Below are 72,089 nucleotides of genomic sequence, written 5' to 3'. Positions count from 1 at the left end.
TTTTCTTGACCTGGTAAAGGACTCTAGCCGCTGCATATTTGGACTACCTGTAGCTTGTTTATTGAGGATGCAGGACAACAACCACCTAGCAGTGCATTACAATAGTCCAGTCTAGAGGTCATGAATGCATGAACTAGCTTTTCTGCATCAGGAACAGGTAACATGTATCGTAGCTGGCAATGTTTCTCTAAGATGGAAGAATGCTGTTTTTTGTAACATGGGAAATATGATTTTCAAAAGACAAGTTACTGTCTAATATAACACCCAGATTTTTTACAGTAGAGGGAAGTAACAGTACATCCGTCTAGTTGCAAATTGTAATCTACGAGATTCTGTGTAATGTTTTCTCTGGTCCAATAAGTAATATCTCTGTCTTATCTGAATTTAATAGTAGAAAATTATTGGTCATCCAATCTTTTACATTTTTAACACACTCTGTTAGCTTAGATAATTTAGAAGTTTCACCTGGTCTTGTTGAGATATATAGTTGAGTATCATCAGCATAACAGTGGAAACTAATCCCGTATTTTCTAATGATATTACCAAGGGGGCAACATGTATATTGAAAAAATAGCAGAGGACCTAGGACAGATCCTTGTGGCACTCCATATTTTATGGTGATAAATGAGATGACTCCCCATAGATAAACAAAGTGGTAGCGATCGGACAGGTAGGATCTAAACCATCTTAAATCCTGCCCTTGGATACCTATATAGTTTTGTAATCTATCTATGAGTATGTCGTGATCTATGGTGTCGAAACGCAGCACTAAGATCAAGTAAAACTAGCAATGGATGCAGCCTTGGTCTGATGCAAGAAGCAAGTCATTTGTAATTTTAACAAGTGCAGTTTCTGTGCTATGATGGGGCCTGAAACCGTCTGAAATTCTTCATAGAGATCATTTTTTTGCAGGTAGGAGCACAATTGAGCAGACACAACTTTTTCTAAAATTTTAGGACATAAAAGGAAGATTTGAAATGGGTCTGTAATTTGCCAGTTCACTAGGATCTAGTTGTGGTTTCTTAATAAGAGGCTTAATAACCGCCAGCTTGAATGGTTTTGGGACGTGACCTAAAGATAACGACGAGTTAATAATATTGAGAAGCGTTTTTTCTGCTACAGTTAACAACTCTTTTCAGTAATTTAGTGGGTACAGGATCTAATAAACATGTTGTTGGTTTAGAGTGCAGTGATAAGTTTATTTAGCTCTTCCTGTCCTATAGTTGTAAAGCACTGCAGTTTATCTTTGGGTGCGATAGATAAACCTAAAGTATTACACGCTGTAGAATCTACGTTTGTTATTGTATTTCTGATGTTATCTATTTTATCAGTGAAGAAATTCATAAAGTCATTACTATTTAACTGTGAGGGAATATTTAGATCGGGTGGCGTCTGGTTATTTGTTAATCTAGCCACTGTGCTAAATAAAAAACCTTGGATTGTTTTGGTTGTTTTTCTATGAGTTTGGGGATATGCTCGGCCTCTCGGCCTGGCAGTTTTTTAGAGCCTGTCTCTATAGCTGGACATACTGTTTTTCCCACGCAATTCTATAAAAACTTCCAAGTTAATTTTTCTCCATTTGCGCTCAAGACTACGAGTTTCTTTCTTGAGAGAGTGGGTATAACAGTTGTACCATGGCACAATATGTTTTTCTCTAACCTTTTTCAATTTCATGGGGGCAACAGCTTCTAATGTATTAGAGAAAGATATTGCCCATATTGCCAGTCATTTTGTCTAGTTCATGTGTATTTATGGGTACACAGAGCAGTTGAGATAAATCAGGCAGGTTATTTGCGAATCTGTCTTTGGTGGCTGGAACAATAGTTCTGCCCGGACGATAACGCGAAGCTATATAGTTATTATTATTAATACGCAGAATGCACGATACAAGGAAATGGTCAGTAACATCATCACTTTGAGGTACGATATCTATGTCAGTAAGATCGGATTCCATGCGATATAATTAAATCTAGCGTATGATTAAAACGATGAGTGGGCCCCGGTGACATTTTGCTTTACTCCAAAACAGTTTTAATAAGTTAGTAAACGCAAGTCCTAATGCATCATTTGTATTATCAATATGAATGTTAAAATCGCCGAAAATTAGCGCTTTATCAGAGGTAACCAACAGGTCTGAGAGGAAATCTCCAAATTCTTTTACGGAATTCTGTATATGGCCCTGGTGGTCTATACACAGTAGCCAGAGAAAGAGATCCATAGATTTCTTTTGCATATCTGACGTAGTGTAACATTAAGCATAAGTATTTCAAATGATTTAAACCTGTATCCTGTTTTCTGGGTAACACTAAGAATATTACTAATTATTGCAACACCTCCCCCACGACCAGTCTGACGGGGCTCATGTTTATAATAGTAGTTTGATGGAGTAGACTCATTTAGACCAATATAATCATTTGGTTTTAGCCAGGTTTGCATTCAGTCAAGCAGAGTACATCAAAACTATTATCTGTGATCATTCATTTACAATAACTGCTTTGGGTGTGAGTGATCTAATGTTTATGAGCCCAAACTTTAAAAATTGTTTTTGTTTATTTATTTTATGTTTTTCTGGTTTAATCACGATAAGATTTTTTCTAGAGCCTACATTAAATTTATATTTTGACCTCACTATTCGGGGAACAGACACAGTCTTAAATAGATTGGACAGCGCAAGTACTTCTATTTAAGTGGGTAGAACAAAAGCCATCATAGCAGTTATTTGAGAACTGGCTTACTAGTCAAATGGAGCGTAGAGTTCTGGAGATGTTGTCCGACAGCAGTCCTGCTCCGACTCTGCTGGGGTGCAGGCCATCAGCGCGAAAAAAGCTAGGTCGCTCCCAGAAAAGATTCCAATTATTAACAAAGAGCAGTTTCTGTTCTTTACACCATGACAATAACCAAGTCTACTGAACCTTTCGTGTCCTCGTCGATACGTGGGCAGCGGTCCTGACACGATGATCGTGTAATATAAAGTGGGATTATTTTTGACATTCATTCCTTTTTAAAATGTTATATTCTTGAAAAGCTCTCTTATTGACATTATAAGAGCAAAAGCATGCTTCTGCTTCATGCTCTGAGATTCAGAATGTGTGTAAACCCCAATACATTTAGTAGTAAATTAGCTCAAAGTAACAAAATGTATGTAAATAACTACAAGTTATTATAATTAATTAAAATTATTTATATCAGCTGCCAGTAGTAACTGTAGCAGAATTAATTTTACCATCAACTAATCTGTTTGACCAACGAACATTCAGTGTAATTTCATATCAACTCTATAAGAAATTATATTTTTGTGTACAAAACTCTTACAGTACTACAGTACAGCTCTTATTATTAGAGCATGTAATACGATCAGGAATTGTTAAAGAGACATTATTTACAACCAGTGACAGAAGCTCATGTAGTTTGTGCTTAACTAAACACTAAACTAGTCAAGGGAGTTAAAGTGGATGAATGAAACCATTAGAGAATACAGAGAATGAAGTTATGAGGAGGAGTCAGTTAAACACCTGAGTTATAAATCATCAGCGCTGTTTTACAACGGGGTCTACAGCTTATACTAAACCCCTGTTTTGTTTAGTTAAATGTACGATACTTGCATTGCCTTGGGTGTTGAACTAGCATCATGATACAATCTCAGATGAAAATCTTGATGGCTTGAAAGTGTGGATTTGAGATCACGATCTTCCAGGTTGAAGGGTGATGAACTCCAAAGTTGTTATTCTGACTCGACAGTGATTGGGAGAGTTTTACCAAACATGGTATAGGTGAGACTATTAATTATTGACTTAATCATAATGCATGCATAAAACAGAATGCAACAGAGGGACAGAGACAGAATTACTGCAGTAAAGGCTTTATATGCAACAGGACATTAGAAAGAATAAAAACTAAAAAGAAAACCAGTACAATATAGTACAATTTATAATGTGAAAATACAAAATATACAAACAGAAAAAGCCACAGAAGAATAATAAATAAACTAGAATGTGACATTTCCTGAAGAAAATGTGAGTGGTGCTTGCAGTGCCAAAATCCAGCACTCGGTTGCTAGGGTGTTCTGCATGTTTGCAAGAGAGCCAACCACCATGTCTGTAGAATGTTCTGGTGCTGAGACATGGCTTCTTTATATTGCAATATGGTTGCTAAGGTGTGGCTACACAGTTACTATTTTGATATTTGCAGACTGGTTTCTCACCTGCAACAAAAGAGCCCACCTGGAAATCCATTTATCCTTTCCTGTAACTTAAGCGCCATCATGATCTTGAACTAAAGCATCAATCACTGATTTTGCTGGGAAAAAACTATCATCACTTTACAATAAGGATCATTAGTTCAAATTTAATGTATTAACTAACATTTACTAACCATGAGTATCTTTGTTAATGTTAGTTCATGAAAATACAGTTGTTCATGTTAGTGCATTAACTAATGTTAACACGGTTTTAATAATGTATTAGTAAATGTTGAAATTAACATGAACAAATATTAATAAATTCTGTAGAAGTGCAGTTCATTATTAGTTCATGTTAACTAATGTAAACTAATGAAACGTATTGTAAAGTGTTAGAAAAAATGCTATACAAGGGTGGTTTCGAACCCTGAACCTCTTACATGCCAAACACAATTGCTTACCCAATTGCTTTAATTCACTCATGTGAAGAATTGCGAGCCTAATACTACATAAACTTTATATTAAATCATACGATTTCTTATCAGTTTGTGATATAAATGTGTCATGTTAAAAAAACCATTATGTAACGTTGAGGATACTTGAAGAAAAATTAGCTTAATTTGAATTAATGGGTGGCTCTTAAAAGAGCCGTTGCTGTCCTTAAAAGGACATTTGACGGCTTTATCTTCTGAGTTCTACCTGCAGACCTTCTCTTAGGTTACTCAGCAAACGCTCATTCCCCTCTGGGCTCAGGTGGACTCCGTCCCTGGACAGATGCGACAGGTCGATGTTGGAATGACGAACGCAGCGCATCTGTCTCTCTGCCAAGAAGCCTGCAATCGCACTATTGAGCCACTGCCGGCTCCGTTCGATGCTGTATGCAGACCTAGCAGTCTGCCCTCGCCAATTCAGTCGGGGCAGAATGAACGAAAAAAGAAGCCTGGTTCTGGGGAGCATCCTGAAGACTTCAGCCAGGTCCGTCTTCATTTCCCGAAGGAAATCCAGGAGGTTGCGGCCCTCCCGACATAAGCTGTTTCCACCGAGGTGAATAATCAAGATGTCGGGAGCTGGAGCTTTGGCCCTGAGAGACCGCAGCACTGGAAGCAACTGCTCCCAGAGTCTGCCTCCTCTGCCCTCCCAACTAATCCTGCAGCGAAGGCCAAGGCTTCTGTCGAGCCCCTGCTCACCGATGTGAGCATACAGCCTTCGAATAATTGAACTCCCAACAATCCATACACAAGGTACTCTTTCATCCGCCATCTCAAAGAAGAGTGAGGGTGCTGTGATTTGGCGCCAGTATTTAAGATGAGTGCTGCGTTTCATTGTCAAAAGGTGGTGCTGTTGCGCATTCTACAGGCAGCGACCGCTTTAGAGCAGTTCACAATCAATGAATATCCCACATTTATGCCAACCGATTGCTGTTAATAATTTATGAAAATGTGTATGTTGTAGTGTATATATGGTATATATGATATTTGAGACTGTTGTAAGAGTGTATTTTTCTCCCTAATCTGAAATTGAATGAGCAGACTCCAATAGTAAGACATACATTTCAAAATAAGAGTCCTGGTGTATATCGGTCTAGTTTATAATTAAAAGCCACGCATATGTATAATTTCTCCCCTGGTCATTACTGATATTTTGTTACACAATAAACCCTGCAAAACAGATGTATTAGAGCAGTGGTTCCCAAACTTTTTAGAGTGGAGGACCCCCTGAGGCATTAACCATCCTTCTGCATACCTTTCCACTGCACCTTTTCCATTAAAAGATAATATTTGCCCCCTTAATTGACTTTGGCCATATTTTATCGTTATAAATACATTTACAAAAATAATATTTTAAATAAAAAAAATTCAATAGAAAAAATACAATGAAGATAAAAACGCAAAATTGTTTCGTTTCTAAAAAGAGCAATTACTGACAATACTGTGAAGAACATCACTTGATACTACCCTTTTGTTCGTTGAACTGTTGTATAAAATCAATATCACATTTTCAATCGTGTGGATATTTGGATTTGCTTTTTTGGAGGGTCGATTTTGTCCCCACCACTTTTTGAAACATCTCGCTGCACAGATGAATGTAATAAAAATTAAAGTCAATCTCCTGTTGACTAGCAGTGCATTCATACCATTTGTTTGTTAAATAAAGTTTATCTGTTGTTGTTGTTTGACTCATGCTGAGTCTTCCTTTCTTGAAATTTCCACTTTGTCATGGAAAGCGCAGCCTGTGGTTGCTTAGCAATGACAGATGCCACTTGAGCACTGTCTTCTTGTTCTGGTGGAATCACAAAATAAAATGTACACAAACATGTTCCCTTGTACTCTTGATATACAATTACTGGTTTTAATTGGAAAACATACTATACTTCAAATGAACCACTTGCATGCTACCCCCAGCCCATTTGAGAATGCTGGTTTATGTGGCAAATTTATGTGTATTCACTCACGTCAAGAATCACGAGCTTAATGGTACTACTATTGTAGATTTGATGCTAAGCATTAAACACCAGTTCTTTATCAATAAATTAAAATCAGTGATTTCTGGACACTCTTTCTTCTTCCTTTGCTTCTTTAGTCTTCAGCATTGTCCTCAACTCCAAACACATCTGGTCCCGTCCTCTGGCAATGAAATTAATAAATGAATAACGGGATCACTACATACACATTTACTAATAAACTAAAAAAATTATAATCTAAAAGTAAACTAAAACTTACTGAAAGAAAGTAGCATAGCACATAAGCTGGTATCCAGCTCATCATCATCAGTGTTGTAGCACACTTGATCTCAGACATTCTGACTTGCCGGTTCCTGAAAAAAAAAAAAAAACATCAAAATCAAAATTAAATTACAATATTCCTTTAAATGTGGTTATTGTGTGCAGTAGTATAATGACTGAAGTGACATTTTTTGACACTTAGCTTTAGATGGTATATTGCACACTCATATCTAATGTTGGAGAGGACTGCTATTGTCTCCAAACTCTTCCTGCAACTTTACAGAAAAGCACATCAATATTAGAATAGCAGAGGACTGCAAATAATACATCCAGTACACATTGTACAGATTTGAACAAAATCATTTTAAAACAAATGTTAAGGTCAAAATCAAATACATCATAACAGTGTCTTACTACTTCTCACTTTACCTTACTGTCTTTTATGACTTACTGCTGCTGTTGCTCTCACTGTCTGTGTCCTCCCTGGAGTTGCCACACTAATCCTCACTGTGTCCTGTATGCTGCTGCCGCCTTTACTTCCTAGTGTCCTACCTGGAGCTGCCACACTACTCCTTCATCCTTCCTGCTGCTGTACTCTCTAGGTAGCTGTCAGGGACCAACGCAGTGAGGCAAGAGGACACAGGAAGTGGTTTTTCAAAAAGTGGGGTTTTACTACCCAAACTATTGAGAAGTTACATAAGGACCAAAATTAATAACTTAGGCCTTAAAAAGAGATCAACAAAAAATAACTAAATATAGGCTCAAATACATCGACTTGTAACGCAAGGTTAACTGAACAAAAAACTGACCTGCCACAAAGACACAGAAGGAAGCTTATATAACGGCTTGACAAAACCAAATAACATAGAAGGGTAAACAAACTAACACTTTAGGAACTCAGAGCTAACTAAGGGAAAAAAAAAAAAACCCTTGGCACATGGTGAAAGGAGACCTAATGAGCTGGCCTCCCGGACATAGGTCTCCTCAGCCCTTAGCCACTCCTTTTGCCCAACCAGGAAGGGACCGCCCCCAACAGGTCCAGGTAACTCAACACAAAGAAACATGTGATTAGTGCACTCCCTGTAAATCGATATAAAGGTAAAGCAAAATAAACCAAATCAAAAAACTGTATTGTGTTCCTTATTTAGATATCATAGTTTAGATGACTGTAATAATAATCAGTGCAACAAACTAAGGAGGTGAAATAATAAAACGATAATCAAATGTTTAGAACTGAGGTGATGTTACCCTGTGGGGCTGTAGCCATCACAGTAGCTCAGTGGCATAACACCTTTATATGACCATAGACACCACAATCTAACTGCAACACGGCCATACGCACCAAACCATTGGCTAAGGCTGTCAGCGCCTCCACTGTCGTCGTTAATGCAGGTTCAGTGGCCCCTGGTTCCGTATGGCATAACACAACACGGGCATATGCGCCAACCCTTTGGCTAAGGCTGTTCTAGCCCCACTGGCACCGTTAATGCATGCTCAGTGGCCCCATTTCTGTATGGTACAACACCAAAACACAACCATACCAGCTAAATCACCTATGTAAAATGCAATACACAGTACACAGGATTGTGGTAACTGTGGTAGCTCCGTAACACACCCGATTGATGGCAGAGATCCGGATTTGAAATGTAGATGTGGTCAAGTAGTGTGTGCTTTTCCGTTGTCACTGTTGTAATCAGTTGCGTGTATCCTTGAGCTTGAAACAACTGCAGAATAGGTTTTTTTCCAGTGTGTAGCAGGTCCTCATTGAAGTCTCCACAGATGATGACGAGATTGTTGTGTGCGAGGTCCAGATAATCCAGCATAATCTTCAGGTTGGTCAAGAAATCTCCAATATTGTATTGCGGTGGCCTATACACAGCTATGACTGCTGCTTTTATTGGGGAATCTAATTTGATTACAACAAACTCCAGATCAGTCACATTTTGTATATATTGCCTGGGCTGAGTTGGAATGTGCTCCTTGCAATATGTTGTGACTCCACCTCTATTTTTCTTTCCAGTTTCTTGATGTGTTGAGTAGGAGACATGCCTGTTGCGTGTAAACAAGTTATATCCTTCCAATTGGAGATCTAAAGTGCACAATTCAGTCAGGTGCGTTTCCATTAGACATAGAACATCCGCGAGTTGTAGCACATGATGGCATCTGATATCCTCCATGTGAGATGCCAGTCCTTCCATGTTGTGATGAATGATGGTGAGTGTCTGATCCTGCCTATTTTCCTTTACGTGCTGCAGAAGTGGCATGATTTATTAGACTCTTGCTCTTCTCATGCTTTGCAAAGAGGCTGTGATTTCAGGATCAGCATATATCTTCTTGTTGTCGAAGTCCTTAATGTGTAATCCTTGTAGAGAAGTCATTCTGCTGAGGGCAACGTAGGCCATTCCCGGCTCAAAAATCTTCTTCAATGACTACTGCAGAGTGCACCGTCATGCCTTGAACTTTGTGGGCTGTACAGGCATAAGCTAGCTTGATGAGAAATTGTCGACGAATGACTCCTTTCCTCAGATTTTCTTCAGATCTCTCAATGTAAACCAAGACGTCTTCTTCACCTCGTACCTTTTTGCGATGTTTCTGACCGGCGTTCAGATTGTCGAGTTGAAGTCCTAGCATTTGTACTGTGGCGATTCCATCTTGTGTCAAATCATGACAGAACATCCATTGACAATTCCGTCTTCTACATCCAGATTCCTGGTTACCATCACACGAACTCCCACTGCAACATGCATTGTGTCAAGCAAGTCGTCCTTTTTTCCAGTGACAAGTTTGATTAGTCTCTTAATTCTTCCTGTTTTTGGTTCTTTACTATAGTCTTCGGCATCAATTGTTATGATGTCAGTGAAAAGGGCCTGTACAGTCTCGGTATTGTACTTGTGAAGTTCTTTGTTAGTGGCAAATATGTGCAGAGCATCACGCAGGCAGTCTTCGGGCTTCTTTACAGCCTGGAATAACAAAGCTCTTTCATCTTCCCTGACAGCTTCAGTCTTCTGCTTCACTCGTAATGTAGTCAGTTCAAACAATTCAGCGAAAGCGGGGTCTTCTTTCTGGCGCAAGATCTCTGTGAGGGTGATGATTTGAAAATGGTCCTTCGAGAAGTCCAGCACATCCCTCTTCATACACACAGAGTGGTTTAGCTTTACCCAGCGGTGGAAGTTGATAATAATCCCCTACGACGAGGCAAGATATTCCTCCAAAAGGTTTCTTGCTGCCTTTGATCTGCTGAAATCTCCAGTTTACATAAGTAAAAATGTTGAATGCTGCCGTTTCAGTAAACGCCTGACAAAAAGTAAAAAAACTGCTCTGGATTATGACCCCACACACGCTTCTGACACCACTGGCGGACAGTGTAAAAAATTGCTGCCTGCATCTCATTTAGACTCCTAAACATCTTTCTCACAAATTCATTAGTCATCTGTGGTGCCTCTATCTGTGGTACGACTTCGTCTCCATCTTCATGAAGAATCTGGTATTCCGAAACATCATCTTGTTCATCATCTTCTGGATCGACGTCTTGTTGTTCTGCAATACACTCCATACGATCAACGTCGATTTCAGGTGCAAAAGCAGACCAAGCATTCTCAGATGGTCCTTCCCGCTGCAGCTGTTCAAATGCTTCGTCCACTTTTTTGTTGTGTTTTTTAAAATACTGCTGTTGTGGTTTAACTAAGCCACAGACAGGCATAACACTTCGTGAACACTTCTTCATTGGTAAGCTGCATGTTCGTGCCACAGAGTCCTGAGCACTCACTTGCCTGTGTTTGGAGTAGGCCTGCATTATCTGCTTCATTTTGTCCTATTTGTTTACGTTGGTTTCACGAACACCCTTGATCACGGTCTTCAGGAAATCATTCATTTCGTGTTCTGGCTTGGAAATGCACGACAACATATACATGATGCAGCTGAAAGAGTCAAGAACGAACTGAATGTCCATGTTGACATTCTATGCCCTCAGCAAATCTGGGTTGTATCCATTCACCCAAGCCTCCTTTGGATCACGCTTCAGCAAAATCACGTTTGAAGTGGACAGTGCCTCAGTGTATTCAAAGTAATCATCCATGGACAGATTACATTTGGTCAGCAGGTCTGACAAGTTGTCAAAGGAGGCCTGGGGATCATTTAGCAAATCCCACAATGGCTTGAGTTTAGTCCTGGCTTCATTCATTGCTTTTCTAACAGCATCCTGTCTTGTCTTCTTTCTGTCTGGGTGGTTTTGGTCTTTGTTTTGATCTTCCTCAGAACATTGTGGTCGTGGACGGGTGATGGTGGTGCTTGACATGTGTTGTGTAGATATGGGTTCCCTAAACTACCCATTTACTTTCTTGCAAGATTTGGAGTGCTTCCTGCTGTGAAGCTGAACTTCGGTGACAATTTTATGAAGCTCGGGATCGGTGGTAGAGTCCGGCAACTGGCAGGTTATGTAACGGTCAATAAAGTCACACACTACTTGGTCAGACTGATTTTCGAATTCAGGTGCCCCCTTTACCCAGGCCGGCAGATGAATGTGTGGGCTTCCTCTGGCTTGAAACTCGAGGCAATAAAAGTAATCCTCGACTTCGCCGATGGGTTGAGCAGGTGACAAAAGCAGATGAGACATTAACGCATCCACTCGTTTCTCAAACATCCGCATGACGGTGACGGGGTTACTTCGAAGGATTTCACATTTCGTCGTCCAGTCAAGCTCTGAAAAGACAACCTCTTCACCTTGCTGAGCCTTGATTGCTGTTATCACTTCTGGCCATCACATTTCGTCTGCACTGAATGTGCAAAAAAAAAGTAGGAGTCCCTAACTGCCTGATCATGGCCTGTAGATCTCTCAATGTTTCCTCCCAATAAGATGGAGTGTCTCTCAAGGGTTGCATAAACCTTGTGGCATCACGGCTGTGGACCAGTCTTTCGACCTCAAGATCATCCTGAAGAAGCTTGTTGGAGATTCTACGTCCATCTTTTGTAACAGGTTTGCCTTTTCGCAGCTGGATAGACATGCTATTTCTAGCCATGTGCATTTCAGTAACAAAACTGTGCAAAGAAGAGATAACTCTGGTCTTTGGCAAAACGAGTATCCACGCAGAACAGTCTAGCATTGAAGTACATGCTTGGTGATAATGCAACCTCATCAATTGTGTTCTGTCCAGTGGGAAACTGTACAGGGAAAGCCATGGCTTCCAATTTGGGAACCTTGAAAAATGCAACTGGCTTTTTTCTTGAGCAGGTGCAATGCTGAAGATTCCCTCACCGTACAATAGCAAGTCCTGTCCAATGTCAAGAGGCTGCATGCATGTGTCCAGAGTGGGGCCAGGCCTGAGTTCATCCTTTTCTTCTGTGCTGATATTCTGGTCATCCTGTTCAGAGACAACAACTTCCTGTTTCTCCTCTGCGTCATCCAGCTCATCATCAGGGAGAAATTCAAATGTGGCAGCGTCACTTATCAGGATGTCCTTGTATTCTGAAAGCATCGCTTTCAGTTTTGCTAACACTGCTAGCACATTGTGCATATTCACTGTATGGAAGTGTTGGTATCCTCTGAACATGATGTGTCTTTTCAGCTTCACCTGTAGTAGCTGGGACTCACTGATAGGTCTTGGCAGACAGTTGACTGTTTTCTCCACCTCAGAGGGCACACACACAATAGCACCATACACTGATCTTTGCTGTCCTTTGGGCAATGCAACTATTTTTGCAAAAGGAACAATTTTAGCGATAATCTGTCATTCAAGTACATTCAATTCAAGCAGTTCTGCAGGGATGGGAGGCAATTCAAGTCTATTTGCCACTGCAATAGAAGGCATGGATCCTCTCTTCAGATGACTGTCACAAGTGTGGCAGATCCACTCCTGTCTTCTCTCTTCTGGAACTGCACAAGAAAATGAGCAGGCACTATCACAAGTATGAACATATTTCCCGGTTAAACAAGAGGCTGTAATATGAAAAGTTTTGACATATCGTGTTCTATTACACATCTTGACTTGATTTTGGAAAAGGGTCCTGTGACAGACTGTGCAGATGTAATTTGGACCATGCAGAATTTGACACCAATATGCAGATATGGCCTTTTGCATTATGCTGTTGGACACAGGCTGGTTTGTCGCATCAGAATTGGGTGTATCCTGACTGGAACGAATGTATGGCTTGTATTTTCTTTTGATCCTTAATGCACATCTCAACTTGAGAAGAATGTGGAATCCTGCATCAGTGAGACACTTCTGTTTCTTCTGGAGAGTACAACATAGAATGTGATGTGACCTAAACCCTGAATCACTTGCATATCTTCTGGCCATGTAGTCTTTCATTTTCTTCTGGAAAAGGGCATCAGTGTAGTACCTCTTGACCATATAGTCCTTCTTCTTCTTCTGGAAAAGAGCATCTGTGTGGTACCTCCTGGCCATGTAGTCCTTCTTCTGGAAAAGATCATCGGTCTTGTACCTCCTGAACATATAGTCCTTCATCTTCTTCTGGAAAAGATCATCGCTCTTGTACCTCCTCACCAGGTAGTCCTTCTTTTTCTTCTGGAAAAGATCATCAGTGTGGTACCTCCTGATTAAGTACTCTTTCCCTTTTTTCTGGAAGAGAACATTAGTGTTGTAATTCTTGGGCATATACTCTATTTTTCTGAATCTGGCAAAAGGATCTTGATCATACTTCTTTTTGGTATCCTCCATTTTCTTCTTCTGAAACTGCAAATTGGTGGCATATTTCTCTCTCTCATATTCTCTTCTCTTTTGATCCCAGACTTCAAAATGTGGAGCGGTTTTCTCAAGTCTTGCTTCTTGCTTTTTATTCGCAATTTTACATACTTCTTTTCTTCTTCACTGCTTGTTTGTTTTTAAAACCTTTATGACACTTTGGTTTCTGTCATCTGTCAGAAGAGAATTTTAGGGATTCTGATGTCAGCATTTGTTTGTGGTTTTGGCAGAGGTGACATTACTTGTAATGGTGTCACACATGCTGATGATGAGCATGGTTCCTCAGACTGTTGCTCCATTTCAAATGAAACAGCCATGAATTCATAGCAAGCTTGAGGACCACGATTCCAAAAAAGCTCAAGTAATCTGTTGGTCATGTCATGCAGGTTGGTGAAAGCTAGCATAACTGCCGTTCTGTCACCAGTAGGATGTGGCAACCTTCAGCAGTTCTGGAATGGGAATCAAAAAATCCATATCTTCCAGATCCTGAACACAGAAAGCACTCTGGAGAAACAATAAGCAGTGCATGGCTAACATCTGTTGAGAGACACTGAAGTCTTTCATCAAGAAGAATCCACTCCATTTCAGGAGTTGCTCTGTCTCTCAGATATTCCATCACCACTTCTGACTTTTGGACACTGTAGTTGTGGTTAGAAGTTGTGATGCTCACAGGTACTTCACCCATGTTTAGAAGATCCTGTAGGAATCTTCCTTCAGCAATAAGCTGCATTTTAATGCCGAAACACAAAGCATCCCCCTCCTCTAGCACTCTGTCAAGATCAGGCTGTTTGAACAAAGCTCCCTCACTGTGGTATGCAAGGAATGTCAGAGCTACACACGTGCACTGATGATTCCGTGAGAAAATATCATACCTTGCATCACTCTGGCAATGAGACGCCTGCACGGACAGAACTCTAGATGTGTTGTCGCCATCTTCGTACTGCTGTCAATTAGAAAACTAAGCAACACTTTTAATGACGCTCGTCTGTCCTGTCAGGTCTAACTTTGTCCAACAAACTTTTTGAGCCTGGGATCTCCTACCTTTGAGAAGGAATCTTTCAAAAGAACAAAAGACAACATATGAGAAAACAGGCCAAAGTCATGAGATAGAATAATCTATGACATATCTGACTAACCCATTAATTTGAAAGAAATAACTTGGTCAAAGTGTTGGGAATTCTACAACTTACATACATATACAAAGCATATACAGACACGGAAATTGTGTAAATGTGATGCTCTCTCTGTAGAGATGCTCTGAAAACACCATCACATGCTGCATGTATGTAAACAAAGAAGTGCTTAATTTCCAAATATACGCCACATTAGACTTAGTTAACTTAGTTAAGCCTTTTGCAATTTTATGATCATATTACTCAACCGTTTTTGTAGCAAAAAGGGATTAAATGGTCCGAGTTTAACGTCCTGATCATCTGTTCTGCTTGTTTTTCAATAATAATAATAATAATAATAATAATAATAATAATAATAAGCAGATGATTTCACATCGTCTCTTAAATAAATGTTTAGCAAACAACTGTCACCTTTTCTTCATTATGAATTTGAAAAGATCTCTGATTAAAAATTAATATAAAATGGTTTTAATGCTACAGTCAAAAAGTAATGTATTCAATAAGCAATTTTTTACAGGATATTTTCAGTCACTTACTTCACGAAACGCTGAAGCGATACAACCTGCAAAGTATTATCAAGAAAAAAACAAGTTAGTTAATTGACAAGAAAAATAATGAATGACAAATACAACTAATAAACTTTTTAAGAACAGTAGCAGATAAAACAAATTATGAATCTAGTATTAATAGCACAACCTTTTTCAACACTGATAATAATATAAGTTTATTCATAATAACTGCATTATATAATTAATTTTTGATTTATAATTTATATGTAAATTATGTTAAGAACAGAAATATTAAATTTAAAAGAAAAATAAAAATAACAATACCACAACTTTAACTCATCAAAATAAAATTAATGCAGCATTGTTCAACTACAAACAAAACACAACTTCAGCTTGCTCTTCCTCTGCATTCGGTGCACATGAACAGATCGTATTTAAGCTTTAAACACCCTCTCTTCTCCCTGACGCATTCATTACTCAAAATAAATGAATGGATAAAGTGTAACCACAAATCGTTCACGATTCAAACTTAAAGTTCTCACTTCAACCTGCTGACTTAAAACCATTAAACATTACCATTATAAAGTACTCTAATTATATTCCGATCATTATAATTAATTATAATTATGAAAAAAGTACATAAAAGTGTAGCTGACACCACATCTAAACTATAACTCAACATTTTCTGTGGCCAAAAATAAACAGATTTCGCACTCATTTACGCTCAAAGCAGGAAGCCGCCTGCACCCGCGACCGAGACGAAATGGATAAGTCCCATTAATATAGACATTTATGGAACAACAGAAAATACTTGCATTATGGTAATCACACCCAACACGCAGCATAAATCAGGCCTCACGGATTTTTAATGCCTCACAGTCACCTCAAACAAAAGTATTTCTTAAATAGACGGTTAATTTTATGAAATACTGTCCTAATACTGTCCTAAAAGCACATTCAAGCAGGAAAAGATACTATCAATCTCCAGCGCCCTAACGTTAATGACTAATCTCTGCTAAAATACCTTAAAAAATGCACTCTTGCTAATGCAGTGTTGCGCTAATATGTGACCCGTCACGGAAACCAGTGACACAAGTCGGCAGCACAACTTTTGTTTCTTTTGTTATTGCCTCCGCCCTCCAAGGGAAGCGTGGCTACTTATTATGCAGCGCCCTGGCCGGCTCTAGCTGATATCAAAATTCAATGAAGATGGACGCCGCAAAGACTAAAGCAGACGAGCTGAACTGTGGCCGTTACACCGAAAATGTTTTGAAGTACTTCTTTGACAAGCCAATGCTTATGAACAAGCGCTCACTGATTCTGAAGACGATCTGAGTGACGATGAAAGCGGCATAATAAGACTGAATAATATCCCTAATCTACAACTGAGCGAAGATGAAGACGAGGAAGAATGTGTCGGACTGGCGTCAGACGAGTTGGACCGTAAGATATCAGAGGCTATATCGATAGTAACATTTGATGGGGATAAAGACAGAGAAATGGGGAAAATCCTTTGACTGTAAATGCTACTTTGACTGTAAATGCTACATGAGGAGAAAAGAGAACTCTCTGCATGGGAGACAGTCCTGTAGCCAGAAGCTTTCTCCAGACATGTACAACATACGGCTGGATTCTTTAGCTGCGGAAAAAGAGTGGCAGGACATGCGAATTATTGGACATTTAGAGGCAAACAGACGCACAGTGCAAACTTAGGAGATGGTAACATCCACAAAGAAGACCCCGACAAAGAGAAAGTGTGCCCGAACGACTTATTTCATTGGAGGCAACGAGATCTGCAAGAATACTTTTCTGTTTCTTATGGGGTGAGTTTCCATAAACATCAAAGTTTGTCGTTTTGTGTTCATTCTAAGAACACGTACACGTTATCAAGTTTAGTCCATGTTTTGACCTTCCCATACCTACCTATTGTTATTAGCTAGCTCAGGACTGTCATTTTAATTGTAATCGTTAGCATCGTATCACTTGCCAAAAACCCCCATTACTATAATGGCCTTTTAGATGGTAATGTAAGCATCTACTATTAATTTGAATAATGCTTCAATTGCTTGAATTGACTGGTGTGAATGACTTAGCCCACGTAAACCTGCCTGTTAGCATTCTTGAATTGAATGTGATGCTAATAATTTTAGCCAGTGGTGGAGGAAGTGCTACTTAATATTCTTAACAAGGATTTACTAACGTAATAGTAAATGTATCAGATTAAATTCCTACTTAAGTAAAAGTATAAAGTATCCGTAGCCGTAAAATGTGCATTATAAGTCAAAAGTAAAAGTATTTATGAAGAGTTTAATGTACAGGATTTTTTTTAATCCTTTGACTCAAACCAGGTCTAACCACTAACTGAGGTCTAAACCAGGACTAAACCAAGACTAAACCAGGAAGTACAGATACAGACTCTAAAATGTAGTGAAGTAAAAGTAAAAAGTATTCATCATAAAATTTACTTCAGTAAAGTAAAAGTACCTATAATTTGTACAATACATTCTGATATAGGTGACAAGATGCCTGTTAGCATGATGTTAAACGTTTTTTTCTTCTTTTTTTTTTCTTTTTTCAGCATTGGCAGAGACATCCTAACTGATAAAGTCAAACACTATGAGGAGAATGGGGCAAGACCACGTTCGAGTAAGAAGCACTCACTGCCACGTCCACCAGCCAGGTTCATCAGCCCTGAGGATATCAACAGAGTTGTGGACTTCATAAAAAACTATGCAGAAGACAATGCCATCATGCTGCCTGGCCAACAGCCAGCTCATGTGTCCAAGGCCTCAGTGTGGCGTCTCTACGTGAAGTCTGCTAAGGAGCTTGGTATGTGTAAACACTGATTTAAAATTGAGTGCTTATAATGTGATATAATGCAAAGCACTATTAGCAATTACAATACAATTAACCATAAGCAATATCTGTTTTTCAGGTGAGCGTGCAGTTTGTAAAACCAGCTTCAAAGCATTGTGGAACCGACTTCTCCCACACATCAAAAGTTGCCGGCCGCACACAGATCTCTGCTGGCAGTGCCAAAGCAATAACGAGCAGCTGATACGAAGTGCAAACCTCCCAGATGATAGAAAGTCTGAAGCAGTAAAGAAGCAACAAGATCATCTTTCCCTTGTGCAGAAAGAGAGGGCTGTGTACAACGACATGACTGCTGCCTGCAGAAAGATTTGCTCTGGCTCTAACCTGTCTTTTGGACCGTCCCTACCAGCAAGCAAGAAGATCAGGATGCATTACAGTTTTGATTTTGCTCAGCAGGTAATATTTCACACACATTTACTTTACTTTATTAATGTCCCTTAAAGGGCGATTTGGTGCATGAGAATAAGCAGCCTGATAATAGCGCAAATGCAGAATAGCATCAATATAGTCATTTTTATCTTTATTAGACAGTTATGAATATACACAAATTTCATTTAATCTAATCCAAGTTCCCTCTCTCCCTCGGTCTCCTACAGTTACACTTTCCCTCAAACCCTCTACAGCCAGGACCCCACGGAAATGCCTATTTGGTGTTTCCTGTGAAGGGCTGCAGAAACAGGTGAATTACCTGATTGATGAAGGCATGTCATCTGCTAAGGGAAGCAATGAAGTCATCAGCTACATGCATCATTTCTTCGGCAACTTTGGAGTTGGAGAAACAGAGGTGGATCTTCATTGTGACAACTGCAGTGGGCAGAACAAGAACAACTTCATGCTCTGGTACCTTGCCTGGCAGGTTGGACACAAGCTTCATGATAAAATTGAAATCCACTTCCTTATTGCTGGCCACACCAAGGATCAAGAGTTATCAGCACTTCAGGTACTTATATTGAAACTTTCACATTGTGTACATACAATATAACAGCAACAACATACACATGACAGTATTTTATGAGAAGATACTTTGCCATGTGTGATGGCCCAGCTCTAATGTGCTGGGTCTGCCACTTTCTCCCTTTGTTAGTATGGTATTTTGTGGCTGTTTTTGGTTTGTTTCTGTTCTGGTTTGCAGGAGGAGCTGCATTCGCGAGCAGGAGGCTGGAGCAGGGCTCTCCAGTTGGCAGCCCTGCTTCTGTTGGCACCTTTTTACCTTTTTGCTACACCTTCACTATGTTGATTTACACAACATTTTTGATTTGTCTTACATATACTGACTTTATGAATAATTTAGTTAATAAATATACTTTTGTTTAAAATATACTTCGGTGTGGTCTCCCCTTTATGTCGTGTTCACTGTGAGCCAAGTGGCTACGACATATGGGGGCTCGTCCGGCGGTTTTGAACCGATTTTGAATTTTGGAAGGTAGGCTACTATTAATTCTCACTATTTACTATAGAAGAGCGTAATGCGAGTAAAGTAGTGCTACGCAATTGGCCAATTGACGTGCGTGTGTGACGTAATCGTGCTGGGCCGAATGTTTAGAGGGGATCCACACTGTTTGTATTGTGTATTAAACATATATGTCGTGTTGCAGTGTAGAGCTTAGTTCCAACCATTTGGTTTGGTGAAGTGTTTCAGCCTGCGTAGCAGGACAGCGAATTTTTGGAGCGATCATTTAACCCAGTCTTAGAGCGTTTTTCTGCGCTGGGGATTAGGTTGGAGCGTCACTGGTGTCTGGACCGAGGACATCGCCGTGGAGAAACGACTGAATTGGCCTATGGTCGGGACAGTACGTCTCCAGCGGTATGGGTGAGTAAAGAGCTCGGTTCTTGGACACAGTGTGAAAATAGGTTAGAATAGTGGGGGTAAATGTTTAGATACGGGGAAGCTCCGTAGTTTGTTTGTCCTGTTTTGCGGGCTGTAGCTGTTCACGCAAGTTAAGTTGTTTGGTTGGATAATCTGGAAGACTGATCTTTAGATTGAGTTGAGGGCTTTAGTGTGTTAGAGATTGATTTGATACATTGTTGAAAGGTGGATTAAGTGCTAAATTATGAGCGCGTTGCATGATTTTTTTAGCTCTCCGTCAGAGAGTTTGTTGTTAGCCTTAACAAAAGAGCAATTGTTTAATGTAGCAGATCATTACATGATTGGATTAACGTTGTCTAAATCTGCTAAAAAAGAGCAAATAGTTGATTTTATTCATGAACATTTAAAAGACAAACAAGTGTTGCCTAGAAATACACAGTTAGACACAAGTAGTACAGGGCTATCGTTTCCAGTTATACCTGTGGCAGCAAGCATGTCGTCTCCTGATAGTGGATTGACGTTTGAGCAACATAAAGAGCTGTTACGAATGCAACCTGGAACATAAGACACAGGAGAGTGAAAAGGATCGTTTATTGGAGTTGCAGAAACTTAAACTTCAAGAGCAGGATAAGGAAATCGAGCGTTTCAGACTCAAACTGGTAGCCGATGGTAAATTTTCCTCCAGTGGCAGTGGTGAAAAATCCGGTTTGGCTGGTATGATCAAGTTTCTTCCCAAATTCAATGAACGTGATCCTGACGTATTTTTCTCACTATTTGAAAATGTCGCCTCTGATCGAGAGTGGGATGATGAGGATAAAATCTTGCTTTTGCAAACTGTATTAGTTGGGAAAGCGCAGGAAGCATTTGTTGCGTTGCCCACTACAGAGAGAAAGAACTATCAGTGTGTTAAAGATGCAGTTTTAAAATGTTACGAATTGATTCCAGAAGCGTATAGACAACATTTCCGTAATTGGAGAAAGAGTGATAGACAAACCCATGCTGAGATAGCTAGAGAGCTCAGTAGTTTTTTCCATCGTTGGCGTACGGCTGAGGGCATTAGCAATTTTGATGATTTGTGCGACTTGGTGATTTTAGAGCAATTTAAAAACATTTTGCCAGAACGAATTGCCACTTACGTAGGTGAACATCAGGTGAGGACGGCCGCTCAGGCTGCTGTCCTAGCGGATAATTTCGTGTTAATGCACAAAAATCCTATGAGGGAGCATCCGCCAAGACATGAGTATAGTCGTAGAGAACATCGCCCTGGTCGTCCTAACACGGGTCCTTTTAATGCGGGTTTTTTTTGGAGGCCCGATTCAACTCGTAACAGAGTCAGGGACATGGATGCTGACAATAAATGTCACTATTGTTTAGAAATGGGTCATTGGAAAAAAGAATGTCCAATGTTGAGCGCTCGTAATAAGAGTAAAGCAGGCAGTAGCAAACCTGTAGGCTGCGCTTCTAGTGTTTTTGCTACGAAATTACAACACTGTGTTGGATCACAGGAGGCTCTGTTAACCGCGCCCGATCGTCAACAGACGAATGTACAAGTTGGGAAGATAGACGGTGATAAAACAGCAGTGTCTGATGTTGTGGATTATACTCCGTTTATCACAGAAGGTTTCGTTTCACTGGTTGACGATGCTCAAAAAGTCCCAGTTAGAATATTACGGGATACGGGAGCATCAGAGTCTTTTATTAGTGAGTCTGTTCTACCGTTCTCTTCAGTTTCAAACACTGGAAATGTAGTTTTAATTCGTGGAATTGATCTTCAACCATTTTCAGTGCCATTGCATAAGATTCAGTTGTCTTCAGCGTTCTGCAATGGAGAGGTAACAATTGCCGTGCATCAATCTTTACCAATAGATGGTGTCGAACTCATTTTGGGAAAATAATTTGGGGTGGGGGCCGTGTTTGGCCTGAAGGGTCACTACCACCTCCTGTGGTTAGAAGAGACGTTGTACCATCAGCTGAGTCTGACAAAAATCTGCACGATTTTCCAGAGGTGTTCACTGCCTGTGCGGTGACTCGCGCAATGAGTCACGCACAGTCAGAGAAGCCATCTGATGCGTCTAAAACGAAACTAAAATTATATATTCCAGAGTTGCCAGCATCACTTTCTCATAGTGAAATGATTGACGCACAAAAAGACGATCTTGGCCTTCGGAAATATTTTGATTTGGCTTCAGATTTAAGCATGGATAATAACTATTGTGTCCAAAATGGCTTGTTGCTTCGCAGGTGGTCACCGTTTGCAACCCTTGAGGTAGCAGATCCGGTGTTGCAGGTGATTGTTCCTGAGAAATATCGTAATCTAGTGTTAAAAAACTGCACACGGGGAAATGATTGGACATAACGGTGTAAAGAAAACATACAGTCATTTGTTACAGCACTTTTACTGGCCGCGGATAAAACGTGATGTGGCTAAGTTTATTAAGGAATGTCACATCTGTCAAATTGCGGGTAAACCAAATGTGTCTATTAAACCTGCGCCACTACATCCAATTCCGTCAGTAGGTACTCCATTTGAACATCTCATAATTGATTGTGTAGGTCCCTTGCCTGCATCGAAATCTGGCTGCTTGTATTTGTTTACAATAATGTGTCAGGCTACGCGTTACCCTGCTGCATATGCCCTAAGAAGTATAACAACAAAGTCAATTATAAAGTCACTATCACATTTTATATCTATCTTTGGAATACCGAAGGTAATTCAAAGTGACAGGGGTTCAAATTTTACTTCTAGGACATTTGCCGAGGCTCTAAAGCAGCTGCGCATAAAGCACAATCTAAGTAGTGCATATCATGCACAGAGCCAAGGGGCTCTGGAGCGGTATAACGGCACTTTAAAATCTTTGTTGCGTGCTTACTGTGTTGAGATGGAAAGGGATTGGGAAGAGGGCTTACCATGGCTATTACTGGCGGCAAGAAGCGTTGTGCAGGAAAGTACAGGTTTTAGCCCGAACGAATTGGTTTTCGCTCACAAAGTGCGCTCATCTTTGTCTGTACTGAGCAGTGATCTGGATAATTCAGAGCCACCAGAAAGCTTGACTGAGTATACAAATGGGTTTCGTCGCAAACTGTTTTTGGCCTGGAAAATGGCAAGTAGTAATTTAACTGAAGCTCAACAAAAAATGAAAAGAATTTATGATCGCAAGGCGGAGACTAGAGAGTTTAGTCCAGGTGACCAAGTAGTAGCATTACTGCCTATACCAGGTTCGCCTTTTAGGGCCAAGTACTCTGGTCCTTATTCTGTTGTGCGGCGGGTTTCAGCACTTAATTATTTGGTGTCTACTCCTGAGCGTAGGAGATCTACCCAATTATGTCACATAAATCTGCTTAAGCCTTATTATTCCCCAACATTGTCGGTGGGGGGTGACAAGGTTGACATGAAACCTGTGGGGTTAGCAGTTATCAAGGAGGTATTGAGCACATCTCAGGTGGCAGCTGAAGATGGGGTTCAGGGTCCGGACGACGCAGTCCTACATGGGCGTTTAAATAACACTGAGTCGCTGGCTAAGTTGGACAGTCTTTTGACTCATTTGGAGGGGAGGCAACGTGAACAGTTGAAAAGCTTAATTTTTGAGTTTTCTTCTTTATTTTCAGACATCCCAACCTGTACGAGTCTAATAGAGCACGACATAGACGTCGGAGATGCACAGCCTATTCGGCAGAGATTTTATCGGGTTTCACCGGATAAACACAAAAGTTTGGAGGACAGTGTCCGGTATCTTTTAGATAATGGTTTGGCTAAGCCTTCTTACTCAAGCTGGGCATCACCATGCTTGTTGGTCAAAAAACCTGATAACACCTTTAGGTTTTGTACTGACTATAGGAAAGTTAACATGGTGACAAAACCAGACTCATTTCCATTACCCCGAATGGAAGACTGTGTGGACCAGGTTGGTGCTGCATGTTTTGTTAGTAAATTTGATTTGTTGAAAGGTTACTATCAAGTACCGCTTACACCTCGAGCCCAAGAGATTTCCTCTTTTATTACACTATCTGGACTTTATTCATACAACCGGATGAGCTTTGGACTTCGGAACGCACCTTCCACTTTTCAACGACTCATGAACAGAGTCGTTGTTGGGTTGGAAGGGTGCGCAGTTTATCTTGATGATGTGGTGTCCTATGCGGAAACCTGGGAGCAACATCTGGCCCGCATTCGTGCACTATTTGAGAAGTTGGTGGCAGCGAATCTCACTGTGAATCTTGCGAAATGCGAGTTTGCCCAAGCCACTGTGGTTTACTTGGGCAAGGTGGTCGGTCAAGGTCAGGTACGATTGGTGAGAGCCAAAGTTTTGGCTATAGATAAGTTTCCTCCTCCGACAACAAAAAAAGAGTTGATGCGTTTCTTGGGGATGATTGGTTATTATAGAAATTTCTGTTGTAATTTTTCAACTGTTGTCTCCCCACTTACAAATTTGCTTAAAAGTTCTGTTAAGTTTGACTGGTCCCCTGAGTGTCAGCAAGCATTTGAGAATGCAAAGCTGCTGCTGAGTTCTGCACCTGTTTTGGCTGCGCCACAGTTAGATCAACCTTTTCAGATTCAGGTTGATGCAAGCCAGGTAGGGGCGGGCGCAATTCTTTTGCAGAGAGATTAAAATGGGGTGGATAGACCTGTTTGTTATTTTTCACGCAAGTTTAATCGACACCAAAGTAATTATTCAACTATTGAGAAGGAGGCTTTGGCCTTGATCTGGGCTCTCCAAAATTTTGATGTGTATGTGGGGGGTGGCCTGCATCCAGTGGTGGTCTATTCAGACCACAATCCCCTCACTTTTCTCCACTCTTTGCAAAATGCTAACCAACGCCTTATGCGTAGGGCACTTTTCTTACAGCTATATAGATTGTCTATACGTCATATCAAGGGTGTTGAGAATGTGATTGCTGATGCTGATCTCGGGCCCCGGAGGGGTCATAGTGATTGTGTTTGTCTTTATCCTTGTCTTTTTGGTCTCTACTGTCCTTAATTTGCTTTCCAGGCGCCAGGATTGCTGGATAGTGAGATATGAAGGAGACTGGTGTTGAGAGTGATCAATCTAGGTGAAAGTGGTGTTTCACGGGTGAGTGGCTATGGAATGAATCAGTGTGATTGAGTCTTCCAGAATGAATGTTTTTGAGATTTGTTTTGTATTTATTTTTAGTTATTTGTACCTGGAAATGCTGATTCAGAGTCCCATATATATGGGTCTCTGTCTTTTTAGGGGGGAGGTGTGATGGCCCAGCTCTAATGTGCTGGGTCTGCCACTTTCTCCCTTTGTTAGTATGGTATTTTGTGGCTGGTTTTGGTTTGTTTCTGTTCTGGTTTGCAGGAGGAGCTATGGGGTTGTACCAAGGTGGCTAATTGATGGCCTAATTGGAGGCTGGATAAAATCAGTGCTCTCCAGCTGGCTGGTGCTGGAGGACTGCATTCGCGAGCAGACTCTCAGCAGCGCTGTTGGCAGCCCTGCTTCTTTACCTTTTTGCACTACACCTTCACTATGTTGATTTACACAACATTTTTGATTTGTCTTACATATACTGACTTTATGAATAATTTAGTTAATAAATATACTTTTGTTTAAAATATACTTCGGTGTGGTCTCCCCTTTATGTCGTGTTCACTGTGAGCCAAGTGGTCTTATGTGCTTATTCTATCACAGCTTTGACGCCAAGAGACCAGGTGTGGTGCTTGCAAAAACTCACCGTGATGCACAACCTGTTGAATATCAGCTACTGCGCGACGGAGCAGATCTGCCCCCTATAGACCGTCTTCCTGTCCTGGCCCCACCTGGACTGAACATTGACAGGCAGACCTATCTGTATGAAAAAATCAGGCCATTCTGTGCTGACGAGGCAAGAGACATCACATGCCCAGAGCCAAGGGTCACAACACAGAAGAGACCACAGAAGAGGATGCAAATGGGATATCACTGCATATCAATGGACATTGAATGTGCTTGAATTTATTTTGTGCAAGAAGTTTTCTGGAAGAAATTCCATATTATTCTCTCCGGTCCGATAATGTGTTATTTCGCCAACACTTCGTGGACTATGCTTGATTTACATTAGTTACTTGTATTTACGCGTTACGTTAAAGGAGCCATGTGTAATGTCTGGCAAAGAAATCAAGTCATACTCCACATTCCATACCAGATGGGGGCAGTATGCCTCAATAAAGTGAATTGGTCTACTCTAGAGTAACAAACGAGAAACGGCATAGTCTCTATGCTCCGCCCCTACCTTCACAACAACCCTAGAGCCATAGACGAAGCCTAAAGGACGTTTTGCCCTCCAGAGGAACATTGGGTGATGTCAAGTGATTTTGAAACATGACATCTTCAAGCTACTCCCCTTCACCTTTACCAGTGAATATGTTCATATTCGTTTTGTTCATATTACATTTTGAGTTGTGTATATACACATTATTTGAATTAAATTAATTTGACAGACAGCATTCTGTCAACATCAGACAGCTGATGTTGACCAAGCTAGCGCCAACCAACGTAACCAGAGCTGCCAACTCTCAAGCATTCACCGTGAGACACACGCAATTGACTCTTTACACACGGTTTCAAAAACTTGAACGCTCTGAATATAGTGAGTGAGTGCGCGCGCGGCCGGGGCGCTCTCTCTCTCTCTCTCTCTCTCGGGTTCATTATCATCGAAGACATTTCAAGCTTCTTAGGTAATGTTACAGTTTAGCATCAGCTTGGTAGAGACGGGCTTTGGTAGATAACAGGTGAAAACCGGATCGGATCTGTGGGTAAGCTAGCTAATTATCAAACGCAGCTACGGTTAGCCATCGCTAACATTAGCACGTTTATCGAACAGCCTTCGATACATTTCTAATGTTATAACTTCCCGAAAAAAATACGCAAACATATAAAACAAACTTATAGCGAAATACTAACAGCATCTTACTTACCAATCCAAAAGAAATGTTGCAAGTTCGGAGTCGAACCTCATTTCTTTCAAGTCCATCAGTTGTCTCCAGCGATGGAAAGCAGTGCAGATGTTTACTCTGTTTTCGGCTCCTTTTCTTATCGGATTTGATTTGTGATTCCGAGCGCGGTTATTTCCCTGTAGCGGGTGGTGGTAGGTGTGTCTTGCCAAGGGCTTCAGCCATCCTTCCGCTCTCTTCCCTGAACTGAAATGAAGTAGTGGGCTATACCTTCCACACGATTGACATCAGGTTCAAGTACGCCCACAAGCCGTGCGAGTTATTCGTGTATTGCAGGTTGGCTGGTGGTTATGTTGCCCGCATACCGCCTCCCATGGCCGAAACTGGTATTACGACACCTGTCGGGCCGTGGCTAGTAATGCTAATGCTAATTAAGGTTGATATCTCTGCAGCACTATAACTTGACATTTTTTTAATGACATCATCGCCCTTATTTCTTCTCATTCTTTTGATGCGTGTAGGTCATTTTTTGGATATTTTTACCTCAATTTTTACACATGGCACCTTTAAGTGTTTCCCGCGTGAGGTAATTTTTTGTTGTACATTGCCATGATGTTCACGCGCGCACAAAACTACTACGGTACCTCAGTGTTTCACAGACACACTGTGAAATGATTGGTTACATGAGCCTAAGCTCTTTTCAATAAAATCCACGCAAAAGTTAATATCAGATCATTTTAGAATACAGTATAGGATGTACCGAATATTCTTCAGTTTTATGCAAAACAGAAATATGACGAATACAATATCAGACCTCTGTCATATGGCCAAAAATAAATGCGAAAAAAAAAAAGCTTTTTGCATAGTTGTGTTTGACACATGAAAACTGTAAAAATGTATTTTACAAGGTAACACGATGTAACCTTGCTCTCACTCGAAATGTGTCCCCACATTAAGTCCTTGAATTTGAGGGTATTGGACCTGGAAAGTCCTTGAAAGTTTCTTGAATTTGAAGTTAACCAAGCCTTGGGAATGCTGTATTAACAACTATCTAAACTGTTTTAGACCTAAAAGAGTCTTTGTAGGCCTATGTTACCCTTAAATGTCAAGAGAAAAGAACAGAATCAGAGATTAATTTTTTTTCTTATAGAAAATTGTACTTTGCATATTATACTATAAAAACACATAATTATAGTTGATTTTAGTTTATCATAGTTTATCATAACTAGAGATGAAATGGCATGAAAATTTCATTTCATGATTATAGTGACCAAAATGATCACGGTTATCACAGAATCCTTTTCAAAAAGTCCTAATGCTACACAATGAAATCAATTTACCAAGTTTTATGTAGAAAACCAGCAAATAACAAATAAAATTAGCATCAATATGTACTTTTTGTTTACATAAACATTAAAATAATAACATTAAAAATAATGGCCAGATTTTAAAGGAGTGTCTTGCAACGTTATCCACAATGCACAAGTTCAAATAGAGTTTTGACAAAAAAGGTTTTATAAAAAGATAAAACTCACATATTTCAGCCTCTAAATCATTTTTATAAAAGTCAAAAAACATAAATTACTGACATTTGTAATGCACACTATCCTTTATTATTAAAAGTATGCGGACCAATTTTTCCCATTGCGTCTGTCGTTGCTATGCAACCATGCAGCTTTACAGGGGGAGCTATACAGGGGGTATGGCTTATCTAAATGAGATGTAAATGAGCCCTATTGTCACTCCCAGCAGGTGAGAACAGGGGAGAACTGCACAATCTTTAGAGGCCATTTTCTCCCTTTTGAGCTTTTTTGAGTGCCTACCTTCAAATAGCCACAACTTCTCCAAATATTATCAGATTTCCATGTGAAGAGTTTGGTTCCAAAACGCTATAAATCCAAAATTGTTAAATTGAGAAAAAAGGCATTTTCTTTCCCAAAAGACTGTTTGTATGAAAACTGTTATTTTCTGTTTCAAACTGTAATATATCATTATGAGTTTGTAATAACATAAAAAAATCAAATCCATATTTTGGTTTTAAACATTTATTAAACAAAGACAATTTTTTTTTCTCCAAAATGCAATATATCCATAACACGTTTTTTCCCCAAAATGCTACAAATCCATTTCATCAACAAAAAACTCACTTTCTGTATGAAATTGAGCAAAGACATAACAATAAATAACAAGGAAAGGTTGTCTATACATATGACAAACCCCAAAACTTGAACAACATCACTTATATTAAACCATTAAACCAAACCGCCCAGGTGCTCCTCTTCTGCCATAGTGGCTTGCCCTACAAGTGAATGTTTGAATGTGATCCATCACAAGTTTCTTCTTTTCTTTATTTTCTGTAACTTTGCGAGCACCACCCCTACGTTCTGGTCTGGCCTCAGCATTCTCTGCATAATATCTTGCCACTCGAGCTACTCTATCTTTGCCAATACCTGCAACGACAAAAGTTAAAATAACATTTTATTTCTTTGTTAAGAGGAAACTGAGATAGCATAGGCTAGTGGCTCATCAGAATATACAGTGGCAGTCAACCACAAACCAATTGGCCTACAAACCAATAACTTGAATAACTTTTTACATAATATCTCACTTTGTTATTTATTTATCTATTTGTGTATTTATCTATCTATTTATTCATTTATCTATCTATCTATCTATCTATCTATCTATCTATCTATTTATTTATTTATTTATTTATTTATGAAATAAAACAAATAAACTCACCCAGCGCTGCACAGAAAGTTGCCTTGCAGACAGGAACCTTCGTGGGATGATCCTTGGAGAGCAAGTAGTACTCGTTCGTGACCTCCCTCTCCTTCTGTGCATCTTCAATTGCCACCTTGGGACGTCTTCGCTGTACCCGTTTTACTGTTATCAGGCGTAAAATTGCTTGGTCTTGTTCGGCCTTCGTGGTATGACAGTAGAGAGTGTCGAAGTTTTTTACAAGATCATCAGCTGTCAGTTTGTCGGCATGACAAAAGTTTTTTGATTCACTGTGAGAACAAGCAATCACCGGTATTTTGCCACCGCCTGAGTTTCTGACTCTCTTTCTGACTTCCCTTTCGTGGTTGTCTTTTGACGGCTTCCGCTTCTTTCCCACAGACGACACGACCACTGGCTCCTCAATACCATCAAAGTTATTCATTTTAGTAGCCTATATAAAAACTTAAAAGTCTGAGGCGAGTGTTTACCGGCGTCTACTGACAGGGTGCCGCCATGACAGTTTGCGTCATGGAATGGTGCGCGGTGATTGGTCGAATGGAACTGTAGGGCTTTGCGGAAAAACAGGACTGGTGTTTGTCTCTGTTTGAGAAAAAAGGGAAGAAACATGGCAGCGAAACACGGCGGATATCGCGTTTTGTTAAAAACTGATTATCGAACTTTGAATAGAGAGTCAATGGGGAGCTTGTTTTGGCGGTAACTCGTTTTTTTCAAAATTGGCGTTTATCGCGTTTTGGAACCAAACTCTTCATGTGTTACACATCGTTGGAAAGCTTGGAGACTACACTTTCAGAATCTGTGAATAACTCAAAATGCCCCAGAACCGACTTGTGTCCCTACTTTCCGTGATTGGTCACATTTGTTTTTCCTTAACCCCACATTTAACCGCACTGAATTAAGAGAATGTATGAACATGGTCAGCTGGAGAAAAGGACATCTGATACAAGAGTCATCTGTTTCTGAGAACAATTTATGAAGTCTAGCTTTGGTAAAGTGGGTGCGGTGCAAAACTTTTAACTTAATCAGACTTAACCGGGCACAAGCAGAAGTAAAATTAAATATTAACAAGAGCCTCAGACCAGAGCTCTTCAGAAAAGCTGAGCTCTAACTCTTTTTCCCATGTTGACTTCAAACATAAGATATCCTGCAAATGTTTAAAAGACAAATCATTTTACCATTTAATTGTCTGTTGATGGAGATCAGTATGTTGTGAACATTCCTTAAATACATACATGGGATATTTTGATACGTATTTATTTATTTTTATAATGGCCCCCTTCTACCTTAAAGCACACGTGACAAGTATAATAATAGTGTACTTTATTATTTCCTTGAAGAACCAGATGTCTTTGTCAGAGCAAGAAAACAGGTTATGTCCTGAGATGATGTGTTCAGTGTGTGGTTCAACCTGTCCCACCCAGTAAATACTTTGCAAGATGTCCCAAAAACATTGACAATGGGTTGAAAAGTGAAAGTGTCACACAGAGATTTTAGTTTGTATTCTTCCCTCATGTGTTCCTTGACCTATAGTTTTCCCTCATGTCTAATTATGCCATTATGTTCAAGTGTATCTTGTTTATCTTCATTTGCCTGTGTATTTTGTTCCTGTCTGTTATGTTATTCTTGGTCGGGTATTGAATGAATATATCAAAGTTACATGTCTGTGTATAGCCTTCCCTTCATTTGGAATTACTTTGTGTGTGGATTATTAAAGACTATTTAACCTCATTATCTTTGTGAGTATCCTTCTACACCGTGTGGATAAAGAATACTTGACCGTAAATTAAAATGGAATGGGCAACCCCATTTGTCGCCGTGGCTCGGGAAAGCCACAATTTTTTTAATTTTCTCTGCCTTTCGCCAGTCTTGCCACCCAAAGCCCTTTCTATGACGAGGCCCTGAAAGCACTATACTGTATCGGGGCAAATTACCATCTACCCATAGACCTCCCAGACACCACAGGACTGAGCTGGATGGAGGCTATGTTCTGATCTGTATAGAGCCTCTGGCCCCGATCCATTACACAACAAGACCCAGAGCTCAGCCAACCATCACCCCGCTACGCGGAGCATCAGCCCGAGCCCACCGCGGACGGAGAGCCAGAGCCTAGTGCAATCTACAAGATGAAAGAGCTGAGAATTTCCCCAGAGCCAGGGCCTCATTGCAAGTCTGACCAGGTGCAGATCCAGCTATATCGTATGCGACAGTGGATGTCACAGTGGACCATGAGGGCATGGAGGAAAACCCCGCCCACTGCACCAGCGCTGAGGGTGAGCAAGCACTGAGCTCAGAAGAAAATTTAGATGTATACAGTGATATGCCCTTCTTCTGCCATCCTCTGAACTTCCTGTCTGTCCAGAAACCCATTTGCCCTGAATCTCCTATTTGCCCTGAACTGTCTGTATGTCCTGCCACAACCACTGAGGTCGTTTCCCTGTTGCTGGCACTCCTGGTGCTGGGTGTGGCCATATGATGTGTGTGGGCAGCACACACCGTTCCTAAATCCCCTGATAATCCTTAGCTCCCTCCCAGCCTCCCTCTCCCACCACCTCTTCACCAGTCCTCACCACTGCCTCCACTGTCCTCACCCTCAGCCCACCATCATTGATGTGGTTTCGCAGCGAGTCTGCCAGTCTCCATCAGCGTTGTGGCTGGAGGATCCCTTGTCTCCGCCTCCACCCTCCAAGTCCCAGACTCCACCTCAGCCTGTCCACTCAGCGGCTCCAACATGGCTCCTAGCTTCCTCCTCTCCGCCATGGCTCATCGGTCCACCAGCTCCGCCGGGCTCCCTTGTCCCTCCGGCTCCACTTTGGTCAACCTGCCCTCACCTCGGGACTAAACTCCTCTGGCTGCACCTCATCTCTCCATCCCTCTGTCTCCGTTGGGCTCCTCCCTCCCTCCTGCTCCACCTTGGTCTTCTGTCGCTCCGGCTCCACCACAGCCTTCCCAGATCCCCGCCTGAGCCTCGGTTGCCTGAGCCATCTGCTCCGCCTTGGCCCTCCGGATCCTTTGCGTCACCCTGGCTCGTCAGCTCTCCATCTCTGCCTCGGGCTCCTCTCCCACCTGCTCTGCTGCTGTTGGTCGGCCCCCTGGAGTCGTCAGCCCTTCCTTCACCATGGCTCCTCCCTCCATCGGCTCTACCATGGCCCACCTTCCTAGTTACGTTCTGGTTCCCGCCTGGCTCCTCCTGCTCCTAGTCCCTCCTGTCTCCATTCTGGCTCCTCCCTCCATCGTTGCTGCCCTGGTCATCTGTCTGCCTCTCTTACTGCCCTTCACCACCACGTCGTCCTCCTCCCTCCCTCCCTCCCTCCCTCCCTCCCTCCCTCCCTCCTTTGTTCTTCCTGCTACAGGATGTCACAGCACAGAGACTTTAAGTTTGTTTTCTTCCCTCATGTGTTAACCTTCAGGGTCGACAGTGGCACCAGCACCACCACTCGCAGATTTTAATGATAACAGCGAAAAGAACTTAAAATGCTCCTTTATACTCGTACATATAAGACAAATACAACATTTAAATTAGTAAAGGGTCTACTTTTATTTGTGTACACTCACAATATTAACAAAACATTGTGCTTTTGCAAAATTAAGAAAATAAACAGGGTGTGCTTTTAGCCGTCTCATTGTCTGTGCATATCTGTTTGAAACGCATCACTAAAATGAACTGAAACTCAGCGAATTTTTGACAAACACACATAAGAGAGATATCTATAGAAAGCTTGCCATGTTTATTTTTAAACGAAGTCATGTCGAAAACAAATATTATGTGACAAAGTAATCAGTATGAAACCAACGCAATGTCGAGTCTTGCCTGTCTGGCTTCATTATCTCTAATGTGATCCACGAGCCAATCGCACTTTTGATATTACAATAGTCCATGTGAGATGTGCGGTGTGTAAACGCCCACATCACAGCAAACAAAGCAGTGAGACTTTTCCTTAAGTTCATCTCGGCTACTTCGTTTCTGGAAGAAGACGAGCTGAGAGAAATAAGACAGAATTTACCTCATATGAAGAGGCTCTTTTTTTTAGCCTACTTGCATTAGTTATTATCCTGTTACTTTGACGTAACTTATTTTACATATTAATGTAAATGTAATTAGTAAATATTTTACTAGTTAGACTTTTTCCAAACCACGATTCCTGACTAAATGTATAATCAAGTGAAACATTATGAAGAATAATTCACTGCATCTAATGTCTCACGACTCCAGGATGTTTTTTTATGTTCTATAAAATATACAGCAACGATATAAAATTAACATGAATTATAATTTCAATAATGTTAGAGTAAGAATGTTTAGACTAAAAGTTACTATAGGATCTGCTCGCGAAGATCTTTATACCGTGTTTAAAAATAATTATTTTTTAGCTTCTGTTTGTGAAAATCTTCTCTGGTGTAATTTCTTTATGTTTTATACTCGGTCATTGGTGTTCGCAATCATCTGAGATGTAAATGTATCAGGTAAGCTGCAAAAAAGTGACCCATCAACAGACATATATGCGTATCCTTTCTTATCAGTGATGCAATTTATTATCAGCTATGCATCTTCTGGTAATTGCTTACAACTGTTTCGATTTTCGTTTAGGACTGTGGCTACATCACTGGCATAATTGCACAAGAAAGGCACGCGGGTGTCATTCAGTTTTGAGTTCACTGGAAAATCATACTGAGTAAGTGCACAGTATAGTAATTTTACTTTTATCAAAAGTCTGTATGTGTTTTATGGCCTTATTTCAGTAACTTAAAATTTTTAGTTTTTCACTAAGTACGCATACACGTTTTCTTAAAATCACAATCACGTATATACATGATACTCACATATCATTGTAGCCCAGTTTGTGCTGATTGCAGTGTTATTAAACTTTGGACATTAAAATGTTTGTAAGTAAATGATGCCAGGGCATGTCAAAACTTTTCCAGGGGCCCCAAAACACCCTCGGACCCCATAGAGTTAATTGACCTAGTTTTCCCTCGTTTCTAATTATGTCATTATGTTGAGGTGTGTCTTTTGTATTATCTTTATTTACCTGTGTATTTAGTTCCTGTCTGTCTTGTTAGTCTTGGTTGGGTATTGAATGAATGTCAAAGCTACATATGTGTGTATGCTGCTGTGCAAAGGCAAAAGTAACTTTGATTTTTGTCGAAAATGAGTTAATGATATTTTTTGGGACATTCAAGACATTCTTTATCATGTGCATAAGTATCTTGATTCAATTTTGTTGTTTTCCTGAGAAAATAATGGGTCGTCTCAGTAGAAAAATTAATTAGATCACGATCTACCAAACAGCTCCATATAACACAGCACTGTTAACACTAGATACCTTGGCAGCAATACGTAGGCTAATCGTGAATAACCTTTAAAGAATTTTTATTTTTTTTTGTAATGCAAATTATTCACCAGTCTGCCACTTCTAGTTGGACGTGTGTGGACTTGAATGCTGTAGCTAGCAAGATCAATCATAAAATCAGTAGCCTACTAACAGTTCACAATTTAATCCATATCCTACCTTTTCTTGTAACAAGATAAAAATCTATCCATGGCGATGAACGTCATCAGAGATGTTTAATCCACAAGCATTCTGAGCATTATTTATGCTTGCTGGCATTCACATCAATCCACAAGTTGTTCTTTTAGGTTAGGCTATTTAAAACAAGTCAATATAAAAGCAATATGTTATGTCTAGCATTCTTTTACATTAATGAGCATAGCAAATAAATTGGTATCCACTCACGTTTAACATTTAGTCTGCCTCCTTATGATAAAAAAAAAATAAATAAATAAACATTAATACAGTCACATTACTATATGCCTATATAAAATAGTCCATGATCACTAGGTTTTATATAAGTGTTACTATAACAATTTTGTAAATGGTGATCAGCAACCATATATTGATAATGTGGAAGTTACTGTCTTTTGTCTTGGTGTGACTTCTCACATTTTGCCGACAATGCAAAGGCAGAGTACATTAACTTCAAAATAGGGGTAAAAATCAAGTTTGAGCTCACAATTTTTTGATATAGATCATTTTCATTACTAAAACATCTAATTGTTACATGTCCAGACAAATGAATTATAGGTAGGACACTGGAAAAGTAAAAAACTTTAGTTTCACACTCTAGCCGAGTTAAGGTCTTTTGCCTTTGTAGGGCAGTATAGCCTTCCCTTCATTTGGAGTTACCTTGTGTGTGGATTAGCAAAGACTATTTAACCTTCATCATCATCTCCGTGAGTGTCCTTCTACACTGTGTGGTTATAGAAAGTGGGAAAGCCATCTTTTCCATTTTCTTTAAAAAGACGTCCATATAAATCTAAATTTGGTTGCAAAGTGTCACCTTTTCACAACTTGGATCCAACCAAACTTCAACCATTAATTCATTACTGTATATTATTTGTGGTGCTTGTGAAGCGAAGCATCACTGTTAGCTTGCACACTTTTTCTTCTTCTTCCCGGGGGCAAAAAAATAAATAAATAAACATCACCCCAAAAATTAAACTGACTTAACATAAGGGCAAATTTAGCGCTCAGTGAGGCAGCCTTCAATTTGCATCCTTCATTCAGCTGATGGGATGTACAGTCATAAATACATCACAGACATACATTTTGTGTTTTGCAAAGTTTGATGCTTAAGCTGTTGTGGTGTTCATTCACATTGTTTCTAGATTATTGTGTAGAGTGATCAGATGCATTTTAAATAACTGCTAATTCTAATTTCACTCTTTATTGATCCTGGCGCAAAATGTCCAGCTAACATTAATTTATTAATCATATCAGCAGCACATGTGAAAGTGTGAATGAGTACTAGTCAGGTAAAATCACTATTATACTAATTAAATTGTAAGAGCAGACTGATTGCTTTAAAAGAAGGGAAGAAGCTTCCAATCACTGTGTTCTTGTTAGCAATGGTAACCTCCAAAGAAACGCATGCAGCCATCAAAATGGCCTCACCTGCAAGGAAATTGCTACAAAGAATATTGCACCTGAAAGAACCATTTACCAGATTGTCAAGAACTTCAAGGAGAGAGGTTTGACTGCAGTGAAGATATCTTCAGGACGTCCCAGAGTGTTCAGCAAGCACAAGGACCATCTTCTCCTCAGGAGTCAGCTATGGAATCGTGTCTCCACCAGTGCAGAGCTTGCTCAGGAATGGCAGCATGTTAGTGTGAGAGCATCTCCACGCACAGTAAGGCCAAGACTTCTGGACAACGGCCTGGTGTCAAGAAGGGCAGCAAAAAAGCCACTTCTCTCCAAGAAAAACGTCAAAGACAGACTGAAATTCTGCAGGAAGTACAAGGATTGGACAGCAGAAAACTGGTGCAAAGTTATTTTCCCAGAAGCTCCTCAAAGATCATTACATCGAAATTTTGGATCCGTGGCCAGGCAACTCCTCGGATCTCAATCCCATAGAGAACTGTGGTCGGTCCTCATAAGGCAAGTTGTCAAGCAGAGGCCCACAAATTGCGATCAACTCCAAGAACTAATAAGGCAAGAATGTCAGGATGTTTTGTGCCAATAAAACCCTTTAAAACTTATGTTTATCTTTGTTTTCAGCATATCATCAACACATGGCAAAATAAACTGCAAATACTGAAGCAGCAAACTTTGTAAAACACAAAATTTATGTCACTGCCAAAACTATGGCCATCACCCACAATCCTTTGTACACATTCCAAATCACAAAATTAAACTGACAAAAAGACTCAGTACTGAGCTTGTCTGAATATATTATGAAATGTACAACAAAAATAATGTTATTGGACATGAAAGCATAGATGTTATCTTTTGTTTTGGTGTAAATTACTCACTTAACATTAAACTTTATAATGCAAGCCAATGGCATTGTATTGCATTAATGGAAAGCCAAATAATACAAAGACTTTCAAAACAAAGTATTTTTCCAAAATTAAGTTTTATTAGTATTTTTGTGCCGTGATGATGAGGGAGGGAACTTATGTGATGTCACGCGCACTTACTAGATCGTCTCATTCTAGCATTTAATGCAGAGCAGACCTCTAGCCTACAAGCTTCTATTTTCAGTTGAAAGAAGTTGACAACACTGGAAGTAACTGCCCACTGCTATGATTGTATAACAGTTGTTTGACAGCATACATTCCTCATAGATGGATACTTCTGTGATTTATGTTAAAAAAGCATAAATAACTGAATACATATCAAACGATCTGTAAAAAGAGACAAAGCAATAGTGACCATGTAACAAAAACAGTTACACTTGTGTTGCGACATTACTGTCAGATCCAATATCGCCGGCACAACATTGTCTTTTAGTTTCAGTCTTTCTGAAAATCCTGCATCAAATTATACCTAGTTTGTAAATGAATCCTCAGTAAAATGAAGTGGACAAAGGACCAAATTCTTCTTGACGCGGTCTGGATCTTCATTAAAAAATAAAGTTCATTCACTCTTTCCTAACCTTGGGATCAGAAGGAAGGCGATGCAAAGACTTAGTGGGGATCTTAAAGTTTTATCTACGATTAATAGAACAACAAAAAAGTAAATTCAAGCATGTATTATACATTTTGGTTGTTCAGGTGCCCAAACTTCAGGGAAAACTGGTTAAACTACACCACCAACAAATGTAACTGCCTGGGACACCACATGTGAAATTCAAGATTGCTTCATACAAACCCCATCTGGGCAGATTCTGATCACTCTCTGGGAGAAACTAATACTGCAAGTACAACAAGGAAATACATGTAAATTTACTAATCTCAAAACCAGATTGTTCAAGGATGTCGTTACACTCAATACAACTAGACCAACCACTTTTACTACAATGGCCTTGATATTTCCCACAGATCAGGGACTTTAAAATTTCTGCTGATGTATCTACTGAAACAATGGTGCTTACCACCAAACCACAGGGTGCCCAAAGAAATGAACAAACTACTCCCCAATAATAACCACAAAAGATGTTGAACGTGGAGTTGTTTTGTTCACAATGGAAAACTCCCTCAGGTCTTTATAAGGGATTTCAGAGCTGCTGTTCAACATGACAATTCAGATCAGGAAAAGAAAACTCCGGAGGTGAGTGATTGATTTTTGATAAGTTGTTTTCATGTGCATGTGTTTTGTCTTGTGTTGTGACATTGGTAACTTTGTGCTTCATGCTGTGCTTAAGTCATTTTGATGATTTTATTTAAACATCCTTTAATCGTGATCAAGAAGATCCAGTGTGTCTTTCTTTGTAGGAGAATCAGAGATAGTTTGCTTTTATGTTTGTGGATGTCTGTGACTATAATGTAAAATGTAAAAGCAGCTTATTATAAAACAGCAATACGACCCAGAATCTCTCCCACCTAAGTTTAAGAGTGTCTATCAGACAATATCATTTATATAATTGGTTCTGTTTGCTTTTGCACCATGATGCTCGCATCTAGTGTAGACAGTGTGTTAAATCCACAATGAATCTTGGCTCATTCCCGCACTTGTATTCATCCTCTGTGTTTTTAGTTTTTCATTAGATATTTATGTTTTTGATTGTTGTCTTTGTGATAGTATTTCACAATTCTTTCATTCTCACTAACAGGCTAGTCCAGGTGTGCCAAACCCAGTTCCTGGAAGGCTACAGCCCTGCAGAGTTTAGTTTCAGCCCTAATTAAACACATCTGATCCAGCTAATTAAGTCCTTATGGCTTGTTTAAAATCTAAATGTGTGTGTGAGCAGGTTACAGCTTAACACTGCAGGGCTGTGCCCTTTCAGGAACTGAGTTTTGCACCCCTTGACTAGTGTCTGTGTAGCGCTCGCTTGACTCTCTTAAAGAGAGTCAAGATTAAAAAATGCATGATTAAAAAAATAATAATTATACCATTAATCGATGTTTACTTTGAGTTTCCCTGTCTTTTAGTAGATTATTAAGGTCAACTAAGTCACTTTCAACTAATTAATCAATGTATGACTGGCCTATGATTAAGTGAATATCCAGATATCCTTTTACAGAAATAAGGGATGTATTAAGAATCAAACCGAAAAAATAAATAAGATGAAATAAAATACAGAAAGCAGGGCTCTCAAGTCTCATGCATTCACCGTGAGACACACGCATTTCAACCCGTTCACACGCTCTCACGCCACAGCTGAGAAATAAGGGTGGATAACTTTTCCTGCTATAAATAATGGACGAATACCGGGGAAGCTCTCTGCCGAGTTCATAGCTGTCTTATAAAGAGTTAAATGCCATCTACCAGCCAACCAGAAAATAGAATGTTGTTGTTTTCCGCAAAAATTACGTGATCCTGCTGCAAACACGTTTGTTACTAAGCAACATGGATGCGCGCACAGTGTAAGTTGAAAGAGCGAGATCCGATACATGCTTTTTTTTAGCATTTTGATTCTACGATTCCTGGACGAAATCACTTGCCTGTGATCAAAGATAGTGAGAGCTGATGTTGTGGAATATAGCCAAATTCATGCTAAATTATCTTTGATGCAGTCAACTCTCCAGCTGCTTTGCACCAGAATCTTTTACTTAGCTTTGGCTACCAGAAACTAAAGAAAGTACTAGCGATGTTATAATATAACAATGCGTAAATCTGACAAAAGACAGACAAGTTCATCCAAATAAAATACATTGTTTTGTATATTTCAAAAATACAAATATATCAAAAACAAAAAGAAATGTACATACTGTACACATACAGTAGGATTGCAAAGCAAATCCTCAAAAATCAGTCAAAAATTTCAGGAGCACCTTCTAATCAATAATCAAAAATTCTGATCAAATATTAGCCTTCCCATTACGAGATGATATTTGACTCCTTAAAGTGATTTACATGGAATTTAGTTTTTACACCTTTGTAATGGCATTTTTCTAACTTCATTAAAAGGTATGTCATCTTTTGTCAAATTCAAAAAAAATATATATTTATAAGCTTTTTAAAATTTCTAATTAAAACAGCAGAATAAAATCAAGTAGAATAAGTTACCAATCAAATGAAATCAGTATTAAAAATAATAATTTGTACTACAGAGTTGGCACAGAAGAACACAAAAAGGGCTTGTTAGGTGTATTTTCAGACGTTGAATGATGCTCAGAGGTGGCATGAGCGCAATTAAATTCATAAATTCATGTTGAGGTTAATGTTTTAAATATAAAATTTTGAATATAAAAATGTTACAAAAATTAAATAACAGAAAAGATCCTTTAAAAATGAAAGTTAAAACTGCCAGTAGGTGGCGGCAAATCATTGAGTTTATCACTGAATCATTCATTCAATTGATTAGTTCAAATGACTAATTCATTCAGAAATGAAGCAAATGACTAGCTTTATGAATGGGTAATTGATTCAGATTCGTTTAAAAACGGGGAACCCTGGTTATCATTCATATTTGATCAGGTCAATAACAATAAATAAAAAAAAACTAACAGCAAAAAAAAAATAGAAAATTTTGCTCCAAATATTTGAATGGCTCCTCCCCTTTTAGAGTCCCCCCTCCCATTAGAGTGACCCCTCCCCTAATCTCACTCCAAACTTTTGCTTTAACTTAAGAGCCCTGCAGAAAGGTGTTTCATTTTGCAAAATCACTGTCCAAAAATTACAATTATTTAAGGTATTCAACTCTTCAATTAGCAGTGAAACCCATAGTTCTTACAACCATTGCAAGCTCGTTGGGGCTCATAAATGAATATCCATTCAGTTCAGAAGAGAAAATAAACATAAAATGTACTTACTGGTGAAAGTGTTCCAGGATATGGAGCAATGATAATCAAATGATCATTTCGGGCTAGACAAATGGGTTCTCCTCTGACACACAAAATCCATGACTCACACTGACAATGAGCAACTGAATCCCGCAACCCTGGAGGAACCCTGAGTATTACGTGGTAACTCAGAGCGCTGTCCGGTGTCCTCACGTTGTCCTCATAGATAAATCCTCACGGTTCATATAGAGAACTGAGATGACCTTCTAGATGGCTGAGCTCGATAGGTTTCCGGGTCACAGGCTCAAGGACAGAGGAGCGAGGAAACAAGGAAGCATCAATTTGATTGAGAAGCACACAATGTCTCTGCCACAGACTCTGCACAGAGCACTCACTTTTTTCGATTGTGCTAACAGAGTAGCTTAGCTTCAAAGTCCCTTTCAAGGAAAGTCTGTTCACTTGGTGGCAAAATTTGCAACACCTCCAGGCAGCTATTTCGGGCATCCAAGACCATCCAAGTCCAATCTATTTGAATGGGGAAACATCAAATTCACATTCAAATTCAAGCTTATAATTAAGTGTCATATTTGAAATCGCCAATAAAATCTGACAACACCTGTCTCATAAATGTTTTCTGCAGTGACACAATGACTTTAACCATTAGCGATTGGCTCTTTTATTCAGAAGGTGGGGCTATTCCACCATATTTCTCCCATTCATAAGTCATAGGAGTGCATCATCTTCCTATATTTAAAGTCTTTGGTTATTCACACAACTTTCAAATTAGAGTCCTGGGAACTTCGACTCAAAGTCCCTTATCTTCACATGTACATTATAAATTAGTTACTTGTGTTTTGATGAGAACCCCCTAATCTATAATTACAACTCAAGAATCAAATTATCATATATACTGTTCATCGTCTCAGACCGTCTCTTTCTCACTCACCGTCTTTTTCTCTCTCCCTTCTAGCTCTACCCCTCACCTCTGTCTGGACTCCCGATTGGCCACACAAAAGGTAAGGAGAAAAAAAAACAACAACAACAACAACAACAACAACAACAAAACAACACTTTTACATTCAATAAATGAATGCTCTAACATATAAAACACATCATACCAAATACACAAGATAGTCAAATGCATTTCAATCCCTCCTCTTCAGCAACCTATTACTAACATGAAATGATTGTAGCAGTTAGCGAACATCAACACTGTAATTATCCAATGAGTGTTCAATTCCCATGCAATCCCATTTCATTTTTCTCATTCATTTGTATAAATGCCCCATGAACAAAGTGGGAATTTACACAACATCATTTTCAAATAAAAATGGAAAAGCGTTTTGGCTGTTTACTTGCATAACAACAGCATTTTGGGGTCCTGAAAATGCAAACTTTTGAAAACGGTTTCAAAGTGAAAGTTTTTGAAAACAATACCGTTAATGCCATAGTGTAAACTTCAAAAATGTGAATTTGTGAAAATGGGTATATGTGCAAATGCTTAAGTGTATTTTCACGAAGTGACTTTGCTATCTACTGGCCTAGCATGAATAATACAGCGTTTTTTTGTTGTTTTCACAGATTAGTGTGAACTGGGATCATTTTGACAATATTGTTGTGCAAATGCAATGATTTTCACTTGATTGTATATTTTGTGAAATAAGAATTACTATTAGGCCTACACTATTGAAATAAATTAATTTTGAGAATGTAATTTTTGTGAGCCAAACTGAATTAAGGCTGATTATCAGCTTGATACAATATGAATAAGTAGCTGTAAACTTAAATTTGACATTAATACTAACACACATATCAGATATAGCAACCATTTTTGTCATTAGCCACAATGATATTATAAATGATTACATAATGCTTTTTACGGCACCCTAGAAATCTAAACTCCAATTTTAGTAACTCTTGTAGTCACCACTCTATTTTCTTCCCCTAGAAAATACATTTTGACATATGAAAGAAGACTGATGCATCCGACTACTGGACCATCATCCTGCAGATTCCCTCCAAAACACTAAAGGACTAAATAGAGTACCACAGAAGTGATGTTCAAACAGTAAACAAAGCTGAGATTTGACTGGCATAAAAACTTCATGAAAATCTAACGATATCATATCAAATATTTCATCATTAAAAGCTGAAATCTGCAGCTGCAGCTCTGCCATAGTTACCAGAACACCATGGCGACCAATGACCAAGCAGGGAGCAGGGAGATTGATTATCCAGAGAGTATCACCAAAAACAAGGCCAAGAAAAAATACAAAAAAAAAATCCTGAGAAACAATCCTGATATTCTATATGCTGACTACAGTGATCATGAAGGGATTAGAATAAAGAGTAACTTAATTTTCTACACCACGCTGATTACTGAATGGAAATCAGTCATTGATAATGAATACCAGCATGTTGTTAGAACAGAAATTGATCATGGAGAAAGATTTTTCATATTTCGAGATGAAGTGCATGACACAAATAATCGTATTCTCACAATATCCTTTTACACTACTGACACTGTGCTTGTGCAAAACAGTGAGGAAAATCTGAATTCATTTGAGAAAACCTTTGCTCAGCTGAAAGTCAGAGTGCAGACAGAGAGAGAACAGGCCCAAATGAACAAACCAAATAATAATCCAACTTCACCTCCACCTCCACCGTCTAACCATCAGCTTAGAGATGGAGAAGAAAGAGCTGAAGAAAGAGACCAGCCACAAGCTGCTGCTGAAGATACTAGCTCCTCCATCATTGATCATTTCAATAATCTGTCTGTTGGTGGAGGTATGTAAGGTTTAACTGCATAATTTACACATCCAATATCCATATTGCCATATAGCCATATCAGGCATTATATTGTATTCAATTGTTTTTCTTTATCCACCTTTTTCCTGACGTAAAAATGGGCGCCGCCATTTGTAAATTCTATGGGTATAGCTTCCGGTCTCATTTGTGTCCAGCTATTTTTAGATGTACAAAACAAAACATTTCGTTTTACTGCTTGATATTGACAATTGATGTGTCCTTTCATATTTAATTCTGTTATCTTAATTAAGAACACACTGGTTTGTACTGCAAACAGTTTTACCGTTTACTGCACATTGTTATTCTCCTCATTATTTACCTATAGTGACTAATGAAACTGAAGTCTCACCCATAGGCTTACTTCTGCATTAAGGAAAAAGGTGGATAAGATAGAGCTCTTCATTTTATCAGGTGGTTTAATGGTTAAATTAGCTTATACCAGTGGTCGACAACAGGCGGCCCGTCAGCAACAATATCTGGCCCGTTCCTGCAACCAGATTATTTTGAAAGCGGCTGGTTCTGAAATAAATGTCATGACAGCAACAGTTACTCTCAATCACGTCGTCTTTAGTGATTTTGCCTTCAACATAAAAGTAAGAAAACATTTGCAGCAGCAATGTTTTATTTTGAGATGAATTGAGAGCTTTTAATATGGTGTCAATGGCCATCTTTTGGACAACTGTCAAGTCAGCAGTCTTCCCCATGATTGTGTAGCCTACAGAACTAGACTGAGAGAACATTTAAAGGCTTTGCAGGTGTTTTGAGTTAATTAGCTGATTAGAGCGTGGCACCAGGTGTCTTCAATATTGAACCTTTTCACAATATTTTAATTTTCTGAGATACTGAATTTGGGATTTTCCTTAGTTGTCAGTTATAATCATCAAAATTAAAAGAAATAAACATTTGAAATATATCAGTCTGTGAAAAATAAATAAATATAATATACAAGTTTCAAAAATTAAATATAAAAAAAGAAATCAACACATTATAATAAACTATAAATAAATTACCAACACACACACACAAAAAAAAATGTATAATGTGTGTATACACACACACACACACACACTGGGTGTCTTTAAATCACATAATGGTCATATATAATTTAAATCAGACCAATCAATAAGTGGTTTTTCATTATCAAGCAGGAAGATATGATTACAATTAACAAGATGTGGATTCAATGATTCAATTTCTCTTGGGGGAAGTTAGAAATCTCTTACTTTTAAAGGGAGGGGGGACTATTTTGTTCATCTTGTGGCAAAACAATAAAGTTTAACCATACAAAAATGCCTTGGAACTTTCTTTTAATACACACACACTATAGCACCACCATGCTTCACACAACACTTGTTTATATCATGCACTGTACATCGGTAAGGTAAATAGTCAAGTCAGATTACCTTTATTTGTATAGCGCTTTATACATTACTGGTTGTGTCAAAGCAGCTTTACAGTGTCAAACAGGATGGTCAGATGATACAACTTCAACATAATTTGGGCTTGCTGTTCCTTAAGATGCAAACCAATCTGCATATCTCTGATGCAGCGGTACAGGAAGTAATACAACAAATGAATCAGATTTTTCTTCTGTCAAAGCCACTTTTGAGTAATGGCATTCAACAGTCTCACTATAAGCGATTTGATTTAGATTGAAAATCTATTTTAAAATACATTGTGAAAGTTGTAACAGAGAATAATCTGATATTAAAAATTATTCCAGTGAGCCTCTCTCTACAATCAGTAAAAGACCATCATACTTTCAGAAAGAATTTCCAATAGTTATGCCAACAGTATATAAAGTAAACAAAGAATCACAGTCATTTGCATATGTGCCGATTTTGAAAATGTTATAGCTGCTTTTGAACAGATCAGATGTCCTTAATAAAGTTCTTGCCCCTGTTGACTGCATGTGGAATTAGCTCTTACAGAGATGGCACTAACAACACTGGGAATCCTTTTCTGAAGGCAGACTACTTCTGGATTTTACTCAGCCTCTACACAGACCAATTTAAGATTGTCAATCCTCTTGGCACTTCAAAAAAGAAACAAGATGTTCAGTGTTTACTTGGTCCTTGCCAATCTGCCCTCTTAGTATCGGTCTTCCCCTGGCTGCGATTCAGCTGGCAATCTTATATGGATATGAAAAAGTCCTACACCCTCTTGTTCAAGACCTGCAAATTTTAGAGAAAAAGTGCATCTTTGTGGATGGGGGAACTATTCTCTGTGTGTCTGCTGATAACCTTTCTGCCCATTCCTTGGCAGGATTCCAAAAGAGTTTCACTGTAGAACACCCTGGTCACTTCTGTATGGAGAAGAAGAGCGAAATCCAACAGATAGAGGTATGGACAGGAGCATTTGAATCCAAGTCCAAGCAAAATCACGAGAGGCAAGTAGAAAAGTACATTACTCTTGAGTACTTAAACAGAACAATCAAGCAGTTTCCATACAAGTTCATGGACCAAACTGATCAGCCTCAAATTATTCCAGCTGCATTTGCCTCTTGAGGCACAATTGGTGATGATGGGCATGAAAATTGGGCACTTCTAAGACTTCTTCCACTCATGATTGGTTTTGATATACCAGAGAATGATCTGTCATGGGAGATTTTAATGCTTTTGAAAGACATTCTGGAACTGGTGACGTCCTTCAGATTCACTGAGGAAACTATTGATTTCCTTGGGGATAAAATTTCAGAGCACAGAGATCTGCTTTTAACAGTATTTCCTCATTTTGCATTGCGTCCCAAACACCATTACATTGAACATTAACCACAGCTAATATGGGTGTATGGGCCTTTAGGAGATGTCTGGACAATGCGTTTTGAAGGCAAGCACAAGTTCTTCAAACAAATCATTCATGATACAAAAAATTTCAAAAATGTCTCTCAAGCTCTGGCAGTCCGACATCAAAGAATGATTGCATACCACATTGGATTCATTGTCTTTATTCAAACCTTCTGTGCAGATGGAAAAAGTTGCAGTGACACTGATTTCATCTTTTCCCGTGAGTGTTCAGAGTGTTCTTCAGCACAGTTTCGGTGCTCAAAGCACTGTCCTTGTTACATCCTCAGTGATCATTGCTCTAACTTTAGCACTCACTATTCTAATTCTATTCTGAAAAAAATGAACTAGCTTTCTAATCTTTTTGTATTCTATCTATTTCCTTTTCATTTATTAAACAATTAACAAAAGAAAAAAAAAAAGACCTCTAACACTAGCTTGCTCTATTCTTTTTCTATTCTATCTGTTTTCTTTTTATTTATTATATTATTTAAAAGCCCTTGCTTTGTGTACTGCATTAAGCTAATTGAGACTTGTTATAGCACTTGTATATCATTGCTCTTTTCTATTGATTTTGACTGCTTCCATTGTCCTCATTTGTAAGTCGCTTTGGATAAAAGCATCTGCTAAATGACTAAATGTAAATGTAATGTAAATGTTCTGTGTGAACAGCTTGGTTTCAGTTTTGCCGTAACCAAGATCTTCTCCGCTTTGATGTTCTCTTTTTCCGCAATATTTTGAATGAACAACACAGCAGCACCGCATCTAGTGGCTTCAACTGCATAAGCTAAAAAAAGCATTAAAATGCAAAAAAAAAAAAATACATAAAAAAATAAAGCTGCCTGACAAATACCTAAAATTCGAATGCAACATTCTTGCATTTGAATGTGGATTTTATTTTAAATTTGATGAATATTCGAAATTCTATTTTTCTGACAGCCATAATGCCTGCTGATGAATATGAATGAAGCATGGAATCAAAACAATTAGAGCTGGAAGAAATGAAGAAGCGTCATCCAAGTTTACCCTGATATCACAGTACATGGACATAAATTTTTCACTAAGGAGAAAAGAGTTGGTTGAAAATGAGCCTTCGGTAAAAGATACTCTACAAAGGTGGCCAGCATTCTTTTTGGAAAGTCAGGTAATTAACACACATCTGTTGTTTCTTCTGTTCCTTTCCTTTCATAGATTATTGCTGAGTTCAACCACATTAAACCAAAAACCTCATGCAAGAATTCCCCTTGATAAACACACTTCCTGTTTTCTAGAAATTTTTGAATCCAAGAAAGGCACAGCTGGAAAAAAGTTTCTACTAAAAATTAAGTCTGCAGTAAGTTGCTTTTTAAACAGTACTGTGAGTCCATTTGTCAACTTTTAAGGAAAACAAAACTAGAGTTATTTGGTATTGCTTGGCGGGAAAGTAACCTATCCTACAGAAAAGCATTAAAAACTGCTAGATCTCATTACTTTTCGTCTCTTTTAGAAGAAAACAAACATAACCCCAGGTATTTATTCAATACGTTGGTTAAATTAACGAAAAATAAAGCATCAACAAGTGTTGACATTTCCCAACAGCACAGCAGTAATGACTTTATGAACTACTTTACTTCTAAAATCGATACTATTAGAGATAAAATTGTAACCATGCAGCCGTCAGCTATAGTATCGCATCAGATAGCGTGCTATAGATCGCCTGAGGAACAATTCCACTTATTCCTTACTATAGGAGAGGAAAAATTGTATAAATTTGTTAAATCATCTAAACCAAAAACATATATGTTAGACCCTATTCCATCTAAGCTCCTAAAAGAGGTGGTTCTAGAAGTCATAGATCCTCTTCTGACTATTATTAATTTATCATTGTCATTAGGATATGTCCCCAAAACTTTCTAACTGGCTGTTATTAAGCCTCTCTTCAAAAAAACACAACTTGACCCCAAAGAACTAGTTAATTATAGACCGAGCTCGAATCTCCCTTTTCTGTCCAAGATAATAGAAAAGGTAGTATCCTCACAATTATATTCCTTCTTAGAGAAAAATGATATCTGTGAGGAATTCTCTTATCATCTGATCATGGTTGTATCTCTCTATTAGTGCTACTGGATCTTAGTGCTGCATTCGACACTAATGCCAACAAAGTTTTCTAGTCTATGCAAAAGAATGTTGTGGTCAGTAATGTAAGTGCATTAGCATGGTTAAAATCGTATTTATATGACCGCCATCAGTTCGTAGCAGTGAATAAAGAGGTATCATATCGATCACAAGTGCAGTATGGAGTACCTTTACATGTTACCCTTTGGAGATATCATCAGGAAACACGGTGTTAGCTTTCACTGTTATGCTGATGATACTCAGCTCTATATATATTTCTTACTGCTAAATTCTGAAAAAACGGGTGTTAATTATAACACTGTGCTTCCTGATGATATCTCCCAAGGGTAACATGTAAAGCGTGAAGAGTAATGGCCCTGAGTCTTGAGGTGCTCCATACTGCACTTGTGATCAGACCTAAATAGGACTTAAAAACTCTGCATGTAATAACGTAGAAACACTGTCTAAGACTTGGTGGCTTCTCTGTTAATTCTTCATCATCAGTTAGGAACCTAGGTGTGTTATTTGATAGCAATCTTTCCTCAAAAAAGCCATGTTTCTAGCATTTGTAAAACTGCATATTTCCATCTCAAAAATATATCTAAATTACGACCTATGCTCACAATGTCAAATGCAGAAATGTTAATCGATGCGTTTATGACCTCAAGGTTAGATTATTGTAATGCTTTATTGGGTGGTTGTTCTGCATGCTTAATAAACAAATTGGTCCAAAATGCAGCAGCTAGAGTTCTTACTAGAACCAGGAAGTATGACCATATTAGCCTGGTTCTGTCGACACTGCACTGGCTACCTAACATTGTATAGATTTAAAAATCTTGCTTATTACTTATAAAGCACTGAATAGTTTAGCACCTCAGTATTTGAACAAGCTTTTGTTACATTATAGTCCTCCACGTCTGCTGCGTTCTCAAAACTCTGGCAATTTGATAATACCTAGAATATCAAAATCAATTGCGGGCGGCAGATCCTTTCCCTATTTAGTGCCTAAACTCTGGAATAACCTACCTAATATTCTTCTGGAGGCAGACGCACTCTTGCAGTTTAAATCTAGATTAACCCTTTAGCGCGTACGATCACACCGGTGTGATCAGTCTTGGCTGGTCCCTGAAGCATACGATCACACCGGTGTGATTAGAACTTTCAGTGCGTCACGTCATCAACTGCTGAATTTAAATCTGCTTTCGCGCTTTGGCTGGCGCAGAGCCAGATCACAATATTTATCACAAATATTCAGGTTTTTTTTTAACCATTTTAACCACCCAATAAATTTTTTTTAACCATTTTAACCACCCAATAAAGCATATAATGCTTATGTGTTTTTAAATATCTGAAACCTAAAATAAGTACTAGCAAAATCATACATTTACAGTTTGTAAAATACACGCTGATGTCTATGGAAACGGCAATAATGACCCTTACAAATATAATATGTCTACATGTTTTTATTGATATCATATACAGATTGTGTAGGTAACTATAAAGTTTACTCTGCCCTTCTCTGAGTTTACCGGAGACCTACTTTTACGTGTTCCGGGAGGAGAGGATGAATTTGCGTGTTGTAAATCCCACAGCTCGGATTCAGTGCGAGCTAACATGGCAGCGCCCATCACCGGTATAGATCAACTAACACGGTCGATATAAAAGTGTTTAAACAGGGTACCCGCGGGGTCTTAAAAGCATTGAAAAAGTCTTAAATTTGATAATCTAAAATTAAGGCCTTAATAGCCTTGAATTTGGTATACAAAATCTTGGATTTCGTTACAAAGGTCTTATTTATTTATTTTTTTAACTTTTCCTAGGATTAAGTTCATACCGTAACAAAATTAACTGTTACTAGTGTAGGCTAATTAAAAATTCATGCAGCGTAATGTTGAGTGCACCTCGCGCTCCACGTCATAGCAGTAAGCGTGAAAGCTCGCGCACCCCGTTTACTATGGTTACTAGGCAAGTGAGGTAAATTACAGAACAAGATAGTAGCTAGCCTAGTTTGTCGGCTAAAATGGTAAAGTGTCGGTTTAATCCGCTGTGGACAAGGAATCCGAATTACGTTTGGGTCAAGCCTGTGCCAGGAAATGACCGCGAGGCATATTGCTGTTGGTGCAGGTCAGGAAATCTTTTAAGCTAGCGACAATGGGTGTTACGGCCCTGGACTCCCATATGAAGGTTGCCAAACACACCGCGTGTAGCACTGCTTGCCAGCGCCAACCACCTATTGGCCCGTTCTGTGCACCGCGGATCTCTTCGGTTACTGAAACAGCTCTCACTATCAATAATGAAGACATTTCTACAATAGAAATGCCACCACAGCCAAGGAACATTCTATCGTACTGTGGCTCGACACCAACTCTGCGGGCAGAGGTGATGTGGGTCCTTAAAACAGTCTCTCTGAGCACCACTCTTACACTTCAAATGAAAACGTTACAATCATGTTTCCTGACTCCGAGGTTGCAGCTACATTCTCGTGTGGAAGCAACAAAACGGCATATATTACTAAATTCGGATTAGCTCCCTTTATAACGAAAGAACTGACTGACCATGTCAATATGTCCAACGGGTTTGTGATCATGTTTGACAAGAGTCTCAATAAGATGACGAAAAGTAAGCAACGGCGGTGGACTTGCTCAAACATTTCAAAGTAAGTTTTTATTCTGAATTTTAAAAATGTTGAGTTTTTTTATTTATAAATAATATATGATATAGTAAAGTAACATAACACGACCAAGTGAGCTGTTCTATAATATCACGATTGCAAATGTTACATTGAATGTATAGTTTAATAAACAAGTAGCCTAGCTAATAGTCACTTACAATTTAGACGCAATATCGTTTTGTTCTATTTCAACGACGAAAATAGTTACAAAAGTGCTGTGTTTTGTTATTGAATGATTCAGCATTTTGAACAAATCGTTTTAATGAATGGCTCAATGATTCATTTTATTAAGACGGGTCACTTGCTGCCACCTATTGGTTTATTGTTTAAAAGGCATCATTTTTTTTTTATATTATTTGTTTAAACATCAATTTCATAAAATTATTTATTACAGTTGCAATTTTGCAGTGTAAATGACTTAATTTGACTGATAACGGCAGCCTTATTATTAAAACTGAATTTGATCAAATGTAAGAATTTGACAGGAAAGAGAGTGCATATATATAGTAAGGTTTAAAAACTGTCCTTATAAAAGTAAATAACGCCCTGGTGTAAAAATCACAATTATGCAGATTTAAGTATGTAAAGTCTGATGAGAATATTGCTTCAAAATAAATTTGATTTATTTATGACAGACATTATTTAAAAAGTAGAAACATATTATGTCATTAAAAATGTATTGTAACATTATTATAAAAACTTCCTTATGTGTGATTTAAAATTGCAACCAAGGCAGCAGAGCTGCGAAGGCTGTAGTGTTCAACACCAAGTTCAAATCTATTTGTTTATTACAAATTAAATGTGTTACGCTGTTGCGTATGTATTAAATATAACTGATAATTTAAATAAAATGTTTTATTTAATTCAAGTAGCCTACTTGTACATAATTATTTTCTAGGGTTCAAAATTTATACAGATTTGATGTTTTCCCCTCATACTTCTGTCAGAATGGGTACGAAGTTGGCATTGAATTTCATTTAAAATGGTATTAAAAAGGTCTTAAAAAGCCTTGAATTTCATTTGGAGGATCCTGGGGGTACCCTGTTAAACTACCAAATATATTTACTTGCACATATTTCAGAATCGGAATATCAGATATACCATAAAATAGTGAGCATGTTTTGAATAAAACAGGGAAAACAAAAAAAAAGCGATCCATGTGTCATACAGATCTATTTTGGCTTTGGTGTGTCACATGACAAGCATGACGCATCGCCAAGGAAACAATAAGCCGGTACACTCTAAATAACGGTCGCCTGAAAAAGAACTCACGCCGGGGTCTCAGCTTGAATATTTTAAACTCACATGCGAAAGGGTTAAAGACCCATCTCTTTAACCTGGCTTACACATAACACACTAATACGCTTCTAATATACAAATCCGTTAAAGGATTTTTAGGCTGCAGGTAAACCGGAACCGGGAACACTTCCCATAACACCCGATGTACTTGCTACATCATTAGAAGAATGGCATCTACGCTAATATTAGTCTGTTTCTCTCTTATTCCGAGGTCACCGTAGCCACCAGATCCAGTTTGTATCCAGATCAGATCGTCACTGCAGTCACCCGGATCCAGTACGTATCCAGCCCAGATGGTGGATCAGTACCTAGAAGGGACCTCTACAGCCCTGAAAGACAGCAGAGACCAGAACAACTAGATGAGCCCCAGATACAGATCCCCTGTAAAGACCTTGTCTCAAACGACCACCGGGACAAGACCACAGGAACCAGTTAAGTCCTCTGCACAATGACTTTGTTGCAGCCTGGAGTTGAACTGCTGGTTTCGTCTGGTCAGAGGAGAACTGGCCCCCCGACTGAGCCTGGTTTCTCCCAAGGTTTTTTCTCCATTCTGTCACTGATGGAGTTTTGGTTCCTTGCCGCTGTCGTCTCTGGCTTGCTTTGTTGGGGACACTTCATTTACAGCGATATCGTTGACTTGATTGCAAACGGTTGCAAAGATACTGTTTAAACTGAACTGAACTGGATGTTGACGTCACTGAATTCAATAATGAACTGACTTTAACTGTCATTTTGCAATATTGACACACTGTTTTCCTAATTAATGTTGTTCAGTTGCTTGGACACAATCTGTTTTGTTTAAAGCGCTATATAAATAAAGGTGACTTGACTTCTGATTTAATCCATATGATTCTCAGTCAATCAGTCAATGTTAGGCTCTGTGTAAGCACAGCTGTAACTTGGCACAAGTGCTACAGATATATGGGTCAAAGATGAGATTTTTTTCATCTTTGTGTCTTCATTAAATTTCTAAGAGATTTTATATACATGGAATACCTTAAATAGAAGTAAAATGTAAACTTTAATGTTTGTAATTATGGTTCAATATATAAAAAAAACTTAGATGTAGAAAACTAATTTTGCCATGTTACAGTAGCTTAGCTTGATACAGTGTAGTGAAGCATCATTTGATGTAGAGTAACTGCTAGCTTAGCTCACTACATATAGATATATACACTCACTGGCCACTTTATTAGGTACACCTTGCTAGTACCGGGTTGGACCCCCTTTTGGCTTCATAACTGCCTTAATTCTTCGTGGCATAGCTTCAACAAGGTGTTGGAAACATTACTCAGAGATTTTAGTCCATATTGTCATGATAGCATCACAGTTGCTGCAGATTTGTCTGCTGCACATCCATGATGTGAATCTCCCGTTTCACCACATCCCAAAGCTGCTCTGTTGGATTGAGATCTGGTGACTGTGGGGGCCATTTGAGTAAAGTGAACTCATTGTCATGTTCAAGAAACCAGTCTGAGATGATTCGAGCTTTGTGACATGGTGCATTATCCTGCTGGAAGTAGCCATCAGAAGATGGGTACACTGTAGTTATAAAGAGATGGACATGGTCAGCAACAATACTCAGGTAGCCTGTGGCATTTAAACGATGCTCAATTGGTACTAAGGGACCCAAAGTGTGCCAAAAAATATCCCTCACACCATTATGCCATTACCAGCAGCCTGAACTATTGAGACAAGGCAGGATGGATCCATGCTTTCATGTTCTTTACGCCAAATTCTGACCATACCATCTATGCCTTAATGGCATTGAGTTGCTGCCATGTGATTTGGATGATTGGCAATTTGTGTTACCAAGCAATCGAATAGGCGTACCTAATAAAGTGGCCAGTGAGTGTGTGTATATATATATATATATATATATATATATATATATATATATACACACACATATATATATATACACACACACATATATATATACACACACACATATATATATACACACACACACACACACACACACACAATTTATATATATTTTAATTAAATACAGATCCAATGCTACGGTGGACCAGTAGTGCACAACACAACGAAATTGCCGCAACACAACGTAAATGCTCCAGCTCCCTTTCTTGGCCACTATAGAGGATGTGTTAAAACTAAGGACTATACTAGAGGTAATGGTCTAAAGAAATTCATGTTTTGGGCATTTTACTGTAGTGCTATTTTTTTTTAAAACCACATCATTTATATGGCTATGCAAATTTAAAGTGTCATTTAAAAATCCTGGTGCAGTAAAAGCTCTTTAAAATTAGTAATATTGTTAGACTATTAACACTAGCACAAAGCTCAAATTTTAACTTTAAAGCATCGTTTACATGGCCGCAAGGAAGTTCAAGAGCCCAGAAAAAACATTGGAATGGTATGGTATAGTAAATTATTCAAAATTAAGGTTTAGTTAGTCTATTACCACTATATAACGCTTGCATAGTTTTATGTCTTTATAAAAGGCAGCAGCTATTTGGAGTGTAAGGAGCATATTTTTAGATGCTGTTCACACTAATTGACAATAGAAAGTATTTTATGGATACACTCTTTGCACTAAGTGAAAATAGCAATAGATTCTATTTACACTATGCATTTTTTTTTTTTTTTTGGAAAATAGTTATTAGATAATATTAATACGCTATACTGTCCTACAAAGGCAAAGTGCAGTAACTATGCAAACACTGAAACAGAGAAAAATGCCTTTAAAGTTTTTACACCAGCCAGCCAAAAATGTTGTGGGTAGATTAGTGGTAATGCATTTATGTAATGCCTCATTAGGAAGAATTTTTTTATAGATAAAAACCATGACCACTGATGTGACCTTTGACCACCAGAATGCAGATACTGCACTCTGCTTTTGGATGACCTTACACAACTAAAACACTATTGCAAAGTGCAGTATGTGTTCATCCAAATTTCTTCTTGTGTTCCTTACTGCATGTTGATTGTTTTTAATAACTTTACCAACGTGCAAACATCAATACAATTATTAGTGTTAAAATTGCTCAAAAGTAAGCCTCAAGATTAAGAGTCGCCTTATTGCAATGCTCCTTTCACCACTAAGAGTGTTTTTCTCATTTTATTTAAAGGGGTCATCGGATGCCCATTTTCCACAAGCTGATATGATTCTTTAGGGTCTTAATGAAAAGTCTGTAACATAGTTTGGTTAAAATTTCTCAACGGTAGTGTAAAACAACACCTGTCAAAAACAGCTCTTTTTCAGAGCAAGCCGTTTTGTAGCATTTTATTTTAAATGTTAATGAGCTCTGCTGACCCCGCTCCTCTCTTCCGAGCCGCTCTCTGAGGGACTGTTTACTTCATAGTGCCGAATTCATAGTGAAACTTGCTAATTAGCACATTATAAGGAAAGGTGATTTGAAAAGATTAATGAAAAAAAACGTATACTAACTTCTGTTGGTGAAGCTAGATCACAAATGATTTGCGCGAACATAGACGCATTTATGAAGATCAGGGGCACATTCTCTTTAAAAATAAATGTAATCCACTGCGTCTTCAGCAGCTCAGATGTTGGGAGTAAATGAAGACTGCTAAGACTGCTTATTACATCCAACAACAGAACACCTCAGTCGCTTAGGAGTCATTCTTGTCTACATCTGCTACGGTGGTGAAACAATGGCGGACTAATGACAGCTCACTCAGGGTGGGTCTAAGGTAAGATGCCAGTCCAGTCTGTGCTGAAACAATACTGTCAATCGTGGGAGGGGCTTGTTTTTGTGATGTCACACAGACAGGCATCTGAGATCGGCTCGATTTAAGAAAGGGGTAAAGATTTAAGTAGATTAAAAAAAAAAACACTGGGTAAGATTTTTATCATCATAGGATGGTTGTGTACACACACTGCAAACACACATTTCAGTTCAAACAACTTGTAAAAGTGCATTGAGCATCCGATTATCCCTTAAAAAAGGTAATTCATTAGGTTGCTTTAAAAACAGTAGTAAAAATTCACACAATTTAAACAAAAGAACAACAACAAACAAGTAGCATGTATTTGTCCCAAAGGCAGTTTTTTAATTCATCCTTGGCCAGATTATCCCAAACTAACGATTGATTCGACGGGCAGAGTTATGTCAGTTTCTGCAGACCAAAAATGCTTTAAAATAATTTAAGACATACATGTGAGTGTATGTGTGTGCCCTTGTGAGTGGTTGTGTGTGCAAGCTTGTTTGTGTGTGTGCAAGTGTATGTGTGTGTGTGTGGTTTGTTCAGTTCTCCCAAATGTTCACGCCTCCTCAGCCAGGTTCTCCCAAATCTGACAGGGGTTGAGGGGCATCATTGGGCAGATCTTGGAAATGATGTCTGACTTCTTCTCCCTCTCTATCCCCTTGTCTCCAGGTTGCAGTTGTTTTGGATATGCCAGAGTAACCTAGAGTCAACCAGAATTTACATTTTAATGCAAGGTGTACAACAGTGGTCGGCAACAGGCGACCCGCCAGCAATAATATCTGGCCCGCGCCTGCAGAAAGATTATTTTGATAGCGACTGGTTCTGAAACAATCACAATCACTTTGTGTTTAGTGATTTTGCCTTCAGAATAAAAGTATGAGAACGTTTGCAGCAGCAATGTTTTATTTTGAGACAAATTGAGAGATTTTAAACACACCTCTAAAATAGCCGTCATGAAATGTGTGGTATGAAAAAACTAACAGTGAACCATTGAAACGTAAAAGTAGGCTACGTCAAATAATTATTACAAAAAGTTAGGCTCCATTGTGTAACAAGCAAATTAAAATGGTACACATTTATTATTCACAATATGGAAAAAGGAAATAAAATATAGTTTGTTAAGAGCATGACTCAAAAAATAAAAGAGAAATTTAATTAATGGCATGTTTGAGTTATTTTTATCCATGCCGCATCTCCCACATATGTTTTAGCAAGGTTTTCTGTGTTGCAAGTTGGTTAATGAATATACTTGCCAGGTTACTTGTCACTACTCTGTGTTCTGAAATATTTGGTGTCTAAAACTTTACACCGCCACAAAAACGTGGCTTTTTGTTAATGACTGTCTTACTACATGATTTAACACAGAGTAACAGCTCACTACCAGTTAAAAATATCTGTAACAGTCTGTCAATTCTAATTGCATTTTTCATCAGTTTATTAAATTATCCTTTGACTGTGCTCTGGTCCGCCATCTAGTGACAATTTTTTTTGGGCCCGATGACAGACTTACCTGCCGACCCCTGGTGTACACTGTTATAACTCTGTATGTGACAAATAAATTTAATTCCTACTCTTATTCTCTCTTACCTTCTTCATGAGGAAGTCCAATTGTGTGAACTCCTCTTAATCATGGGAGAGTTTGAAAAACATCTCTCTTGATCTCCTCCTCAGCTGAATAACAGCCATTTCAGACAGATTTGGAGCCTACTTTAGCTTAGCCAGTGAGTGGCCAGCCCTCCATGCCAAGATGTCTCTACTCTGGATCTCCACCACATTGACTTTCCCAGAGTTGGAAGAGGCAATGACATTCATTAAATCCTCAAAATCTAGGACAGCACCTCCAGGCTGCTTCGTCATCTTTTTCTCCACCCCATGATGGAAACTGAACCAGGGCACACCTTTATGAGCGCAGACAAAGTACTTTAAGGTTATATCCTCAAGTGGGGTCGTAGGATCATTTACCACAGTGACTAAAGTTGTAAGGAGGCACCAGTTCTCGTTCTGTGCGGTGCAGTTGTCTACCCAGTATATGACGTTTCACATCCCACTCCTTATTAAGTGCTGTGACAAAAGCTTATGCCACCTCTTCTGCCTTCCTTCCAGTAATGCCTTTGTGCCATAATACTGAAATGCTATTCTTCTTGGAAGAAGGTTTCATGGAAGGCCAAGATGCATTTGGTAAAGACTGTAGTCTTCACCCTAGGCATTTGGGGCAGCACAATGAACTTTTGGAGGTCAACACTGCGAACTGAGAGGTCCCCAAGCTCTTCCCTTTCAGCGTCCAACCTGTAGTAATGCCTTCCTCTTTCTGCTCTCCTCTTGTGCTCATTCCACTTTTGACAGTGTTGACATTCCTGAATGCTGATTTCATTACAGTGCTCTGCTCTGAAGTAGACATCTTGCCTCAAGCAATTTTTACACTCTTCTTCACCTAGCTTAGTGAGGCTAATGTTCCTCTCCTTCACGGCCTTCCTATATGTTTCATAGAAACATTTGAGAGACTTTTTTTCCTTGTAATCTTTGAACATCAACTGAATGCTGACGTCACTCGGCAGGTACTTCCTATGTGGGGCATGCTCACATCTGTAATGACTGGAAGTGGGATTAAATGATTCAATGTGTTCACATATTGGAGCCATGTCAATTTTATTGATGGGACTGTGTCTTCCTCTGCATTCTTGTATTAGACTTGAGGAGATTGTATTTCCAAATAAAAAAGATGTATACAACTGCTTTTATGATTATATATTTTATTGCATAATCACTAAATATAACAGTACTGAGTAGTTTAAGTAGTGTGCTGTCATATTAGTCAATTGTAAGAGTACTGATAGTGATGAAGATGGTGATGATTTCATTTAGCTACATTTAACTGCATTTCATTAGCTCTGTACTTGCACTCTGCATATTGACAATAAAGTTGAATCTAATCTAAGCTAAGATTCCACAGATGGGGAACCCTTGTGTAGGAAGAAATGTATGGGGGAAAAAAACACAGGATCAAAGGAGACAGATATTTACAGCATATTGGAATATGTCCTACAGTGAGAAAAACAGCTTTATTTTCCATATGGTTTCACACGCCAGACCATGCATCACACCTCAGATGTTCCCAGGAGACAAACCAGGTCACTCAGTTACCATCTGAATGATGACCTTGGCCAGCAACAGGAATCTGTAAAACAACATTTTTAACAACTTTGGGCTATCATCCAAAAAATTATTAGACTAATAGTCACTGTCATGAAGCCAATGAGAGGTTCAGTCTTTCCCGCCTGAGCTCATTATCTATAATGTAATCGCGCCCACTCACAGCGCGCTATTCATACAGTAATTCATACGTGAACATGTAAACACCCACATTATTAACATCCCTTCACACTGGTATCTTTCCTTCACCATTTAAACAGGCTCAGATAACCCCACTACTTAAAGGAAACATAACACACCGAGTTTCTGCCAATCACGTTAATCTTGAGTACCCATAGAGTAGTATTGCATGTTTCATCTCTCCAAAGAGTCTTAAATTTTGTCAGATTTATAAAAAAGACAGATACAGCTTTACACTTCTCTCTGAAAACCGTTGAGCTTCTGGAGGCTTGCCGTGGGTGGAGTTAGAGTCACAAGCATGCAAAGCTTTTTCATATCCAACATCTCAAATCAACAAAAACAACATAAAACACAAACAATTCAAACCCTTTTTAACCTTTTTAATCCCAGCATTTCGGTGACAAATGTTTTATAAACAAACACACTTACACAACTGTTGCTGCCTTGAAGAAACAAACTGCATCCACTGTTCCCTTAACACTGGGTTCTTTGGGAAGTAGATGAAGTTTGTCTATCACTCACTACCAAAAACATGTCTTTGATGACATTGTTGATTTTCGTGGTCTAAAAACAAAATGACAAAATTCCTTCTTGAGCAAGTCCTGTGTAGTGCTGCTGACGACTTCCGTAAGCTGACTGAAGCATGTTGAAGGGCTGCTCTTGGTTTCGCTCTGGTTGATGTGAGTGAGCACACTTCCTGGAGAAGAGCCCATACAAGAACTTCCACCCTTTATGATGTCAAACAGGGCCATACGCAACAAAAAACCTTCCGAAACTTATACAAACCCTGAGGGAGTGTATTTGGCACATAAATACTCTGGCCATGTTTAGCATGACAATCTAACTCTTTAACAGTGTAAATAAGTTGGACATATGACAAAGTTTCAAAAAATAAGCCAGAATGCATGAAATAGCATCAGACACCCCTTTAATGTAACTCACAATCATAAAACTAGTCTGATTACACTAATGTGTTTTTTATTGAATGCATTAAGATCAGAACGTAGTTTAATAATCAATATATAAATCCAGATATAATCAACGATTTAAGAAGAAATTATACTTGCCGTTGACGGCAATAGTCTCATGGTTAATGCACCAACATAATGCAACTGCCTGAGTTCCAGCAACCTGAGTTTGATTCCCAACTTGATGTCCTTTGCTGATCCCTTTTCCCTCTTTTTACCCATCAAAAAATCTCTGCTGTCATATCTAATAAAGAAATTAACTTAATGTATATATATTATAGCAGTCGAAAGGCTTTTTTATATTCACCTGAATTTTCATGTGAACCTCATGTGAAGGTTTGCTCTGTTTGAACAAGTCTTTCCAAGAGTAAGTGTCACGGAGGTGACTTCGTAAGGGCGGAACTAAAAAAATGACGGAGATTGGTTCCGCCCGGACCATAATTCTCAAACACCGGGAAATCCGGGAAAGGAAATCAGGGTTTCATTGATCGCAGGTGGATAGATGAGCGGGGCGATCGCGGATTGGGCAGTGTGAAGAGAAGGAGGAGTATAAAGAGGGCTTCAGAAACTGCAGAGAGGGAGTTCTTTGTTTTATTTTAGCCGATACGGTGAGTGAGTTGGAGTGTTCGGGCGAGTGCAGTGGAAAGAAGGCAGAGGATATTGTTGGCTGGGCGAAGACGGAGACAAGGGTTTGGCAGAAACAGAAACCGGGCTGAGTATATTGGGATGTCTATCTAACTGTGAAATGCTCCATGGACATGTGTAACAAATTCTGAGTGGTTGAAAACAGGAAGACTCACTGGAAGTATTGCCGAAGGAGGCCTTTTCGATAGGGCACGTGGCAGTAGGAGAAGTATCCAGGAGCTGGAAAGAAGAGGGAAAAGAGACCTCGTGTTAGTAACGGTGTGAGTACCCTAAACCATCGTACAGCAGTATAATCATCTAGAGTGAACTATCTGTGAGCGTTCTTGTGAGTTTGTGGCATAGTATGTGAGCGGACCCCACCGTGGAGGAGGATTGTGGGTGAGCCGGGACCAGTGAGCGAGAGAGGATGTTTGGGTGTCGTGGCGGCGACGTTTAAATCTGAATATTCATGGCATCAGTGACTCCACGATTTCCAGGACGAGTCTTTGGTCAGGCGGGGTTTTGACCCTAAATTCACCAAGAGTGTGTGGAGTGCAGTGGGTGAGTCTTTGTCCTTTGCTGTGAGTGTATACACTTGAAAATTGCAGTGTTCTGCTGTGTTGTGTCGTCAACAACCACCTTTCAGGCCCGACGAAATCCTGCGAAGGAAGTGAGTACTGAGGCGGGCGATGACATCCTGACCCTTCTTCCCCACGTGACGGTGGTGGGAAACAATTTCAAGTAAGCACAGTGTGGATCTATTGGGAAGTATTAATGGTGAGGAGTTGGCTGCTGTAGGAGGAAATCACCTGTGTGTGCATTATTACCTGTTGTGGAGTTCTTCAAAGGTTCGCCCCTGTCTAGAGCTTTTGCCTTGTCGGTTGGTAGAAGGAAGAGGGAAGCGTTCGACCCATCCAGTGTAGTACACTCCGGGTGAAACAACTTGCCTGTGTGTGACGCCAGCGGAGGCCGTGTTCGGCCCAACGCAACAGTAGTTTTCGATCCGCCTCTCTATCAGCAGTTGGTAGAAGCCTCAGAAAAGGAACGCCTGACGTCTATTCCCTCGAAGGTCTGTGAGTTACATCACTTCCTGTTTCCCTGTATATTCACCGTAAGCATATGCCCAAAGCTAAAGCCAGCATATTGTGTTGTACACTCGTCTGCATGCCCAGAGTGAAGTCCCAGTTACATTTGATGTACTTACCCTATGCCCAAAGCTAAAGCCAGCATATTGTGTTGTACACTCGTCTGTCTGCCCAGAGTGAAGTCCCAGTTATATTGGATGTACTTACCTTATGCCCAAAGCTAACGCCAGCATATTGTGTTGTACACTCGCCTGTATGCTCAAGTGAAGCCCCAGTTGTCTTTCCTACGGACTTACGTGTGCCCCCGAGTGGAGAGTCAGCGGCCCCTCTGTCCACTGTCCGTGTTCAGTCCTGTTACACTTACCTGTATGCTCTTGTGCAGATCTAGCGGGTCCCTGTGAAGCGTCTACCTGCATGTTGACCCGTCACTCAGGATACAGAAACCGCGGAAACCCCCTTCCGTACACTTACCAGTACGGTTATAGTTGGATCCCGGCAGCCCTTGTGCAGTTCCACCAGCATCTGGACGACCGGGAGTACAACCCGCTGAGCCGCCTCGGAGTTCGCCACGAGTAGCAGCAGGTATCCATCGTGCATTCAAACTCTCAATACTTACCACTTGTATCTGTTACGTCCAGGAAAGGAGAGGACTCTGGACAGTCGTCCTGCAAGCCAGAATAAAGGGGCACTTGTGAATAAGCTGATTGTCGTCACATAGCCAAGAGGAGTGAAGGATTCACCTGAGATCTCCCGCGACGGAGTCTAAGAGACTCGAGAGTGTTCAAAAAAAGAGAGTTGGATTTTAGCCTCCCTTCCTATACCCTTTTTTTTTTTTTAGTAGTTTAATAAAGTCTGTTTTAATATTTACTTACGGTCTCTCGTGTGTCTGGTCATTGGGGTGTTCTTGGGACCTCCTCGAGGTGGAAACTAGGAAGGGGCGTGACTCATGACATCTGTGGTCCGCTCCGACCTGTGACAAAAGGCTTCTCTCCAGTGTGAATTCTCATGTGGACACAAAGGTTTCCATAATGTGCAGAACTCTTTCCACACTGAAAGCAGGTGCACTTTCTAGAGTTTTCTGAGCTCTTTTTCGTGTGGAAGTCGTTTTAGTCTATGAGCAACTGAAAGATTTTCCTTCAGTTATGAAATCATGATGCTTCTCATCTCTCTGATTTTTTTTTTTTTGTTTTCATTCAGGTCTTGACTTTCTTCTTTCAGCGCCATCAGGTCTAAGGTGAAAAAAGACAAATACAAGTTATGTTTTCACATACTGTTGAAAATAAAAGTGTAGCCTGAATGCACTGTGTCGCTTTGGATAAAAGCGTCTGCTAAATGCATAAATAAATAAACAAGTTAACCCCAGTTTAATGGCACAAAGCTACAGATACATTTACAGCGACATTTCAACCAGTGGTTAGGGGTTGCCAATTATTCCATATTCGCTGTTCCAAGGAATTAAGTGAATACTTGAATCACATATGGAATTTAAATTATTAAAATTTTTAATTTGGAAAATCTTAAAAAAAAATTTATATACATTCTATAATTTTTAAAAACAAAATTATGTGCATGGAAACCAAAAATCAACACACTGAGGGCTGGATTCAAAATCTCACAAAAATCAATTAATTATTATTTATTTTTTTTGTTACTTCATACAAGTTGGATCAGCTTGTAGCTTCATCACAGCAACTCATAATGTAAGTCAGTAGTGTATGGCCTTCACATGACTGTATGCACTGACAACAATGTCTGGGCAAGCTCCAGGTGAGTTGGCGGATGGTGTCCTGGTGCATCTCCTCCAAGACCTGGATAAGGGCATCAGTGAGATCCTGGACAGTCTGTGGTGCTACTTGGCAGCTTCAGATGCTCTGACACATAATACTTCAAATGCTGATAATGTTCCAGAGGTTCTCAGCTGGACTCAGGTCTGGGAAATGTGAGGGCCAGTAAATGACATCAATGCCCTCGTCATCTAAAACCTGCCTAGAAACTGTAGCCACACGAGTAGTGGTCAACCAATATATCGCCAAGGCCGATATTTGCCATTTTTCAAATATCGGCATTACACAACAAACTTCCCTTATATACATATATATACAAGTTGGGACTTTTATTTTGATGAGAGCAGCAGTGCCTGAACGCACACAGTGCTCACACTCTCTCGTTCGTCATCGTTATTTCATCATTTAATCACACAAAACTTGCAAACTTAGTCAAATCCAGCCGTGAGATTGTATGAAGTGTGTATTTTTATCCTGCATGATCACGTGTTCTCTGCGGATTGGACAGTCCGTGTGAATTGAATGCTTTAAACTTTAAACTTGTGATTTCAAATTATGCTGCGCTTTATGCATTTGCCCACTGTCCTATTCATGTCATTTTCACTGTGTGCTGTATGTAAATTGAGGGTGATCCTGGCTTTATTTGAAAAATATGATTCCCAATGCACACAAACTTCCCAGAATACTGAGTGCACTCTTGGTTACAGTGTTTACTTTATTTTTCACAAATAAATAAATATTTAATAAAAATATAATTAAAAACACTGTCATCTAAAGTATAAGTATGTTTCTTTTACACATTTATTTTTTAATCCATTGTCAAATTATTTAATTTTTTTAAAATATGAATAATAATAATTTAAAAAAATTCATCAGCATCGGCAGTCAAAAAACACCACTACACACGAGGCCGGACATTATCAACATACCTGTCAACCCTCCTGTTTTTTCCTGTGATTCTCCCGTATTTTAACATTCTATCCCACTATCATCCCGTTTAAATATTTTCACGTATATCTTTCTATTTAAAAAAAAATAATAATAAATCCAAGAGAACTTATTTTATATTTGCTACACTCGCTTCTGGTAAAACGCCCATAATTTAAATGGGCCTAACCTCATTATATGAATAATCAAGACAACAAATTTCAATGTTTTCCAGTTGCCAGATCTTGTATTAAATGGATCTTTCTCACACCATCGATGCATACAAATTTCAGCACAGCACAGTGATGCTATTGATATGTGTGCAAGTAGTAGTCTACTGCAGGAAGGAAACAATAATCACTGGTAGAAATGGAAGAAGACTCAGGTGGTGCAACAGTGAAAAAAAATGAGATATAGCTTACACTTCAAAAAAAAAAAAAAAAAAAAATTCCAGGAAAGCAGGCCAAATCAGCCGCCAGGCTGGCAGGAATTCTTCCGTTGCTCCCGATGGCTAGTCCGGGCCTGGCTACATTCACTGCAGGTAAATGTGGCCCAAATCTGATTTTTTTGCTCACATGTAACATCAGATCTGTTTTTCTCAAGACAGTGTGAACAGCACAAACCACATGGAATCTGATAAATCCGATACAGGTCAGACGTTTTGCAATGCGACCGCAATGTACAGTAAACAGTCATATCGGAATTCATGCGACTTTCACATCACTCTAGATCAACATTTGGCATAATTCCGCGCTGACGGGAGACACTTCAAATATTTTACATTAACTTTTGCAACTGTCTTAATAACTTTGGTTATAGTCAGTGGAAGTACAGTGATGTGTCAGAACTCATAAGTAATGCAGTGACAGTGCAGTGACTTGTATCATAAAATATTCAAAACTCTGCTCTCTTCTGTCACATCCTTGTCTTTATTTTCCATATTTCCTGCTCATAATTTAGCTGGCTTCTGCAACAGATCACAGTATAAATAAATGCATAATTGCTTACTTTATGTCCTCCATGTTTACTTCTGTATGAAAGCGTTCTGTTTAAGTGTTGCCAATTCCAACACTTATTTTGGGCAACTTTTTCACAGTTGCCGCTGTTTTTCACCTCTGTGGGTTGTGCTGTCTCCTTACTGAATTCTGCCCGCTTACCCCCCCACCACTAAGCACTAAAGCTCGCAGTGTGAACGTAGCCTGATTCTCATCTTTTTCCTCATTAGTTTTGTTGTGAAGCTCTTTCGACACAGATGCAGGTTTAATGTTTTTCTCTGGTGTGAATTCTCATGTGGTATTTAAAGCTTCCTTTTTGACTGAAGCTTTTTCCACACTGTTGGCAGGTGTAAGGCTTCTCTACAGTGTGGACACTCATGTGTTTTTTAAGGTTTCCTTTTTGAGTGAAACATCTTCCACACTGTTGGCAGATGAAAGGCTTTTCTTCTGTGTGAATAGTCACGTGGCTTTTAAGGATTCTTTTCTGAATGAAACTCTTTCCACACAGTTTGCAGGTGAAAGGCTTCTCTCCAGTGTGAATCCTCATGTGGACTTTAAGGTTGCCTTGGTGATTGAATTTCTTTCCACACTGTTTGCAGGTGTAATCACTTCTACTTCCAGTCTTTTGAGCTCTTTTTTGTGAGCAAGTCTTTTCTGATTTATGTCCAGTTATGGAACCATAATATTTCTTACACCGATCTTTATCTTGTATTTCATTCAATTTTTCATGCTCTTTTTTCAGCACCAACGGGTCTAGGGCAAAAAGAGACAAATACAAGTTAAGCCTTGTTTAAATGCAAAAGCAACAATGGCACAAATCTGCAATTCATGTCTAAAACAGGGCTGTCAATGTCAGCTCCTGGAGGGTCACAGTCCTTCAGAATTTAGATCCAAACTGTTTCAAGTAATGAAGACCTTGATTAAGCAATGTTCAGTTTTGCAGAGAAACTGTATTTGTGAACAATATCAGTCAGGATTTAAGCCCCATTATTACATGACTCTGTGGAAAACTTGCCTCAGAATGTGGCTACTGCCCAATCAGAAACATGTTATCCCTCGATAACAACTGGTAAAAGCTGATAACACAGGCTCATCCGAGTAACTGAAGTCAGCGCTATACAGTGCCTTGCGAAAGTATTCATACCCTTTCATTTTTTTCCACGTTTTGTTGTGTTGCTGCCTTATGTTAAACTGCTTTAAAGCACTTGTTTCCACATTAATCTACACTTGATACACCATAATGACAAAGGAAAAACAGAACCATCACAACTTCGTAAATTTATTTATTTAAAAAAAAAAAAATCTTCAATAAGTACATTGCATAAGTATTCATACCCTTAATTCAGTACTTAGCTGAAGCATCTTTACAGCCTCAAGTCTTTTTGGGTATGATGCGACAAGTTCTGCACATCTGCATTTGGCAATCTGCCATTCTTCACCTCGCCTCTTCACCTCTCAAGGTCCGTCAGGTTAGATGGGGGCAGACACACATTTTTAGGTTTCTGCAGAAATATTTGATTGGGTTCAAGATCAGGCTGTGCCTGGGCCATTCAAGGACATTCACAGAGTTGTCTATGAGCCACTCTTGCTGTGTGCTTAGGGTCATTGTCCTGTTGGAAGGTGAACTTTCTGCCCAATCTGAGATTCTGAATGCTCTGGACTAGGTTTTCATTTAGACTATCTCTATATTTTGGTGCATTGAGCTTTTCTTCTACTCTAACAAGTTAATCAGTCCCCACCACTGAAAAAAAGCCCCACAGAATGAGGCAGATACCAGCACACTTTACTTTTGGGATGGTTCTCTTCAGGTGATGAGCAGAGCTGGTTTCCTTCAAACATGATGCTTGGAATTAAGGTTTGTCAGAGCAGAGAATCTTGTTACTCAGAGTCTGGGGTCCTTTATGTGCTTTTTGCAAATTCTAGTTGTGTTTTCATGTGTCTTCACTGAAGAGAGGATTGAGTTTGGCCACACCGCCATAAAGCCCAGATCTGTGGAGTGTTGCAGTGATGTTTGTCCTTCTGTAGATTTCTCCTATCTCCACATATGATCATGGAGCTCAAATAGAGTGACCATTAAGCGCCTGAACGCTTTGGAAAATGGTGCACCTAGCATTTTCCACGCATTTTTAGGCCCAACATGTGAATAGCCCCTTAAGCATTTATGAGCAGCAGGCTGTGTAATATAAGTGAACTCTTTTATTTTTATAATTCTGCTGCGTGCTACTGTGCGTAACACTACTCTTATTTTTTTTAATTATATTTATGTAAGTTTTTGTGCACTAAAACTTTACTTTTCTCATCTGAAAGTTTATTTGACAGTCTAGATTTTTTTTATTCAATATTTAACATATGCATTCTTTTTTTAATTTAAAATATACAAGTGCACTGATTAGAGAGGCCTGTGTTTTTCAATAAATGTTTCATTTAAGCAATTTTCTGTATCTCTTATTACTTAACTGTTAAGATTTTATGAGATTTTTCTTATTTCTATTTCTGTAAAGCTAAGCATTTTAATAAGAATCAAATGAGTGAGTTTAGCTTTGAGAATGAAAACCAACCTGTTTGTGTCTCAGTATATTCATGTTTGACTCTGAATTCTTCATTCCTCATGTCTTCACTCTCCTCTTTAATAATCACCATCTTTGTTTGTTCTTTAGTATCTTCATGTTTGACTCCGAATGCTTCTTCATTCCTCATGTCTAAACTCTCCTCTTTAATAAACATCTTTATTATAGTTGTCATGTGAATCTCAGCTGACTTTTTTTCTGTGTATTTCAGATGAAAATAATTAATAGAAAGAAAAATAAATGTGAACTAAATCTCTGTGCGTCAGCGCACTGGTGAGAGAGTTAATGGCCTTAAATCACCAAATTAAATATATGTACAAATTACACATAAAGTTCATATTTAGGTATGTATATTTGGTATTATAGATTCCGTTTTCATGAAAACATTTGCAATTGGTTTGTAATTAGGGCTGGGCAAAATTTTTTTTTTTTTTTTTTTTTTTTTTTTTTTTTTTTTTTTCATTTTTTAAAATGTGGTCGATTCAATATTGATTCTCAAAGGCCACAAATCGATATTTTTCAATATTTATTTCCGCAAACATTGAACATAAGATTTACATTAATCTTATTACTAGTCTAATCCACTAGATGTTACAACGACGAGTCTGTCATTCATTCATTGCTTAAAATAGCAGATTCGGATGCGTTCCCGACGTCAACACCACCTTCACATAAAAAGTCAGAGGTATGGAAGCATTTCAGATTTCGCAAGCATGATGACAAAGATACTGTGGACAAGAACAAAGCTATATGCCTGATTTGTAATTCTGAGGTAAAATGCTGTGGTAATACTACAAATCTGCGGAGCCATTTGACGAGACATCATCCAGACGTGCAGGTTCTAACACCCCCACAGCCGAACAGACAACTGAAGATTTCAAACGCATTCACAAGCAGAATATCTCACAATCCACCTCGTGCACAAAAGATCACTGAATTGATTGCATTTATTTATTTGCAAAGATTTAAGGCCATACAGCGTTGTCGAAAATGACGGATTCCATTGCATGTTGAATGTGCTGGAGCCTAGTTATTCTATTCCTAGTCATAAACAGATAAGCGAAGAGATTATCCCAAGACTGTACCATGAAGTGAAGGGAAACATTTATCTGTCCCTTCAGTCAGAGTGGCCCTCACGTGCGATGTCACAATCACCTGCCACTATTTACGTGATGACTGGGTTCTCATTTCAAATGTGTTGCAAACCAGAGCTATGCAGGCTAGTCACATAGGTGCAAACATATGTGCATTGCTTTCAGAGGTGTTGGTAGAGTGGGGGCTCACTAAGAAAGACCCGGTCATTGTGACCGACAACGCTACTAACATGTTACGTGCTGTGGAGATGATGGAGCTGGTCCATTTTGGCTGCTTCGCTCACACAATTAATCTGGCATCGCAAGCTTAAAAGCATAGTGACATTCTTTCACAGGAGCATAAAGTTTTCAAAGAAAAAGAAAATGCTACTGAACTTGCCCTGTCACAAACTTAAAATTGGCGTGGTGACCAGGTGTAAGTTTGTGTATGTTGATGCCATAATTTAATCTAATCTAATCTTTAAAGATATGCAAATCTAAAAGAGAAGCTGCATGTTGTGTCTGCCTGGAATCTGGTTTCAAGACTCTTCCTTTCATCTCTGAAGAGGAAATAATTTTAATTGATATTTTCCTTGTTTTTAACTATCAGCAGCAAGGATCTGATAGTGCTGGTAATGGAGGCAGTGCACCTGTACAGGAGAAAAACCCCTTGGTGAAGGTGACCCCTCCCCAGCCCCACCAAAGAGGTCAAAATAATCCTGTGCGCTGTTGGGTCTTCTTGGGGCAGTCTATGCACCTGTGGCTAAAGTAGTCAATGCTACTGTTGTAGACAGGGCACAGGAAGAAGTTGGCAAAAACAGAGAAGTTACACCTATACCTCTCTCAGAAGATCCACTTAAGTGGTGGTGTAAGCATGAAGGAATGTACCCACTTTTGTTCCTCCAGGCAAAATGCTATCTTTGTGTTTCAGGGACCAGTGTACCAGCTGAAAGAATTTTCTCCACAGCTGGAGACATTATTACAACTCAAAGAAGTTGCCTTCTGCCAGAACACGTTGACCAACTCCTTTTCTTGCTAAAAAAAATTACAGTTTCCAATGAGGCAGTGTTACTGTACTTTGAGCCTACTGTTAGTCCATTGTTAAAGTGTTAGTCCACCCAAAAATGAAAATTCTGTCATCATTTATGAATGTATTCATCATGTATGAATTTCTTTTTTTCTGTTGAACACAAATGAAGATATTTTGAAGAATATGGGTAAACCAAACAGTTGATGGGCCCTATTGACTTGACTTCCATAGTATGGAGAAAAATATATGGGGACCAAAACAGTTTGGTTATCCATATTCTTCAAAATATCTTCTTTTGTGTTCAACAGAAGAAAATAAATTCATTTATGCATAAATGATGACAGAATTTTTATTTTTAGGTGAACTATCACCCAAAAGCCAGTATTACTTTTCCTACACCATTCATAGGCTTGCAGCCTCCATATTACAGCTAATGCTGTGAGATTTTATGTTTGTTTTATCTTAAACATAAAATAACCTGATCCTGTTGTTTAAGGCATGCGACTGTTCTGACTTGTACAATTTTTAGCATCAGTTTTTCATCTTGCATCAAAATTGTCTATTCATTGTATGCATTTGAAATATAGAGTTGGGTTTTGTTTTATTGTACCCAAGTGTACCTAAAATAAAAAGTGTTTAATATACAGGTTTGTGGCTCTTAATTTCCTTTTATGAATTAACCATTTGTAATCTTATGTTCACTGTTAATTTTTATAAATATAGGATTTGTATTAAATCTATATTCATCCATATAGTCAAATCAAATAGAGAATCGAAATCGAATCGAGAGCTTGAAAATCCAATCGAATTGTAACATCTGAATCACAACAGATGAAGAGTCCGGCGCAGCTTTGTGACGTCACACCGCCAGAGCAAAATTAAAGTCCCGATTCACACACTGATGTCTGTTATATGCATACGATAATGCATTTCCACAGTTAGTAGCATAGTAAATTTAGAAATATATATTTTTTATTATTAATATACATTTATAATACTATATTTTGTTTTCTTACCTTGCCATTAAATTACATAAAACTAGTTTTCTCTTGTTAATTAATTAATTTAATTCCTTCTTCTTTCATAAAGTCATTGAAACACTATCATGGATTTTTTTTTTATTTTTATAAAAGTTTTTCTTTTTT

At 39.0% G+C, this 72,089-nt stretch overlaps 2 protein-coding genes and 1 long non-coding RNA gene across 3 annotated transcripts; 2 read left to right on the top strand and 1 right to left on the bottom strand.

Annotated features, from left to right (window-relative positions):
* Nucleotides 1-17,010: 17,010 nt before the first annotated feature.
* LOC122135487 lies at nt 17,011-19,015 on the top strand. The gene is made up of 3 exons (XM_042714937.1): nt 17,011-18,068; nt 18,175-18,509; nt 18,710-19,015. The coding sequence occupies exons 1-3, from the start codon at nt 17,762-17,764 to the stop codon at nt 18,794-18,796; spliced, it is 729 nt and encodes a 242-aa protein (XP_042570871.1). The 5' UTR covers nt 17,011-17,761; the 3' UTR covers nt 18,797-19,015.
* Nucleotides 19,016-28,925: 9,910 nt separating this feature from the next.
* Nucleotides 28,926-31,038, bottom strand: LOC122135486. The gene is made up of 2 exons (XM_042714936.1): nt 29,552-31,038; nt 28,926-29,259 (listed from the first exon to the last, which is right to left on the bottom strand). The coding sequence occupies exons 1-2, from the start codon at nt 29,970-29,972 to the stop codon at nt 29,054-29,056; spliced, it is 627 nt and encodes a 208-aa protein (XP_042570870.1). The 5' UTR covers nt 29,973-31,038; the 3' UTR covers nt 28,926-29,053.
* Nucleotides 31,039-38,478: 7,440 nt separating this feature from the next.
* Nucleotides 38,479-48,249, top strand: LOC122135303. The gene is made up of 5 exons (XR_006153425.1): nt 38,479-38,595; nt 42,181-42,226; nt 43,159-43,997; nt 46,284-47,024; nt 47,741-48,249. It is a non-coding gene; the product is annotated as an uncharacterized LOC122135303 (long non-coding RNA).
* Nucleotides 48,250-72,089: the final 23,840 nt, after the last annotated feature.

This window comes from Cyprinus carpio, chromosome A24 (genome assembly GCF_018340385.1).
Source record: "Cyprinus carpio isolate SPL01 chromosome A24, ASM1834038v1, whole genome shotgun sequence".
Classification (NCBI taxonomy): Eukaryota; Metazoa; Chordata; class Actinopteri; order Cypriniformes; family Cyprinidae; genus Cyprinus; species Cyprinus carpio.
Note: the sequence above shows the minus strand (reverse complement) of the source record. Positions and strands in the feature narration are given on the sequence as shown.

What these genes read in the sequence shown, in the direction of transcription:
- LOC122135486 (XM_042714936.1), bottom strand. Translation starts at nt 29,972, where the DNA reads ATGAATAACTTTGATGGTATTGAGGAGCCAGTGGTCGTGTCGTCTGTG. An exon ending in AACTTTCTGTGCAGCGCTGG is followed by an intron (nt 29,260 to 29,551) that starts GTGAGTTTATTT and finishes TTGTCGTTGCAG; the next exon opens with GTATTGGCAAAGATAGAGTA.
- LOC122135487 (XM_042714937.1), top strand. Translation starts at nt 17,762, where the DNA reads ATGCCTGTTAGCATGATGTTAAACGTTTTTTTCTTCTTTTTTTTTTCT. An exon ending in GAAGTCTGCTAAGGAGCTTG is followed by an intron (nt 18,069 to 18,174) that starts GTATGTGTAAAC and finishes TCTGTTTTTCAG; the next exon opens with GTGAGCGTGCAGTTTGTAAA. An exon ending in GTTTTGATTTTGCTCAGCAG is followed by an intron (nt 18,510 to 18,709) that starts GTAATATTTCAC and finishes GGTCTCCTACAG; the next exon opens with TTACACTTTCCCTCAAACCC.